Source organism: Sylvia atricapilla, chromosome 27 (genome assembly GCF_009819655.1).
Source record: "Sylvia atricapilla isolate bSylAtr1 chromosome 27, bSylAtr1.pri, whole genome shotgun sequence".
Classification (NCBI taxonomy): domain Eukaryota; kingdom Metazoa; phylum Chordata; class Aves; order Passeriformes; family Sylviidae; genus Sylvia; species Sylvia atricapilla.
In genome coordinates this window covers 2,719,377-2,788,747 of record NC_089166.1, presented here as the reverse complement: position 1 = coordinate 2,788,747, position 69,371 = coordinate 2,719,377, and the positions used below count along the sequence as shown (strand labels likewise).

The 69,371-nt window shown below is 51.5% G+C and overlaps 2 protein-coding genes, 2 long non-coding RNA genes and 3 gene segments (V, D, J or C); all 7 read left to right on the top strand.

Moving 5' to 3' along the window:
• LOC136372096 (uncharacterized) overlaps positions 1–1,773 on the top strand; it is a 3,451-nt gene extending 1,678 nt beyond the window's left edge. The window contains exons 3-4 of the mRNA XM_066336560.1: positions 103–392; positions 1,157–1,773. Coding sequence (XP_066192657.1) covers positions 103–392; positions 1,157–1,773 — 907 coding nt within the window. The remainder of the gene's footprint in view (positions 1–102; positions 393–1,156) is intronic.
• Positions 1,774–4,599: 2,826 nt separating this feature from the next.
• Positions 4,600–6,025, top strand: LOC136372117 (T cell receptor alpha variable 1-1-like). The segment is given in 3 exon segments: positions 4,600–4,648; positions 5,508–5,775; positions 6,019–6,025. Coding segments are annotated over 3 exon segments (324 nt in total).
• A 17,357-nt stretch (positions 6,026–23,382) lies between these two features.
• On the top strand, positions 23,383–24,910 carry LOC136372338 (uncharacterized). Its single transcript, XR_010745475.1, has 2 exons — positions 23,383–23,529; positions 24,380–24,910. It is a non-coding gene; the product is annotated as an uncharacterized lncRNA (long non-coding RNA).
• A 575-nt stretch (positions 24,911–25,485) lies between these two features.
• On the top strand, positions 25,486–26,611 carry LOC136372095 (immunoglobulin lambda variable 3-22-like). The segment is given in 2 exon segments: positions 25,486–25,537; positions 26,046–26,611. Coding segments are annotated over 2 exon segments (618 nt in total).
• Positions 26,612–39,288: 12,677 nt separating this feature from the next.
• Positions 39,289–40,391, top strand: LOC136372333 (Ig heavy chain V region 3-like). The segment is given in 2 exon segments: positions 39,289–39,349; positions 39,766–40,391. Coding segments are annotated over 2 exon segments (396 nt in total).
• Positions 40,392–42,839: 2,448 nt separating this feature from the next.
• On the top strand, positions 42,840–43,736 carry LOC136372339 (uncharacterized). Its single transcript, XR_010745476.1, has 2 exons — positions 42,840–42,871; positions 43,520–43,736. It is a non-coding gene; the product is annotated as an uncharacterized lncRNA (long non-coding RNA).
• A 735-nt stretch (positions 43,737–44,471) lies between these two features.
• LOC136372094 (uncharacterized) lies at positions 44,472–57,811 on the top strand. Its single transcript, XM_066336559.1, has 9 exons — positions 44,472–44,582; positions 45,000–45,429; positions 45,601–45,608; positions 45,932–46,100; positions 54,587–54,639; positions 55,621–55,896; positions 56,562–56,633; positions 56,974–57,090; positions 57,174–57,811. Exons 1-8 carry the CDS (start codon positions 44,525–44,527, stop codon positions 57,087–57,089), a joined length of 1,182 nt encoding a protein of 393 aa, XP_066192656.1. The 5' UTR covers positions 44,472–44,524; the 3' UTR covers position 57,090; positions 57,174–57,811.
• The last annotated feature ends 11,560 nt before the right edge of the window (positions 57,812–69,371 follow it).

The following is a 69,371-nucleotide window of genomic DNA, read 5'->3' as shown; positions in this document are numbered from 1 at the left end:
CAGCGAGCACTGCTCTGGCCCTGAGCAGCACAGAGCAGCAGCTTCCCAGGCTCAGCAGGAGCCGGAGTGCAGCTGAGTGGGGGCGGCACCTGCCCGTTCCAGGTGTGTGCAGGGTGGGTCTGTTTCCGATGCGGTGTCGCTGGTGTGTGCGATGGGACACGGCTGTCTCTCGTCCCTGGCGGTGCCGCAATTGTCGTGTCGCTCGTTGTGCCGGTGCTGGGAGAGGCGGGGGCTGAGGCCGGCCGGGGCGGAGCTGGCGGCGGCGGAGAGGAGGCGGCCCGGGCGCAGCAGAGAGCCGGGGCTGAGGGGGACAGCGATGCACGGCCGGCGGAGCGGCGGGATGCGGCGGGTTCGGGCCGCGGGGCTGGCGGCGCTGGCCGCGCTGCTGCTCGGTGCGCGGGGCTGCCGGCGGAGAATGAGGGTCTGGGCTGCCTCTGGGTTCTTCCCCAGAGATGCCGGCGCCTGCTGCGCTCTTTCTACGTCTCTCCCCCTCTACCTTGTCTCTCTGTCATCTCTCAGCCCACTTTCCGAAGCCTCCGAATCCCCATCTCTCTCGGCTCGAGCCTGCTTGCATCTGTGCCTGCTTTTCAATGCGCCTTACTCATTCCCATGCCCGTTCAAGTTATTCTTTCTCTCCTTACAGCCCTCTACCCTTCATTGCAACATCTCCTTTCCCTGTCTACTACTCTTCATCCATCCACCCACACATCCTCACCCTTCGTACCCAGCATCATCCCTCACTTCTCTTTCTACTCTCTCATCTCTTTCTCTAATTGTTTCATACCTGTAGGATAAGCTCTTCTCTCCTGCATGTCTCCGTTATTCTACACACCCGAACATGCCCTTGTACAGCACAAGTTATTGCTCTTCTGAATTCAGCCCTCCATCCTTCCCAGTTTCACACACAACCTGTCTGTGCCTTTTCCTTCTTGCTGTGCCTCTCTTCATTCAGCCCACATTTTTATTTCTCCTTCATAAATTTCAAATTCCCACCCACAGCAGCGTCACTCTCCATGCCCGGGAGTGTCCATTCCTCCGAATTTCTTTGCAGTCTGCTGTGTCTCACTGTCCCTGCTCCTGACTGTCTCTGTGGAAATGAAGACAATAAAGCTGATCCATCATTGCTGATAATTGGACTTTCGTTCTATTTTCTTAGCAGTGGCTTCAGGCAGAGCCCAGGTACAGCAGGAGCCATTACTGGAGACCACCGAGGGCACCGGCATCAACATCAACTGCTCACATCCCAAAATCCAGACCAACGATTACATCCATTGGTACCGTCAGCTCCCGGGCCGAAGACCCGAACTCCTCGTGAGCGCTCACAAAGGAGTCAAGGCTGTTGAGGCCATTGCAGGACAGCTGTCGGTGTCTGCAGACCGTGGCTGGAGCTGGCTGTGGCTGGGGCGGCCGGGGCGCGGGGACGCGGCCGTGTATTACTGCGCGCTGTGCCCACGGGCAGAGGAGCCGGGGCTGCGGCCGGGCACGAACCGCCGCGGGCGGGGCCGGGCGGGGCCGGGGGCACAGCGCCGGCCGCGGCCAGCAGGGGGCGCTGCCGCTCCGCCCGCCGGGCCCCGCGCGGCTCCGCAGCTCCTGCCTCTGCCCCGAGCCCGCACCGACACCGCACAGCCCCGCACGGCCCCGCGCACACGCCTGCCCGCCCGCCTCCTGCGCTCACACGCTCGCCACGCACCGCCCGACACGGCCCCGCTCCCTCGCCGCCCTCTGCCGGACGCCCAAGTCTCGGCGTTGGGTTCTTCTGCACCCGAGATTTAGGTGGTTTCGAGGCTTTTGCCCTCTCAGACGCCTGCTGTGTCCACTGGTGCCCACTCAGTGCCCCTGTCTCAGTGCCCATCCAGAGCCCACCCAGTGTCTGTGTGTCCCTCTCAGGGCGCCCACTGGGTGCCCACCCAGGGACACCAATTCTCAGATTTGGGTCTCTTTGCTCGCCCAAGATTCGAGGTGGTGGTTCGAGAGAGTCTTTTGCCTTTCAAGGCCCTGAGCCTTACGCGAGAATGAAACGGAGTCTTCAAGGTCTTGTTTTTCTCTTGGTTTCTCGCGCTGTTTATTGATTCTTATTTTACAGTGTTCTCTGTGCCCGGCCGAGACCTGCTCTGCTGCTCGGACACAGGACGACTCCTCCTCGATGGGAGGTCGCTGTCCTCCTTATACAGAGAATTTACGTGTATATTATTTACAGTGATGTGCCAATACCTATCACCTGTAATCACAGGGTCAACTCTACTCTGACCCAATCCCCTTAAAATACCATCATCACATCTAATGATGGATGCCAGTGGAGAAGAAGAACCCAGAGCACGGCCCGAAATCCTCCCCGTTGTCTCCCCTGTAACTATATTCTAAAAACCCCAAACTACAAAATTTTCCACGCTGTGATAAACTACACTACTGTGTTCACACCTTTGTGACTTGTAATTCTTCTTTCAGTGTTGGAAGTTTTTCCATGGGCTGAAGTCAAAGACTGTGTCCTCCTGGTCTCTGTGCCAGGCAACGCCCCTGGACTGTCTCCACACTCCCCTGCCAGGATTGAAACCCTCTTGTTCAGGTCCCAGTCCCCTCTACCGAGCTCTGTGACCTTCCAGGGCGTCCAGAGGAATGTCCTGGACCCCAACACCCAACTGCTGCGGCCGGCGCCTCTGCCATCGCCTTCCGCCCTCCCGACACGCTGCTGCTGCTGCTGCTGCTCTCAGCGGCTCTGCAGAGCAAAGAGCTGCTCCTTGGGAGCGCCTGCCCTGGGAGCTGACAGAGCAGCTGCACTGACAGACCAGCGTGGTCTATTTAATAGTGTGGTCTCACATCAGTTACTCATCGCCTGAGAACGATTTACAGCAAGGCCTTCTGTGATGGGAATGTAATCTCTGTCTCTGTCCCTGCAGAAATGCCTCTAGCACATACTGAAAGTTGCATAAAAAGCACTCTTCTCATAGGGAGGGCTAGAGAAAGTGTAATTTGAATCCCACCTGAGTTTAGAATTCACTTCTCTTCTCCAAATTTGTTTTACCCCTTCGGTCTCCCCAGAACAAATGGATCTGAATTCAGCCCCTTTGTGAATTTCCAGAAATCTGGGAGGGGAAACAATCATTCCGCTGGAATACGGGAGCATTTCAAATCCTCTGAGGGCTTTGTCACATCCACCTTTCATCTGAAACTGATTGGTCCCTTCCTCCTCACATGAGTAACTTCTCAGGCAAAAACTGCTGAGGAGCAGATGCCAGGATTCAGTAACACTGCCAGTGATCGAGAGAGATACTTGAAAGACTGAGCTCCACATGAGGTTTCCCTCCAGACATTTGCTCTAGATACCACATTGCCTTTGGATACAAGTGCCTTTTACTATCTTCAGAAACACCTTGGGCTTAGCAAGTTGAGCAGAGGCCGCATTCAGGGCATAAGAAAGGTGACAGTGTCTGGTTCTCTAAGGCTCACAGCAGATGCATTTTCTTTTCTAAGGGAAGAAACGGGAAAATGGAAAGTGATCAAGAAACACACAATGACACCAATGTGCCAGTAGGTGATAAGGGAATGAAAGGTGGAGCTCAACGCTCACCGGCCTCTAACTACTGGGCCTTTAGAAAACAGCAGCTGTGAATTGGCTCAGGCTGAGCTTTGTCAGTGACAAAGCGCCAAGTGACTATGAGAGAGGAGCTGGAAGCCCCAGGAAAGGAGAGAGAGCCAGTGATGTGTCTCTGGGATCAGCAGGGTTGGTTGCAGGTTTCTCTTCCCAGCACAAATGCTGGAATGAATCCTCATCTCCCTGTACAAGTCCTACCGTCTTTTCTCTGCCATATAGCCTAGGAAGGATCAGCCTTGGAACGACCAGATAGGAGGATAAGCTTTCACCTGGAAAATCTGTGACAACCTGAGGAATATCGACTTTTGCAAAAAACCTGCAATTAAACCATGGAACAGTGCATCTCCTGCATGAGAATGTCCTTAATACACCCTTAATCATTATTTGCATCCTTACTTAACAAAGTCTAGAAAGATTTTATGGCAAACCCATTTTAGAGAAAACCAAATGGCTCGGTAAGGGATCACTCGGGAATTGACTCAGAAAAGGGGGTGGGAGTGAGGGACCTGGGAGAGAGGCGTTCATCCCAGGGAGAGGAAGAAGGGGGGTGGGGGGGTGGGGGGGGGCAGAATCGACAGAGACAGGGGAGTCTCTTGTTCACAGAGGGAATTGCGTTAACCCCACAGAGCAGAGAAACCACAGCGAGGAAGAAGCCGCTGACGTCCCCGATGCCCAGCCCTGGGTGTGCAGCAGAGCTGGCCATTGCAGCTGGGCAGGTGAGGACTCCAGTGCGAGCTGAGCGGGAACAGCCCCTTGCCATGGCTGAGGCCCAGAGGCACGGAATGCTCACAATGCCCGTGGCTGAGGGAGCCACGGGAGCTGCTGCTGGACGAGGCACAGACCCATCAGGAGCATTTCAGGCACTGCAAGGACAGGTCATTTCTCTGCCTGCTCCCGCTGCTGCTTCCTTTGCTGCCCCCGACAGTGGTTTCCGGCAGCTCTGTTCTCTCGGCGCTGGGCCGGGCTTGCTGACTCTGCCTCACTCAGCAAACACGCAGCTCGGTCTCGGCATGCACCTCGCCCATCTCATCCTCCCCGTCTTCCTGGGACAGCTCCTTGGTAAGTGCTGGCTTTTCCCCTAGGCATCATTTTTCTGCTTTCCCCCAGGAAATCCTGAATAGCCTTATCTGGATCACGTGAGGAAACATCGGTGAATATTGAGAAAAGGCTGAGAAAAATCTGCTTCTCTGTGTGTTTTTGCAAGTGTTTGCTGAAAAAGCTCTTCGATTCATAAAAGAAAAGGGAAGGGCGAGAAGAAAACCTCAGAGATCCTTTTTCTGTCTTTTCTTTCACCTTCAGTGGATCTCCCTCTGTCTCTATCTTCTCATCCTGCTGCTGTCACCTCAAGACATCTCAGCTGTTTTTGCCATCTCACATTCCTCCCTTTCTAATTTAAATGCATGGATTTCATCAAAGTAGCCCGGGGGCATTTTTCAATTCCCATTTCACTGACATTAGCAGGGTGTCCCATTCTGCCTCCAGGCTGACACAGCTCTGTCACGGCTTCCAGGCTTCTCTGGGCTGGCAACACAACCAGGGCTCCCTCATTCCAAACTCAGCATTGTGTGTACTCAGGGATGGACGAGCCCTCAGAGGTGACAGGGATGGGGAAGCAGGATGAACGTTTCCGCTGTGCCTCGATGGGCTCCTCGGGCAGCTGGAGGGGTGCTGGTTGCAGCACAAAAAATTCAGGCATGACAGGCTGTTCCATGGTTTTTTTAAGCCTTGAGAGTAGGAGCAGAGACAGAGCCGAGCTCTACTTTGGCTGATGCAAAGCAAAGAGCTCAAAACTCATGGCCAAAATCTCCCAGGATTCTGCTACAAGGCAGGAAGCTTTCTCCATCGCGGTTTTCCATGCACTTTGTTTTGCTTCCCATACTCCTTCCCCGTGGAGCTGCTCACCTTCACTTTCTTCCAGGCACCACGGGGCAGATCCTGGTCACCCAGGAAGATGGACCAGCCACGGTGAAGCAGGGACACACCTTCCACACCACCTGCAAATACCAGACCACTAACTTTTATGCCTTGTCCTGGTACCAGCTGAGGAAAGGCCAAGGCCCACAGCTGCTCTCCTATCAAGCAGGGACTGGCTCCAAGCACAGCGGCCGTATCACCACGCACCTGAACACCATGGGGAAATCCAGTGTCTTGAAGGTGCAGCAAGTGGAGGTCTCTGACAGTGCCTTGTACCTCTGTGCTGTGCAAGACACCCTGGTGCAGGGAGCTTCCTGGGCTGTGCAAGAACCCAGGGGAGGGAGGGGAGGTGTCAGTGCCAGGCCGAGGTTGGGCAAGGTACGCTGGGGTCAGCCCAGTGCTCACCAGGATTTACATCATATGTACAGTGGCCTGATGCTTGTGACTACATCGATACTGACACTTCCCTTGGAAAGGTATTCTGACAAATTTCGACTCCATTCTGCATTGTGCAGTCTGTAAATAAAGAAATAAATCTGCTGTGCTTGTCTGGGACCTTGTCCTTCCACAGTCCAGCCCTGCTGCTTTTGGCCCCACATGTCCTCAGCAGGGCTCAGGGCTGCTTCTGTGTTTCTGCCTTGGGAGCTCTTGGAGCAGCACCGTTTGCACGGACACACGGGCAGCACAGATTTGTGCACGGCTCCACACCGCTGTGCACGAGCCTGTGTCTGTCCGTGTGTGTCCCTCCTCGGGAGGGAATTTCCTGACTGTGCCGGGGACAGCGAGCACTGCTCTGGCCCTGAGCAGCACAGAGCAGCAGCTTCCCAGGCTCAGCAGGAGCCGGAGTGCAGCTGAGTGGGGACGGCACCTGCCCGCTCCAGGTGTGTGCAGGGTGGGTCTGTTTCCGATGCGGTGTCGCCGGTGTGTGCGATGGGACACGGCTGTCTCTCGTCCCTGGCGGTGCCACAATTGTCGTGTCGCTCGTTGTGCCGGTGCTGGGAGAGGCGGGGGCTGAGGCCGGCCGGGGCGGAGCTGGCGGCGGCGGAGAGGAGGCGGCCCGGGCGCAGCAGAGAGCCGGGGCTGAGGGGGACAGCGATGCTCGGCCGGCGGAGCGGCGGGATGCGGCGGGCTCGGGCCGCGGGGCTGGCGGCGCTGGCCGCGCTGCTGCTCGGTGCGCGGGGGTGGCGGCCAAGGGGCCGCGCCTGGGACTGGGTTGATCCCGCACGTCCCTGGGGGCTGCCGAACTGCCTGGCTTCTGCACTGACCTCTTGCCGAGAACTGTTGTCCCGTTCATCCTTCCCTCTTCTGCATCCCATAGTCTCGCAAAAATTCCCGGGTTCTCGTCTTTGCCCTATCTTACAAAATCATTGCTTTATTATGACTGACTAAGTCAGTCCTCACCTTTTCTGACTTTTCTGTCTTTTTCTGCGTTATTCCACATCCTCCCGTTGTCTTGTAAGTCTCCCTATCATCCCCTAATTCACGCATTCATCTCTGCACAAACGAATAATGGACACCTTTTGTACTTGCCTATATTGAAAAACTCTGGGAACTGTTTTCCTCACCGGCTCTTTGCATTCCTTACAGTTTCTGCGTTCTTTATACTGTGCAGTAGGGCAATTAAGGATTTCAGGTTTGTCTTTATTCTGTCCCCGACAGTGGCTTCAGGCAGAGCCCAAGTACTGCAAGAGCCGTTTCTGGAGACCACCGAGGGCATCGGCATCAGCATCAACTGCTCACATCCCAAAAAACAGACCGAGGATTTAATCCATTTCTACCGTCAGCTCCCGGGCCGAGAACCCGAATTCCTCGCACTCACTGCTAAAGCCTCGAAGGCCGTGCGATCCCCTGAAGGTCAGCTGTCGGTGTCAGAGGACGGGCGCTGGAGCTGGCTGTGGCTGGGGCGGCCGGGGCGCGGGGACGCGGCCGTGTATTACTGCGCGCTGTGCCCACGGGCAGAGGAGCCGGGGCTGCGGCCGGGCACGAACCGCCGCGGGCGGGGCCGGGCGGGGCCGGGGGCACAGCGCCGGCCGCGGCCAGCAGGGGGCGCTGCCGCTCCGCCCGCCGGGGCCGCCGAGCCCCGCTCGAACCGGGCTGGCGGGGCGCCGCCGACACCGGCACCGGAACCGGCACTGGCACAAGAACCGACACTGGAAATGACACCGGAACCGGTATCTACAGTGGCACTGACGGCCACACCAACAGCCGTAGTGGTGTGTTTTGGGGTTTTCCTCAATTTTCTATATGCATCAGTTTCTTTTATGCTGTTTCACAAGGGTTTTTTCCAGGTACTCCGATGTTTTAATTCATCATGGTTTGTCCCAGTTATTGTTATTAATCAATCATCATGTATGTTACACCTGGGTCCTGTTTGTCCCTTCAAAGTCTCACCCTGATATCTAGAAAATTCTTGTGAAGATGTAGAGTGGTTGGTGGGGTCCAGGTTCTCCTTCGCCTTTTGTTCCTAGATTTGTTCTATGGCTTGTCACTTAAGTTTGGGGTCACTCCCTTCCCATTCTGGATTGGTTCTGAGTAGGATCCTCCCGACTCTGCCTCATATTGAAGGTGAAAACCCATGAGTTTAGTTTGCTTAAGCGGGCTGAATCCCGGGTGAAAGGAACTCGGGTGGATTTAATAAAACCCAGTTGAAGTTCCCCACCCGAGTTCCATCCCTTTATTTCTGGCATTGTTCACGCTTCTGCTAAGGCAAGGACCCAAAGATCAGAAGTGTATTCTAGAATACAGGACCGTACCTTTTTGTGATGCCGGTGCCAGAGCTGGCCAGGAAGCGCGGCCGAAAGCCCCGAGAGAAGCACCGAACCATCGCATACAGCAACGGCAACAGCAGCAGACACAGACATCGATACCGACACCCAAACCAGCACCGGCACCGTTATCAACAATGGCACTGACAGTGGCATTGATGTCAGCACCGATGCTGACAATGGCAGCTCCAGCTTGGAGTCACCAACCGTGTTCGGCCTCTCTTCTCAGCCCTGACCCAATGAGCTCTTGGCCCAGCTGCCTCATCTCCCTAGCACGAATCCCATCCAATCCCAAAGACTTGTGAGCGTCTAAGTGTCTTAGCAAATCTCTAACCTCTTCTTTCTGCATTACAGGGCTTCCATGCTGCTTGCTTTTCCTTTCTTCCGGATCAGGAGGCCAGTTGTTCTGATGATGATGAATCCTGCTCTTGAGGACTGAGGCAAGGAAGGTGTTAAGCACATCAGCCCTTTCCTTGTCTTTGGGGAAGATATTCCCCACGGTGTCCAATGAAGAACGATGATTTTCCTCGGCCCTTGTTAATTTATTTGTACAAACACTCTTTATGACCTCATACAGATACAGCCAGATTAAGCTCTAACTGAGCTTTCTCCTCTCTACTTGTCTCTCTGCATGACCTAATGTTAGTGTCTCATCCTTCTTGAGCTGCCTGCCCTTTTTCCAAAAGTGGTAAACCCTCTTTTAATTTATTGTGTTCCTGGGAATACTCTCTTCTCAGTCAGGCACGTCTTCTTCTCCACCTCCTTATCTTTCACCACAGAAGGCCAGGCGGCTCCTCTGCCTTCAAGATTTCTTGCTTAAAGTATATCCAGTTTTCCATGGCCTCTTTCTTTAAAGAACTGCTTCTCAAGAGACTTTCCAAACCAGTTTCCTGAACAGGCCAAAATCCACCCTCTGGAAGTCCAGATTGAGGTTTTGTCGATTTCGCTTCCTTTACGTAATATTGAAAACTGCCATTTCATGGTTGCTGTGCCCAAGATGGCCTCCAACCACCACATCTCTGGCCAGCACTCCTCTGTTTGTATACAGCAGATCTTCTGAGGCCACACCCTTGTTAGGCTTCCTTTCACTTCACCAGCTTGGAGAGTGTCTGCAGGGGGAGAATGATTGCAGAGAGACTGCGCTGAATGCAGCAGAGAGATTTAATGAGTCACAAAGACAGAAAGAAACTCACTGCAAGAGGACACCAGCAGTGCTGGCAGCCCAGAGCCATCTGAGTGTCTGATCTCCTTGGTGGTAGAGATGTTCCTGCATGGTGCCTGCCTGCCTGCCTCAGACAGGGACATGACACAGATGGTCCCCACCAGGCTTCCCTTGGTGGCACCTTGCTGCCAAGGGAGGACAAAGCAACCAAAGAAAAGGGAAAGGCAAAGTCTTCCAGATGTCCTGGTATCAACATGGAAAAAACATCCATCCTTTGCCCGTGTCCTGGTTTGGAGTAAATTAGGGAAGAACCTCCAAAAGGAGTCCCCTAAATCAAACCTCCACCACCCCTTCCCCACCCAGCCCTGGGTTCGGGAAGGAAAATATCTCGGAGGAAAGTGGAAAAAACGTTTTATTGACAAAAATACACTCCCCAACACCGAATAGTGGGAAAAAGACGGGTTACTGTGATGAGGAGGGTGCTGACGTGTCTCTGTCTGGCCTGGGACTTCTCCAACTCCTCAGGTCAGGTCAGGTCCAGAGCTGGTTCAAACCTTGGGGGGAGGGGGGGGGGGGAAGAAGGAAGGAGGGGAAAAAAAAAACCAAACAAACAGAAGCAGCGGGGGGGGAAGAAAAACGGCGGCAGGGGCAGCCGGAGAGCAGAGCAAAGCGAAGCGAAGCGAAGAAGGCAAAAGCAGCCGAGCTAGAAAAAGCCAGAGAAGCAACAGCAAAAAAAAAAAAAAAAAAAAAAGAACTGCAGGCTCCCACCCAAGAGGGCGGGATTCAGCTGCGAGACATAACAATCTATCCAAGATATGGGATGGATATATGGGATAGGAGGCAGGTCAACCCAGAACATTCCGCCCCTTATCCCATATATCCATCCAATTAAAACTTTCATCTCACTTACTCAGACCTTTAACACTTACACATTTCCATCCGTCTTACTTGCTCAGACCTTCGACACTTATACATTTCCTTCTGTTTCATATCTAACTGATCTAATGCGCAGACAATGGTAGTAACATTCAGCACATATCAATCTTACCCCATATTCAGATCCCCCTGAGGTACACATCGCATTGTTCCATCTTTCTGCATTATCCACCATGTACAACCCGGTCCTTGAGCAGAGACAACTGCACGGATGGGTTGGCCCGTACTCGAGTCAGGGTTGATCCATACTGTCTTTCCCAACAAACCTCTAACATGGGCCACTGGGACTTTATCTCCATCTACTATATTAAGGTGCTGGGACTGAGCAGGACCCGCTCGGTTGGTGGAACCTCGAGTGTTAACTAACCAGGGTGCTTTTGCTAAATGCTGCTCCCCATTTTTTAAGGACCCTCCACCCAATGCTTTCAGGGTGGTTTTTAAAAGCCCATTATACCTCTCCACTTTACCCGCGGCTGGTGCATGGTAGGGGATATGATATAGCCATTCAATGCCATGTTCCCTAGCCCAGGTTTTAATAAGATTATTTTTGAAATGAGTCCCATTGTCTGACTCAATTCTCTCGGGAGTGCCGAGCCTCCAAGGGACCTGCTTTTCAAGGCCCCGGATGGTGTTGCGGGCTGTAGCATGAGACACAGGAAAGGTTTCCAACCATCCTGTGGTGGCTTCTACCATGGTCAGCACATGACGCTTGCCTTGGCGGGTTTGAGGCAGTGTGATGTAATCAATCTGCCAGGCCTCCCCATACTTGTACTTAGACCACTGCCCTCCATACCAGAGAGGCTTTATTCGCTTGGCTTGCTTAATGGCAGCGCATGTTTCACAGTCACTGATAACTTGAGAGATGCTGTCCATGATTAAATCCACCCCTCGGTCTCGTGCCCACTTATAGGTGGCATCTCTACCTTGGTGACCTGAGGCATCATGGGCCCATCGTGCTAGAAATAACTCTCCCTTGTGCTCCCAGTCAAGATCTATCTTCAACTCCCCTATCTTTGCAGCTTGATCTACCCGCTGATTATTTTGCTGCTCCTCATTAGCCCTACTCTTGGGGACATGGGCATCTACATGGCAAATCTTCACAGGTAGGTTTTCTAACTGGGCAGCAATATCTTTCCACTCTTCAGCAGCCCAAATTGGTTTTCCTCTACGCTGCCAGTTCGCCTCTTTCCATTTCTTCAGTCATCCCCACTGAGCATTGGCTACTATCCAAGAATCAGTGTATAAATAGAGTCTTGGCCACTTCTCTCTCTTTGCAATATCTAGGGCCAGTTGAATGGCTTTAAGTTCAGCAAATTGACTGGATCCACCCTCTCCTTCAACGACCCCTACGACCTGTCGTGTGGGGCTCCATACAGCTGCCTTCCACCTCCGACCCATCCCTATGACACCGCAGGAACCATCGGTGAATAAAGCGTACATATTTCCTCTGCTGGCAACTGGTCGTATGGCGGGATGGATATATGGGATAGGAGGCAGGTCAAGCCAGAACAGCCCGGCACCATATTCTGAGTTCCGTGAGCTGTCTGCGTGGGACTTTCCCAGCAGCTTCTTCAGGTGAGGGACCCTCTGCCATAGTAGCACCTGGAAATGCCAGACAGTTCAAAGCCCCCAGAGCTGATGGGCACTCCCTGAGAGCTGAGGATGCTGCCAACAGCAGCAGAGGTGGAGGATCCCACGGCGGTGTTCTGTGGGAAGGAGCTGAGGATGGGGCCAGGGCAGGGTCACCACCACGGGCGAGGGTTCGATGATGACAGTGGAGTCCTGGCACTGCCTGACACAGGGCTCATTGCAGCTGTTGGCCAGCGGGGTGGGGCCGCAGGGCTGGCAGGGCTGGCAAAGGCTGTAGCAGGACATGGCTCAAAGTCAGAAGTGCACCTGAGAGAGGGAGCAGACAAGAAATTGACCACAAGGGTGAATGAGAGCGGCCAAGGCCACTCCTGCTGTTGGCAGCTGGAGCTTTGGTAAGGAGCCACTTTCTCCTTTTGCCCTGCAAATAAGCAGCCTGGCCCATGGAGGATCTCTCCCAAATCCTTAAGCAAGAGACCCTGTGGCCACATTTCAGCTTTTCTCTAATACATAATGTCCCCTTAATATCTTTGCTGTGACAGTGGACTGAGCACAGAAGAAAATGGTGTCCACTGAGACCTTTATCAAGTGGATCATTTTGAAAGAGAAAGAGAAAGGGAAGGGGCTTCAGACTTACCTGGTTCCCAGACTCAGGAAAAGCCTGAGTGCAGTTGAACAACCATGTAGCAGCCTGTGGGAGATTAGTCCAGGAAAGAGGCACTGAAATGCAGCCTCTGCTTCCTAAATCCTCCTTTACCATCTTCTCTAAATGTCACGCTCTGCTACTGTCAATTGCTGGGCCCCAGCAAGGATGGTCTCACCCACGTTTGCATTCTTAACTTAATTCTCTTTGAAATGTTGGGAGTGTCTCAGCATGGCTGGGAGAGCTCACACACACACATGGACAGGCCTCTCCAGGCCAGTGCACAGCTGCTCTCCCCTGGGCAGCATCAGGTTGGTTTCATGGACAGGGAGAAAGACTGAGGCTTTATGCCCATCTCCAGTATCCATGTGGGTGGATTTCTTTTCAGTGCACTGTGGGTGGCATTAGGGTTGGGACACAGTTTGTCTCTTGTCTAACCTCATGCCAATTGTATCTGTGCAGCCCAGTGACCAGGTGCTGAGTGAAGCAGAGGCTGAGGTTTTCTCCCAAACAGGGACTAAAGGAAAGGATCACAAACGCTAATGTCTCTGTGTTGTGAGAGGAAAGACAGACTTGCACAGGGAAAACCAGGATCCTGGAGACTATTTTGGACTTCAGCCCACAAGAACCTTGAACTCCCACCTTGCAAACTCAGCCTGAGAGCCCAGGAAGCTTCTGGATTCCAGAGCACATCCTTGTGTCCCACAGCAGACCCTCTTCTGTCAAGGGCTGTGCAGAGCGTGCAGAGATCCTGAGCCCATCTCCCTGCCTGACTGCCTGTCACACTGGGCTCATGTTGAGCTTTAAGACAGAGCCGTCAAGGATTTTCACTCTCCTCTGGACTGACCTTCAGGAGGTGATTGCCAGGAAGCTCTGCTGGGAGAGATCAGCCATCCCACACTCCCCTTCATGGAGCTGCATTTGGATTGAGGCAGGAGTGGAACTCAGGGCAAACGGCATTCATTCATCTCCACATCACAGCTCAGTGGAGATGGGAGGACAGACAAGGTGTGCACCTAGAGCTTAATGAGACCCCTTGACCTCTTTTCCCACACAGGCCCCTCAGGCTCAGAGCTGTCTGTCCTGGAAGCACATCTACACAACAGGATCTGGTGTTTTCAGAGCAGCACAGCAGGACAAGGGACGGCAGCACCCTTACAGCAAAGAAGGTCAACTGTATCGTTAGCTGTGCTAGGCAAGGTGATGTTAAGAGGTGCAGGGAGGTGGCCCTGCCCCTCTGGCCCATTTGAGCCCACATCGGGAGTATTTCATCCACGCTGGAGCTCCCCAGTCCATAAAGAGAATCAACAGAAATGTGGACAAAAAAGGGTCACCAAGTGTATTTGGGCATTGTCAAACTAGACATGCAAGGGCAGATGGAGAAAACTGAGCTACTCATCTTGGAGAGAAGAAATCCTTCTAGTCCTCTCCTGGCCTTCCTGCATCTTTATCCTTTCCACAGATGGAGGCACAGATGTTTCTAAATCCATTTCTGTCCTGTTCCAAGTGACCAACCTGGCCTGTCCTGGCTGACGTTCCACCTGTGTCCCCCCTGCTCCCCATGAATGCGGACGGCATCTCCTCGAGTGCAGAGCAGGTGGGAGATGCCGTGCCAGCTCCGTGTTTCCTCTGGGGAAGGTACTTCTGTCATGCACTGCCCACTGCAGGTGTGGTGCCAGAGTCCCTGGCAAAACCCCAACCGAGTTGTGCCCCCAGAGGAAGTGCTGAGCCCAGGGGGGCCCTTGTGTTCCATGTCCATCCTTACAAAGCCGTGCCCTGAAGGAAAATGCAGGAGTCGCCACATGACACAAAGAGGGGGATGTGAGGGAACAGATTATGGGCGCAGACGGCGTGTCAGCCTGCGGTCCCCGTCACCCGTCCCGGCCCCGCCGCCTCCGCCGAGCAGAGAGCCGAGCGCCGGCCCGCTGCCACCGCGCTCGCCTCCCCTCCGTGCCCTGCCAGGACTCGGCCAGAGCCCGAGCAGCGCCGGCGCAGGGCTCAGCCCCGGGGCGGAGCCGGCGGAGGCGGAGAGGCCAGAAGAGAAGTGGAGGCGTCAAGGAGGAGGCGGCCCGGGCGCAGCAGAGAGCCGGGGCTGAGGGGGACAGCGATGCTCGGCCGGCGGAGCGGCGGGATGCGGCGGGCTCGGGCCGCGGGGCTGGCGGCGCTGGCCGCGCTGCTACTCGGTGCGCGGGGGTGGCGGAGGGGCCGGGGCCGGAGTCGGAGCCAAGGCTGTGTCTGGGTCTTTTTGGTTCAGTACTGGGCTGGGGATCCTTCTCAGGCACTCCTGCTGCTCCTCCCTTCTTTTTCACCCACTGCTCCAGCCCTTCTCTCCTCAATGAATCAAATCCCTCCAATCCCGTTCTATTACTCCATTTCTTTTGCTATTCACTGATTAATTGATTCATTCATTCATCTACCCCGTCATCCATTCGTTCCAGCCAATCCTCTTTTCTCCTTTTAATTTCCCCTTCAGCAGCTGGAATGTTCTCAATAATATCCAGCATATATTCTCCAAGATACTGCACTTCAAGGAATCTCAGCATGCCTAATTCCAGAACAAATTCTCATTACGTCTTCCACTGTCCTCTAAAACTTTCTGCGGGCAGAATTCCAGCTGATGGAAAGTGATTGTTCATTTCTCCCTGACAGCGACTGCAGCCAAAGCCCAGGTTCAGCAGGAGCCGTTATTGGAGACCACGGAGGGCACCGGCATCAGCATCAACTGCTCACACCCTAAAATCCAGATCAGTGATTACATCCATTGGTACCGTCAGCTCCCTGGCCGAGGACCCGAACTCCTCACGCTCGCTGTGAAAGAGTCTAAAGAGCTGCCGGAGGGTGCGGGTCGTGTGTCGGTGTCTGCAGACCGTCGGCTGGAGCTGGCTGTGGCTGGGGCGGCCGGGGCGCGGGGACGCGGCCGTGTATTACTGCGCGCTGTGCCCACGGGCAGAGGAGCCGGGGCTGCGGCCGGGCACGAACCGCCGCGGGCGGGGCCGGGCGGGGCCGGGGGCACAGCGCCGGCCGCGGCCAGCAGGGGGCGCTGCCGCTCCGCCCGCCGGGCCCCGCGCGGCTCCGCAGCTCCTGCCTCTGCCCCGAGCCCGCACCGACACCGCACAGCCCCGCACGGCCCCGCGCACACGCCTGCCCGCCCGCCTCCTGCGCTCACACACTCGCCACGCACCGCCCGACACGGCCCCGCTCCCTCGCCGGCCCTCTGCCGGACGCCCAAGTCTCGGGGTTGGGTTCTTCTGCACCCGAGATTTAGGTGGTTTCAGAGTCTTTGCCCTCTCAGACGGCCTGCTGTGTCCACTGGTGCCCACTCAGTGCCCCTCTCTCAGTGCCCATCCAGGGACCCACCCAGTGTGTGTGTCCCTCTCAGGGCGCCCACTCGGTGCCCACCCAGGGACGCCAATTCTCGGATTTGGGTCTCTTTGCACACCCAAGATTCGAGGTGGTGGTCCGAGAGAGTCTTTTGCCTTTGAAGACCCTGAGCCACACGCGAGAATGAAAAGGAGTCTTCCAGGGATTTCCAGTGAGGATTTCGGAGGTGACGAAGTAATTTCTGTAGGTCATAGATTGAGACAATTGAAATACTGGGTCCCACGTTCGATTTCCCTCCAGGCATTTGCTCTAGAGACCCCATTTCCTTTTGGGCACAGGAGCCTTTCAGCGTGTTCATGAACTCACTCACTTGAGCATGCTGACCTGAGGCCACAGTTAGGGCATGTGAAACCCAGAGTGTCTGCTTGTCTAAGGTACAAACATGTCCCTTGTCCTTTCCAGGGGAAAAACAAGGAAAAGGGAAAGTGATCAGTAAAGTACACCAATGTGTCAGTAGATAAGGGAATGAAAGAGGGAGCTCAGAGCTCTGCAGCCTCTAAGTGATGGGCCATTAGGAAACATTGCCTACGGGTGAGAATTGACTCAGGCGGAGCTGTGTCAATAACAATTCATAATGAGATGATGAGTGAGGGGATGGAAGCCCCAGGAAAAAAGAGAGTGTCAGTCATGTGTCTCTGGGAGCAGCAAGGATGGTTGCAGGTTTCCATCTCATCAATACTCATCTCCCTGTACGTGTTTTACCGTCTTTTCTGTACCGTTAAGCCTAAGAAAGATAAATCTCTGGAGGATCCCATAGAAGGATAAGCTTTCACCGTGAAAACCTGTGAAAGCCACAAGACCCTTCACTTCTGCAGAAACCTCCAACTCAGCCGTGGTGCACTGCAACACCTGCATGAGAATGTTCCTCTTACACCCGTCAGCATTACGTGCAAAGTTCTTTACCAAATTCGAGAAAGTTTTTGTGACAAACCCCTTTTAGACGAAACCAAAATGACCAGGATGGGACAACTCGGGAATTGACATAGATAAGGGTGTGGGAGTGAGGGACCTGGGAGAGAGGAGTTCATCCCAGGGAGATGAAGAAGGGCAGGAGAGAAGCGACAGGGGCAGAGAGGTCACCTGTTCACAGATGAAATTGCAGTGACCCCACAGAGCGGAGAAGCCTCAGCGGGGAAGAAGCCCCTGACGTGCCCGATGCCCAGCCCTGGGTGTGCAGCAGAGCTGGCCATTGCAGCTGGGCAGGTGAGGACTCCAGTGCGAGCTGAGCGGGAACAGCCCCTTGCCATGGCTGAGGCCCAGAGGCACGGAATGCTCACAATGCCCGTGGCTGAGGGAGTCACGGAGGCTGCTGCTGGAGGAGGCACAGACCCACCAGGAGCATTTCAGGCACTGCAAGGACAGGTCGTTTCTCTGCCTGCTCCCGCTGCTGCTTCCTTTGCTGCCCCCGACAGTGGTTTCCGGCAGCTCTGTTCTCTCGGCGCTGGGCCGGGCTTGCTGACTCTGCCTCACTCAGCAAACACGCAGCTCGGTCTCGGCATGCACCTCGCCCATCTCATCCTCCCCGTCTTCTTGGGACAGCTCCTCGGTAAGTGCTGGCTTTTCCCCAAGACACCCTTCTTCTTCTTCCTGTCCCCCAGAAAACCCTCAACAGCCTTATCAGGAAGGTGTGAGAAATTATCAATGAATATTGGGAAGAGACTGAGAAAACTGTCTTTCCCTGTGTGGTTTCGCCAGTGTTTGTTCAAGAAGCTGCTCGATTTGTAAAGGAAAAGGGAAGGGAGAGAAATATTAGACCTCTTCTCTTTTCTCTCACCTTCAATGCATCTCCCTCTGCCTCTATCTTCTCATCCTGCTGCTGTCACCCCAGGAGGACTCAGCTGTCTCTGCCATCCCACATTCCTCCCTTTCTAATTTAAATGCCTGGATTTCATCAAAGTAGCCCGGGGCATTTTTCAATTCCCATTTCGCTGGCATTAACGAGGTGTCCCATACTGCCTCCAGGGTGACACAGTTCTGTCACGGCTTCCAGTGTTCTCTGGGCTGGCAACACAACCAGGGCTCCCTCTTTCCAGACCCAGCACTGTGTGTACTCAGGGATGGAGGAGCCCTCAGAGGTGACAGGGATGGGGAAACAGGATGAACCTTTCTGCTGTGCCTCGATGGGCTCCTCAGGCAGCTGGAGTGTGCTGGTTCCAGCACACAAAATTCAGGCATGACAGGCTGTTCCATGGTTTTTTAAGCATTAGTAGTGGGAGCAGAGACAGAGGCAAGCTCTGCTCTGGGTGCTGCAGAGCGAAGGGCTCTGAACTACTGCCCAAAACCTTTGAGGAGTCTTCTGTAAGGCAGGAAGCTTTCTCAATCAGGGTTTTCCATACACTTCGCTTTGCTTCCCATACTCCTTCCCTGTGAAGCTGCTCACCTTCACTTTCTTCCAGGCACCACGGGGCAGATCCTGGTCACCCAGGAAGATGGACCAGTCACGGTGGAGCAGGGACACACATTCCACACCACCTGCAAATACCAGACCACTTATTTTAATAGCTTACTCTGGTACCAGCTGAGGAAAGGCCAAGCCCCACAGCTGCTCTCCTATCAAGGAGGGACTGGCCCCAAGCACAGCGGCCGTATCACCACGCACCTGAACACCACGGGGAAATCCAGTGTCCTGAAGGTGCAGCAAGTGGAGGTCTCTGACAGTGCCTTGTACCTCTGTGCTGTGCAAGACACCCTGGTGCAGGGAGCTTCCTGGGCTGTGCAAGAACCCAGGGGAGGGAGGGGAGGTGTCAGTGCAAGGCCGAGGTTGGGGAAGGGACGCTGGGCTCAGCCCAGTGCTCAGCAGAATTTACATCATATGTACAGTGGTCTGATGCTTGTTATTACATCCATCCTGACACTTCCCTTGGAAAAGTATTCGGAACAATTTTGACTCTTTTCTGCCTTGTGCACTCTGTAAATAAAGAAAAATATCTGCTGTGCTTGTCTGCGACCTTATCCTTCGACACTCGAGCCCTGCTGCTTTTGGCCCCACATGTCCTCAGCAGAGCCCAGGGCTGCTTCTGTGTTCCTGCCTTGGGAGCCCTTTAGCAGCCCCGTTTGCACGGACACACGGGCAGCACAGATTTGTGCACGGCTCCACACCGGTGTGCACGAGCCTGTGTCTGTCCGTGTGTGTCCCTCCTCGGGAGGGAATTTCCTGACTGTGCCGGGGACAGCGAGCACTGCTCTGGCCCTGAGCAGCACAGAGCAGCAGCTTCCCAGGCTCAGCAGGAGCCGGAGTGCAGCTGAGTGGGGACGGCACCTGCCCGCTCCAGGTGTGTGCAGGGTGGGTCTGTTTCCGATGCGGTGTCGCCGGTGTGTGCGATGGGACACGGCTGTCTCTCGTCCCTGGCGGTGCCACAATTGTCGTGTCGCTCGTTGTGCCGGTGCTGGGAGAGGCGGGGGCTGAGGCCGGCCGGGGCGGAGCTGGCGGCGGCGGAGAGGAGGCGGCCCGGGCGCAGCAGAGAGCCGGGGCTGAGGGGGACAGCGATGCTCGGCCGGCGGAGCGGCGGGATGCGGCGGGCTCGGGCCGCGGGGCTGGCGGCGCTGGCCGCGCTGCTGCTCGGTGCGTTGCGCTGTCGGCCGCGGGGGCGTCCGGGTCAGCGGGCTGTGTGAGACCTGCCCCAGTTTAAGATTCCTCTCCTAACCTCCTGTTCCTTTTCTGCTCCAATTTAACCTCTGTCCTTTCCTCTGCCTTCGTACTTTCTTCCCTCAGTGAAGTCCCTGCTTCCCAATTTTCCTTTTATACCACGTCTTTATCCATGCATCCTTGCATCCTTGCATCCTTGCATCCTTGCATCCTTGCATCCCTGCATCTATGTACCCATCCATCCGTGCATGCGTGCATCCGTCCATCTATCCTTCCGTCTCAGTCAGTCTGGTTTTGTCATTTCCTTCTGATTTGCCTTCAAAACGTTCCTCACTGGTTCTTCTCTTCAACCAAAAACTCTCAGGGAAATAATGTCACCATAGTCGATTCTTAAAACATATCTCAGTTCACTCTGATCTGTCTGCCTCTCCCTTCTCTCCCTGCATCGTATTTTCTGTTAAATGAAAATGAAATTTTGCCCTGAACATTCTTCTTTTCTCCGTGGAAGTGGCTGTGGCCAGCGCCCAGGTACACCAGGAGCCGGCACTGGAGACCACGGAGGGCACTAGTATCAGCATCAAGTGCTCACATCCCAAAATCAAGGGCACCGATTTCATCCAATGGTACCGTCGGCTCCCGGGCCGAGAACCCGAACTCCTCGTGAGCACTCTCAAAGAATTCGAGGAGCTGCCGGCCATTGCAGGACAGCTGTCGGTGTCTGCAGACCGTCGCTCGAGCTGGCTGTGGCTGGGGCGGCCGGGGCGCGGGGACGCGGCCGTGTATTACTGCGCGCTGTGCCCACGGGCAGAGGAGCCGGGGCTGCGGCCGGGCACGAACCGCCGCGGGCGGGGCCGGGCGGGGCCGGGGGCACAGCGCCGGCCGCGGCCAGCAGGGGGCGCTGCCGCTCCGCCCGCCGGGCCCCGCGCGGCTCCGCAGCTCCTGCCTCTGCCCCGAGCCCGCACCGACACCGCACAGCCCCGCACGGCCCCGCGCACACGCCTGCCCGCCCGCCTCCTGCGCTCACACGCTCGCCACGCACCGCCCGACACGGCCCCGCTCCCTCGCCGGCCTCTGCCGGACGCCCAAGTCTCGGCGTTGGGTTCTCCTGCACCCGAGATTTAGGTGGTTTCCAGGCTTTTGCCCTCTCCGACGCCTGCTGTGTCCACTGGTGCCCACTCAGTGCCCCTCTCTCAGTGCCCATCCAGGGCCCACCCAGTGTCTGTGTGTCCCTCTCAGGGCGCCCACTGGGTGCCCACTCAGGGACACCAATTCTCAGATTTGGGTCTCTTTGCTCGCCCAAGATTCGAGGTGGTGCTTCGAGAGAGTCTTTTGCCTTTGACGGCCCTGAGCCAGACGCGAGAATGAAACGGAGTATGCAAGGTCTTGTTTTTTTCTTGGTTTCTCGTGCTGTTTATTGATTCTTATCTTACAATGTTCTCTGTGCCCGGCCGAGGTCTGTTCTTCTGCTCAGACACAGGACGACTCCCCCTCGATGGGAGGTCTCTGTCCTCTTTATACAGATAATTATGTATCTATTATTTACAGTGATGTGCCAATACCTATCACCTGTAATCACAGGGTCAGCTCTACTCTGACCCAATCCCCTTAAACTACTTTGTGCCATCATCACAATATAAGATGGATACAAGGGGAGAAGAAGAAGAAGAACCCAGAGCACTGCCCGAAATCCTCCATATTCTCCCCCCGTACCTATATTCTAAAAACCCAAAAGTACAAAATTTTCCACGCTGTGATAAACTACACAACTATAATCACACCTTTGTGACTTGTAATTCTTCTCTCAGTGTTGGAAGTTTTTTCCATGGGCTGAAGTCAAAGACTGTGTCCTCCTGGTCTCTGTGCCAGGCAACGCTCCTGGACTGGCTCCACACTCCCCCTGCCAGGATTCAAACCCTCTTGTTCAGGTCCCAGTCCTCTCTACCGAGGTATGTGACCTTCCAGGGCGTCCAGAGGAATGTCCTGGACCCCAACCCCCAACTGCTGTGGCCGGCGCCTCTGCCATCGCCTTCTGCCCTCCGGACACGCTGCTGCTGCTGCTGCTGCTCTCAGCGGCTCTGCAGAGCAAAGAGCTGCTCCTTGGGAGCACCTGCGCTGGGAGCTGACAGAGCAGCTGCACTGTCGGGGACACAGGGGCTGATTCGTGGAGTGCTGTCACCTCAGGATGTCATGGCATGAGAGGGATTTGCAGTCAGGCTTGCTGAGGTGACAAAGGAATCTCCAACTCTGTCTCTGCACAACTGTCTCTGTTCCATTCTGGAAGGTGCATAAGAAGCACCATTCTCAGATGGATGTGTAAGGCAGGTGTCCTTTGAATACCACCCGAGGCTGGAATTCGGCTCTCTACGTTTTCTACTCATCCTCAGGTGTCCACAATTACCATGGGATGTGCATTCAGCATCCTCCTGAAGCAGTAGAACATCCCGGAGGGAAAAGAAAATATCTCTCGAAGTAGAGGGCCTTTCAGCTGAGCTCTCTGTTCTACCCCCATTGCACCTGAAACTAGTTGGTCCCTTTCCCTTCATGGTAGGAACCTTCAGGCACCCTGAAAAGCAGATGCCAGGATTCAGCAATACTGCAGGTGATAGAGGGAGACACTTGAAACACTGAGCTCCACATTCGATTTCCCTCCAGCCATTGACTATAGAGACCCTATTTCCATTTCCCCATTTCAGGAGCATTTCAATGTGTTCAGGAACTCACTCACTTGAGCAGGCAGAGTAGAGGCAACAGTCAGGGCATGTGAAACCCAGAGTGTCTGGCTCTTTAAGGCACAAACATGTCTCTTGTCCTTTCCAAGGTAAAAACACAAGGAAAAGGGAAAGTGAACAATAAAGAAGACCAATGTGTCAGAAGCGGATAAGAGAATGAAAGAGGAAGGTTAGAGCTCTCCAGCCTCTAAGAGATGGGCCAAAAGGAAAGAGCGCCTGTGGCTGAGAACTGGCTCAGGCTGGACTTTGTCAGTGACAACGCATAAAGAGATAATGAGAGAGGAGATGGAAGCCCCAGGAAAGGAGAGACTGCCAGTCATGTGTCTCTGGGATCAGCAAGGATGGTTGCAGGTTTCCATCTCATCAATCCTCATCTCCCTGTACATGTCTTACCATCTTTTCTCTGCCCTGAAGCCTAAGAAAGATCAGTCTTTGGAGGTTCCCACAGAAGGATAAGCATTCAACTTGAAAACCTGTGACAGCCACAAGACCCTTCACTTCTGCAGAAACCTCCAACTAAACCATGGAGCAGTGCAACACCTGCATGAGAATGTTCCTCTTACAACTGTTATCATTACCTGCAAAGTTCTTTACCAAATTCTAGAAAGTTTTTGTGACAAACCAGTTTTAGACGACACCAAAATGACCAGGACGGGACAACTCTGGAATTGACATGGAGAAGGCTGTAGGAGTGAGGGACCTGGGAGAGAGGCGTTCATCCCAGGGAGAGGAAGTGGGACAGGGGAAAAGCAACAGGGGCAGAGGAGTCTCCAGTTCACAGATGAAATTGCAATGACCCCACAGAGCTGTATAGCCTCATCAAGGGAGAAGCCCTTGACGTGCCTGATGCCCAGCGCTGGGTGTGCAGCAGAGCTGGCCATTGCAGCTGGGCAGGTGAGGACTCCAGTGTGAGCTGAGCGGGAACAGCCCCTTGCCATGGCTGAGGCCCAGAGGCACGGAATGCTCACAATGCCCGTGGCTGAGGGAGCCACGGGGGCTGCTGCTGGACGAGGCACAGACCCACCAGGAGCATTTCAGGCACTGCAAGGACAGGTCATTTCTCTGCCTGCTCCCGCTGCTGCTTCCTTTGCTGCCCCCGACAGTGGTTTCCGGCAGCTCTGTTCTCTCGGCGCTGGGCCGGGCTTGCTGACTCTGCCTCACTCAGCAAACACGCAGCTCGGTCTCGGCATGCACCTCGCCCATCTCATCCTCCCCGTCTTCTTGGGCCAGCTCCTTGGTAAGTGCTGGCTTTCCCCAATACACCCTTCTTCTTCTTTTCCCCCAGGAAATCCTCAACAGCCTTATCAGGAACGTGTGAGTAAATATCAGTGATTAGCGGGAAAAGGTTGAGAAAAATCTGCTTCTCCTTGTGGTTTTGCAAGTGTTTCCTCAAGAAGCTATTCAAATTGTAAAGGAAAAGGGAAGGCAGAGAAGAGAAACCTCAGAGCCCTTCTCTGTCTTTTCTCTCGCCTTTAAGCCATCTCCCTCTGCCTCTATCTTCTCATCCTGCTGCTGTCACCTCAGGAGATTTCAGCTGTCTCTGCAGTGCCATAACTCCTGTTTTAATGCAAATTTTGTCAGCCTGTTAAACCTGACCAAGCCATCTCAGAATTCTCATTTTATTGACATTAGCAGGGTGTCCCATTCCGCCTCCAGGCTGACACAGCTCTGCCACGGCTTCCAGTGTTCTCTGGGCTGGCAACACAACCAGGGCTCCCTCTTTCCAAACTCAGCATTGTGTGTACTGAGGGATGGAGGAGCCCTCAGGGGTGACAGGGATTTGGAAGCAGGATGAACCTTTCGCCTATGCCTCGATGGGCTCCTCGGGCATCCCAACGGGTGCTGGTTGCAGCACACAAAATTCAGGAATGACAGGCTGTTCCATGGTAATTTTAAGCTCTGGGAGTAGGAGCAGTAACAGAGCCCAGCTCTCCATTGGCTGATTCAAAGAGCTTCAACCTCATGCCCAAAACCTTCCAGGACTCTGCTACAAGGCAGGAAGCTTTCTCCATCAGAATTTTGCATGCACTTCATTTTGCTTCCCATACTCTTTCCCTGTGGAGCTGCTCACCTTCACTTTCTTCCAGGCACCACGGGACAGAACCAGGAAGATGGACCAGTCATGGTGAAGCAGGGACACACCTTCCACACCACCTGCAAATACCAGACCAGTGATTTTCGGGGATTACTCTGGTACCAGCTGAGGAAAGGCCAAGCCCCAGAGCTGCTCTCCCATCACGCAGTGACTGGCTCCAATCACAGCGGCCGTATCACCACTCACCTGAACACCACGGGGAAATCCAGTGTCCTGAAGGTGCAGCAAGTGGAGGTCTCTGACAGTGCCTTGTACCTCTGTGCTGTGCAAGACACCCTGGTGCAGGGAGCTTCCTGGGCTGTGCAAGAACCCAGGGGAGGGAGGGGAGGTGTCAGTGCGAGGCCGAGGTTGGGGAAGGGACGCTTGGCTCAGCCCTGTGCTCACCAGGATTTGCATCATATGTAAAATGTTCTGATGCTTGTGACTAGGTCCATCCTGACATTTCTGTTGGGAAAGTATTCTGAACGATTTTGACTCTTTTCTGCATTGTGCACTCTGTAAATAAAGAAAAATATCTGCTGTGCTTTTCTGGGACCTTGTCCTACTACACTCGAGCCCTGCTGCTTTTGGCCCCACATGTCCTCAGCAGAGCCCAGGGCTGCTTCTGTGTTCCTGCCTTGGGAGCTCTTGGAGCAGCCCCGTTTGCACGGACACACGGGCAGCACAGATTTGTGCACGGCTCCACACCGCTGTGCACGAGCCTGTGTCTGTCCGTGTGTGTCCCTCCTCGGGAGGGAATTTCCTGACTCTGCCGGGGACAGCGAGCACTGCTCTGGCCCTGAGCAGCACAGAGCAGCAGCTTCCCAGGCTCAGCAGGAGCCGGAGTGCAGCTGAGTGGGGACGGCACCTGCCCGCTCCAGGTGTGTGCAGGGTGGGTCTGTTTCCGATGCGGTGTCGCTGGTGTGTGCGATGGGACACGGCTGTCTCTCGTCCCTGGCGGTGCCACAATTGTCGTGTCGCTCGTTGTGCCGGTGCTGGGAGAGGCGGGGGCTGAGGCCGGCCGGGGCGGAGCTGGCGGCGGCGGAGAGGAGGCGGCCCGGGCGCAGCAGAGAGCCGGGGCTGAGGGGGACAGCGATGCTCGGCCGGCGGAGCGGCGGGATGCGGCGGGCTCGGGCCGCGGGGCTGGCGGCGCTGGCCGCGCTGCTGCTCGGTGCGTTGCGCTGTCGGCCGCGGGGGCGTCCGGGTCAGCGGGCTGTGTGAGACCTGCCCCAGCCCAAGATTCCTCTCCTAACCTCCTGCTCCTTTTCTGCTCCAATTTAACCTCTGTCCTTTCCTCTGTCTTCATACTTTCTTTCCTCAGTGAAGTCCCTGCTTCCCAATTTTCCTTTTATATCACGTCTTTATCCTTGCATCCTTGCATCCTTGCATCCATGCATCTATGTACCCATCCATCCGTGCATGCGTGCATCTGTCCATCTATCCTTCCCTCTCAGTCAGTCTGGTTTTGTCATTTCCTTCTGATTTGCCTTCAAAACATTCCGTACTGGTTCTTCTCTTCAACCAAAAACTCTCAGGGAAATAATGTCACCATAGCCGATTCTTAAAACATATGTCAGTTCACTCTGATCGGTCTGCCTCTCCCTTCTCTCCCTGCATCGTATTTTCTGTTAAATGAAAGTGAAATTTTGCCCTGAACATTCTTCTTTTCTCCGTGGAAGTGGCTGTGGCCAGCGCCCAGGTACACCAGGAGCCGGCACTGGAGACCACGGAGGGCACTAGTATCAGCATCAAGTGCTCACATCCCAAAATCAAGGGCACCGATTTCATCCAATGGTACCGTCGGCTCCCGGGCCGAGAACCCGAACTCCTCGTGAGCACTCTCAAAGAATTCGAGAAGCTGCCGGCCATTGCAGGACTCCTGTCGGTGGCGCCAGACGGGCGCTGGAGCTCGCTGTGGCTGAGGCGGCCGGGGCGCGGGGACGCGGCCGTGTATTACTGCGCGCTGTGCCCACGGGCAGAGGAGCCGGGGCTGCGGCCGGGCACGAACCGCCGCGGGCGGGGCCGGGCGGGGCCGGGGGCACAGCGCCGGCCGCGGCCAGCAGGGGGCGCTGCCGCTCCGCCCGCCGGGGCCGCCGAGCCCCGCTCGAACCGGGCTGGCGGGGCGCCTCCGACACCGGCACCGGAACCGACACCGGCACTGGCACCAGGCACTGACGCCCTCCCCAATACCGGCACCAGCACCGACAGAAGTTCAAGCTCTCCAACCACAAAGAAGGCAATGTAGGCGTCTTGGCATCTTCAAGCACTTCTGACAACGGCTCAGGGTTGACACCACAAAATCCTTTTACAGAACTCAGAATCCTTGGAGTTTACCCCAGGAGACAGGGTAAAACCTAGACCCGCTGACACCCAGCCTCAAAGGCTCCAAGGTTCCTTTTTGATGAGTGGTTGAGCATTACGTATCCAAGTGTTGTGGTTTAAAAACAAACCAAGTAAGAGGCTCTAAGTCAGAAATAAAATTTAATGAGAAGAAAAGGAAAATAAAATAGAATAAAATAAAATAAATACAAAAAGAAAAACCAGTGACAGAGTCAGAATACAACCTGATCAGGGTGATGGAAACAGTCCAGACGAGGTGGTCTTCTTGAAACAGAAATCTTGTAGAAAGGTCTGGTAGCTCCGGTCCTCTGGGAATCCAGTGGGAGAGGGCTGCTTCTACTGTCCCAAATCCCAGCTTATATCCAGGTGAGAATGCTTGGCTCTTCCCCATGGGCGGAGCATCTCACAATGGGATGATGAGTCATGGAAGAGAGCCTTAATGGCCCATTAAAGAGAGAGATAACGCCCGGAGGGAGTTATCTCTGAGTCATGCAAAAGGCATTGATGGGCCATTAACTGAACATGGTGATAGAATACACCCTAAACTACAACCCAGGACAATCCACCCCTTATTCTATTACCATCTACAACATGCCTAAATCAATACATTCTTACAGATGAATGCATATATACATACAGAATGAAACCTTACACACTGCTCTCACTTAAAATTAAGTCTCCCTGTGGTACACAACGGGTTTCTCCATCTTTCTGCATTACCCACCAAGTGTAGCCAGGTCCTTGAGCAAAGACAATCCCATGGACGGGTCTGCCTTTGCCTGAAGTGGGATTAATCCAAACACTCTTTCCTAAAATGCCCTTCATGTGTACCACAGGTACTTTGTCTCCATCCACTGTGTGTAAGGGTTCAGACTGGGCAGGACCACCTCGATTGACAGACCCTCGGGTGTTAACTATCCATGTGGCTTTGGCTAAGTTTAGTTCCCAATTCTTGAAGGTTCCCCCACCAAGTGCCTTCAGGGCAGTCTTTAATAGTCCATTGCACCGTTCAACTTTCCCGGCAGCTGGTGCATGATAAGGAATGTGGTATATCCATTCAATACCATGTTCTCTAGCCCAGGTGTTTATAAGGTTGTTCTTGAAATGGGTCCCATTGTCCGACTCAATTCTCTCAGGGGTGCCATGTCTCCACAGGATTTGTTTTTCAAGGCTCAGGATGGTGTTCCGGGCAGTGGCATGAGGCACAGGGTGGGTTTCCAGCCATCCAGTGGTGACTTCCACCATGGTCAGCACGTACCGCTTTCCTTGGCGTGTTTGGGGAAGGGTGATATAGTCAATTTGCCAGGCTTCCCCGTACCTGTACTTCAGCCATCGTCCACCATACCACAGAGGCTTCATTCGCTTGGCCTGTTTGATTGCAGCGCAGGTTTCACAGCTGTGGATGACCTGTGAGATGCTGTCCATAGTAAGGTCCACCCCTCGGTCACGGGCCCATCGATATGTTGCATCTCTTCCCTGATGACCAGAGGCATCATGGGCCCAACGAGCTAGGAATAATTCTCCCTTGTGCTGCCAATCTAGATCCACTTGTGATACTTTCACCTTGGCAGCTTTGTCTACCTGCTCGTTGTTGCGATGCTCCTCATTAGCCCGGCTTTTGGGTATATGCGCATCTACATGTCGAACCTTCACGGTCAGCCTCTCTACTCGGGCGGCGATGTCTTGCCAAATGTCAGCGGCCCAGATGGGTTTTCCTCTGCGCTGCCAATTGGCCTTTTTCCAGCGATTCAGCCATCCCCACAGAGCATTAGCTACCATCCATGAGTCAGTGTAGAGATAAAGCCTCGGCCACTTTTCTCATTCAGCAATTTCCAAAGCCAGCTGGACAGCTTTAAGCTCTGCAACTTGACTCGATCCACCTTGTCCCTCGGTACCTTGTGCAACTTGTCGTGTGGGGCTCCATGCTGCAGCTTTCCATTTCCGGTTAGCTCCTACAATTCGGCAGGAGCCATCAGTGAACAGAGCATATCGTCTTTCAGTCTCCGGTAGCTCATTATATGGTGGGGCTTCCTCAGCGCGTGTTACTTGCTTCTCTTCTTCTTCTTCTTCAGACGATAATCCAAAAGTTTCACCTTCCGGCCAGTTCGTTATAACTTCCAGAATCCCAGGGCGATTTGGGTTTCCAATGCGGGCGCGCTGTGTAATGAGGGCAATCCATTTGCTCCATGTGGTATCGGTGGCATGATGTGTGGAAGGAACCTTTCCCTTAAACATCCACCCCAGCACTGGCAGTCGGGGTGCCAAAAGCAGCTGTGTTTCAGTGCCAATCACTTCTGAGGCGGCTTGAACTCCTTCATAGGCGGCCAAGATCTCCTTCTCTGTGGGAGTGTAGTTGGCCTCGGAGCCTCTGTAACTTCTGCTCCAGAATCCCAATGGTCGGCCTCGAGTCTCCCCAGGCACCTTCTGCCAAAGGCTCCAAGACAAACCATTGTTTCCAGCTGCGGAGTAAAGCACATTCCTCACATCTGGTCCCGTCCTGACGGGGCCCAGGGCTACTGCATGAGCAATCTCTTGCTTGATCTGAACAAAAGCTTGTTGCTGTTCAGGCCCCCAGTGGAAATCATTCTTCTTGCGGGTCACCAAGTAGAGAGGGCTCACGATCTGACTGTACTCAGGAATGTGCATCCTCCAAAAGCCTATGGCACCTAGGAAAGCTTGTGTTTCCTTTTTGTTGGTAGGTGCGGACATGGCTGTGATCTTGTTGATTATCTCTGTGGGGATTTGGCGACGACCATCCTGCCATTTGACCCCCAAGAACTGGATTTCTTGAGCTGGTCCCTTAACCTTGCTTCTTTTAATGGCAAAACCAGCTTTCAGCAGAATTTGGATAATTTCTTCTCCTTTCTTGAAGACCTCCTCTGGTGTATTCCCCCATATGATGATGTCGTCAATGTACTGCAGATGCTCTGGAGCCTCACCCTTTTCCAGTGCAGCCTGGATCAGTCCATGGCAGATGGTGGGGCTGTGTTTCCACCCCTGGGGCAGTCGGTTCCAGGTGTACTGCACGCCCCTCCAGGTGAAGGCAAACTGAGGTCTGCACTCCGCTGCCAAAGGAATGGAGAAGAAGGCGTTGGCGATATCAATGGTTGCATACCACTTTGCTGCTTTGGACTCCAGCTCGTACTGAAGCTCTAACATGTCTGGCACAGCAGCGCTCAGTGGTGGCGTGACTTCATTCAGACCACGGTAATCCACCGTCAGTCTCCATTCTCCACTGGACTTACGCACCGGCCAAATCGGGCTGTTGAAAGGTGAACGGGCCTTACTGACCACCCCTTGGCTTTCCAGTTTGCGGATCATCTCATGTATGGGGATCACAGAGTCTCTGTCTGTGCGGTATTGCCGACGGTGTACTGTTGCTCTGGCAATTGGTACTTCTTGTTCTTCTACTTTCAGCAGTCCCACAGCAGAGGGGTCATCTGAGAGACCAGGCAAGGTATTCAATTGTCTGATGCCTTCTTTCATCACTGCGGCTATCCCAAAAGCCCAACGATATCCTTTTGGATCTTTGAAATATCCATTCCTGAGATAGTCTATGCCGAGGATGCATGGGGCCTCTGGGCCAGTTGCGATAGGGTGTTTCTGCCACTCCTTCCCAGTTAAACTCACTTCGGCCTCTAATACAGTCAGTTCCTGGGACCCTCCTGTTACTCCTGTAATAGAAATGGATTCTGTTCCTACATACCTTGATGGCATCATGGTACATTGGGCCCCAGTGTCAACCAATGCCGTATATCTTTGTGGGTCAGATGTGCCAGGCCATCGGATCCACACAGTCCAGTAGATCCGATTGTCCCTTTCCTCTTCCTGGCTAGAGGCAGGGCCCCCCTATTCCTGGTCATCGCATACGTTGTTCTCTTCCTGTAAATGAGTTGCTGAGGTTCCTTCAAGAGGATCAGTCATATCATCATTCCTGTAACGTCTGGAGTTCTGTGCACGAGAGACCGGAGCAACACTGATTCTAGATGAGCTTTTTGTTGTAGGCATTTCTCTTTTCAGTTCACGTACCCGGGCTGCTAAGGAGGAGGTAGGTTTTCCATCCCACTTCTTCATATCTTCTCCATGCTCCCGAAGAAAAGACCAAAGGTTACCTCGGGGTGTGTATCCTCTCTCCCTGGCTGGGGGACGCCTGCTCCTAATCGCAGAGACTCTCGTTGGCTCTGGTGAAATATCGTAAATTTCTTCCTTAAGTTCTTTTTTCAGTTTCTGATGGCCTTCTTCAATTAAGTTCCTGACTTGCTCAGCCAGTCTTGTTTCCACAGATGAGACATGGGCACGAACTGGGGCGGTGACAGTGTCCTCGTAAATCCTTAGTTTATTAGCCAGGACACCCACCTTGTCCTCACCTTCTTTCCATTGCAGTGTTGCCAGGTAACGTGAGTACATTTCTGGTCCAAGCCGTGCAAATCTCAACCACATCCGTGATGTGCACTGGACATCATCTGGGCTCTTAGGAAATCTCTCATCTTCTGCAAAAATGATCTCCAGCACAGCCAATTCCCTTAGGCATCGGATACCTTGTTCTATTGTGTTCCATTTTCCTTGGTGCACTAGGAGGTCTTCTTTACAAAGGTATCTGTCTTTCACACTTGTTAGCAGTTGCTGCCAGAGGCTGAGAGTTTCTTGGGTTTTTCCAATTCCCTGGTCAATGACCACATCGCGGGACAGTGATCCCAGTTGCCTGGCCTCAGTTCCATCCAGAATGGTGTCATTGGCTGCAGCATCCCAGATGCGGAGCAGCCAGGTGAGGATGGACTCGTTGGTCTGACGGGTGAATTCCCTTCGCAGGTCACGCAGCTCACCCAGAGATAGAGAGCGGGTGATGATCTCTGTCTCTGTCTCTTCAGCTGAGTGCGAAGGTCCTGCTCCATCCTCGTCAGTCGCTATGCGGACTGATTTGCTCCTTGATTTCTTCTTCTGAGTGGTGGCAACTGCTACTGGTTTAGGCTGTTCCAGTTCAGTGACGGTTTGTGTGGAGATGCTGACAGCACTTTTGGTTCCTTTTTCCTCTGTGAGAGTCTGTGTAGTCGTCGATGTTATTGCTTTGCTTCTTTTACCTCTTCTACTTCTTTAAGAACATGCTCCAACACACCATGCAGTGTTTTGATTCTAAGCATGGTGCAGGCTGTACAGAGAAAACCAAGCAAGACTAACAAGAACATTATGCTGTCCTTGGCATCCAGAGGGTACTCAATATTTTCAAAAACTGCTGTGTCCTTCCTGAAAAGCTGGAAAAAATCATTCTTTACTCCTCCCCACAGGGGCTGGGTGAGATTGTTGAGGCTCCAGACGTAGCATCCTAGACTAGAACAAGAATACAAAACTGGGTATATATTCTGAATAATGTTCATTGCCTCAGATTTTATCAAGCAATGGACATAATAGACCAGTAAAGCAATTTTAGTACCATATCCTGGTCTACGCAGGAGTATTAAGGCTGGCAGATAGTGCCCCAAGTTTGGAAAAATATAGAGAGATAGGTATAAGACACATGTAAGCATGTTGGGCATCATAACAGACAGGTGTCTTCAATAAAATTGTAATTTCTGACTTTTCTTATTGCCTCTGCCCCACGTTGGGCGCCAAAAATATGTTGTGGTTTAAAAACAAACCAAGTAAGAGGCTCTAAGTCAGAAATAAAATTTAATGAGAAGAAAAGGAAAAAATAAAATAGAATAAAATAAAATAAATACAAAAAGAAAAACCAGTGACAGAGTCAGAATACAACCTGATCAGGGTGATGGAAACAGTCCAGACGAGGTGGTCTTCTTGAAACAGAAATCTTGTAGAAAGGTCTGGTAGCTCCGGTCCTCTGGGAATCCAGTGGGAGAGGGCTGCTTCTACTGTCCCAAATCCCAGCTTATATCCAGGTGAGAATGCTTGGCTCTTCCCCATGGGCGGAGCATCTCACAATGGGATGATGAGTCATGGAAGAGAGCCTTAATGGCCCATTAAAGAGAGAGATAACTCCTGGAGGGAGTTATCTCTGAGTCATGCAAAAGGCATTGATGGGCCATTAACTGAAGATGGTGATAGAATACACCCTAAACTACAACCCAGGACACCAAGTCGCCCTAAAGGGTTAGAAGTCTGAGGTGTGAGTGTGCCCCTGGCAACAGGCTGTGGGTTCCAGCAGGTCCCCAAGGAACTGTGCAGCTCCAGTAGCTGTCAGAGTTGTTCAAAGCCCGTGGTCAGAGGCTTCCTAGGAGGAGAATGAAGGATTACTCCTGTTTCCTGTTCCTGTCTGAGCTTGGTAGCTCTGGCTTACCATTACTCCAGCACAAAAGTACAGAAGACAAGAGAGAGGTGGGAGAGAGTTAGACAGGGAAACCAAACACTGCCCGTGGTTTCAGAGACTCCCAGCTGCCCTCCTTCAGAAGGGCTCAGCACCTCTGAATTCCATGGCCAGGAGCTCTGTCCTCAGTCCAGCATCAGCTTCTGGCTTCTTAGGGGTCCTTGTGAGGGCTGCACCAGTGGCTTTAGCAGGGATGACATCTGCTGCCACTGTAGCAGTTGGTAATGCAGAAGAGGCCAAAGCCCCCAGAGCTGATGGGCACTCCCTGAGAGCTGAGGATGCTGCCAACAGCAGCAGAGGTGGAGGATCCCACGGCGGTGTTCTGTGGGTAGGAGCTGAGGATGGGGCCGGGCAGGGTCACCACCATGGGCGACGGCTGGATGGCCACGGTGGAGTCCTGGCACTGCCTGAGACAGGGCTCATTGCAGCTGTTGGCCAGCGGGGTGGGGCCACAGGGCTGGCAGGGATGGCACTTCTCTATGCAGGACATGGCTTGGGGCATGAGGGGCACGTGGAGAGGGGGCAGGAAGGAAAAAAAGCACAGGGATACATGAGGAGCAGCCCATCACTAGATCAGGAGTAGTCAAATAACATGCAGGGCCAGGAGGTGGAGGCTCTGCAGAGATATATGAGGGGTCGTTGGCCTCATCCTGCCAGGGCCTAAAAAGAGCCATCAGCTCCTATGTAGCCACGGCCCACGCTCCGAGTCCAGATGACAACTGATCACAGTCCCAGCCTCCCTGCACTTCAAACCTTCTCCCCACTTCTCTCTTCCATGACAAACAGCCCCAAGAGCCATCGTAGAAGACAGCTGGAATCAGTTGAGAGGTCCATTGAGTTGATATTTCCTTTTAGAGAAAGCAGAGAAGGAGAAAGGGTTTCCGACTCCCAAAGAGAACAAGAGAGTTCAAGAGGCAAGAGAAGGGAATGAGTGAAGAGCTGGGCTGGCTTTTATCACGGACCTTTGCTGTCCCAGGCTGACAGAGGGACACCTTGTGGAGGTGATCATTTTCTGACAAATTCATCTCGAATGCAAAACATTCCAGCTGACACCATGGACTAGGATTTGACTTTTTGTATGAAGACTTGGTTTTAATGTAATAGGAGGAGAGGCCCATGCATTTCTGTATCAAAACACATCAGTGTGAGCAGAGGACTCAGATCATCTGCTGGACAAGTCCAGAAAAGGCAAATTATGTAAATCTGAGCCACCCTTTGGGGTCTTTATGGCCCTGTTGGCAAGAAGTGGCCAGTTTCTGGGTTTGACCATATCCCACCTAACATTGTATCAGGAAAATTCCACTGGCTTGTTTTGTCTGCTCCTATTCTGTTATCAGGGAGGTGTCATGGGTGAAGAAGGGGTGCAGGGACCCTCCCTGATCTCAGAAACAAAGGTCTGGTAGCAAATGTCATTATAAAGGGGCTGTATTAGTAACACAGAATATAAACAGGGGTATAGATAGGGATTAAACTTAGCATTCTTTCAGATGCTAGGAATCCTGTGTTCATACAGCTTTATACACACCCTGGTGGATTTTCCAAAGACACTCTCACAGACTCCAACCAGAAGGAGCTTCTGCTTCCCTCCCACACCCTGGTGCCTTATATTTTGTGTAACCAAAACCCACAAACAAACAGACAAACATACATTTTTCTTCTCACACACTGTAAGGTGATTTCTGCCATGGCATCCACACACAGACTGGCACAGGGCACTGTAGAGGCTTCCCAAATTTTCAGTGCAAGGCCAAACAGAGCAGACATGTATTGCCCACGATCACTGACTCCTTGAATACGTTTTCTTCAAAGCTCCCAATTCACATCCCCTCTGTGCATTCTTCAAACAACATCATTAGCCCATCTGAGGCCTTGCCCTTCTCCAAAATGCTCCAGCATCCCTGATGGGACCACCCCCATGGTGTCCCCAGCTGGGTGCACGGTTTGCCATGCTTCTGCATGTGATCTCTTGCCTGGACTTCTCTGCAAGTGGTTTTGGGTGCAGATTTCTGCATGAGTGACGTTGAGTCACATGAGCACGTGAGTGTTTGTGTGTCCCACCTCACAAGGGAACATGCTGCTCACAGTGGGAATTCCCTCTGCTGCTCTGCCCACAAGCTCCACAAAGCAGCCAGGACCAGAAGGAGATTCAGTGCAGCTGAACAGCAACAGATCAAACCTGGCAGAGATCTGCCCACAGCAAGGGCACTGAAATGCAACCTTCTGTATCTTCAGCCATCTCTATCCTGCACCTGCAAACCTCCATTTTCCTGATGACTTCAGGCCCCCTCAAGGATGTCTTCATGACAGTTCAGATTCTTAGTTCAGTGTGAGTGAGAGTATTTGGAGTGCATCCCCGTAGCTGGAAGTCTTGTCTCCATCCCTCACCAGCACAAGACATGGCTGTTGTTCCAAGTGCTAGAGAGTACAAGAGGATAGGGTTTGCTTTATGAGTTCCTCCTTTGAGGCAAGGGAGCATTACTGGCTCATTGTCAGTGTGGTATCCAGCAGAACCCCCCAGGCTGTTTCCTGCAAATCTGCTTAAGAACTTGGCAGTTCCCAGCACATACTGGTGCATGGGGTTGTTCCTCCCCAGGTACAGGACACTGCCCTTATGTCCAAAGGGGGAAACATGAGTACCTTACTGCCCTCCCACAGGCATGGTACCAAACCAGCTCCTTCCCACAGTAGCTTTTAAAGTGCTCACATTGGCTGGGCAGTCTGTCACAAACATCTGCACCTTGCACTGAAATCAGCAGTCCTGTGGGTCATCAGGGACCAGTGAGCCCAGGTACCTTCTGGGCATTGCTGGGTCCTTGAAGAACTGTGGCTGCTTTGGCCAGGGGATGTTCACCACCTGGGCAGATTTCAGCTGAAGCTCTTTGATTTACAGGGCCACCCTCAACTTGCAGCCTCAGCTGATGAAAAGTACATTGCAGAATAATCAGATGCCCAGCATTGAAGATCTCTCTCTCTATTGTAGTCTAAGTATGCACCAAAATGAGAAAGAGCAAAAGCTCAGGATTTGCCAGGAGGCTGAAGAGGGCGAGAAGTGCTGCTCAGGAGGTGCTCTTTGGCATTTCTCTGCTCACCAGATCCACACACCAGGGCTTTGCCTCCTGTCTCTGTCCCCATCTCAGTCCCTTTCCTTTTCACTGTGCAAACAGTGGCTGGAAAGCTCTAAGTCCTGCACTTATGCCTTGCACAGGCATAGAACTGCACTGTGGATGGGGTGGCAGATTTCTCCTAATTACCATGCCCTCAGTTTGCTCTCCCCCAGCCAGCACTAAGCCAACCCATTGGAACCAGGACTCCATCACCTTATTTCAGAAATTTATGGGTTTACCCATTAAAATACCTTTTCCCCACCAATCAACTTCCTCCCTCACCTGCTGAGTTGTCATGTGTGGAGAAACACTGAACAGCTGCTTCCAAACTATCAGAGGCTAAACTAAAAGAAACCCAAAACTCTTTGAAAAGAACATGACACCTGTGTTTCCCAGAGCCCTGAATGCTCTGACGATGCCCTGAGGAGCTGAGGAGCTGTTGTGCTTTCAGAAGCCCGACCATCATCAAGGAGCACACAAAAGCAGACACACTCTGCAGCGATGCAGAGATGTTAGCTTGCAGAGTAAATGTTATGAACAGAAAAGGGAGCCTAATGAAAAGTACAAGAAACCACTGAGACAGTCCACTCTTGGCTGTGGAGACAAGCAAAGGCAAAAGGTGTAGGAGCCTCATTCCAGCCCTCCACACACAGCAGAGGCGTGACTGTTGTCACACATGCACTGCACTCTCTCTGCAGGGTGGTGCATTTTCATTGTGCTACCAAGAGTGTTCTGCTGTATGCTGAGAGTCTTGCGAAGGAAAAGGATTCTTGAGCTGGAAAAAATTATGTTCACCACGGCTGTGCCAGCGTGTGTCCTGCTAATCCAGTCAGGTGGGTGTATTTATGTCCTTCTTGTCTCTCATGGTTTTTAGTAAGTTATTTGGAGGTGCTCATCAACAAGAGGATGAGGTCAGGGAGAAATGTAGAAGAGGGATGGATGTAGCAATCTGGACTTTTCATTTCTTTGGAAAAACAGCAAAAATTGGGGCAATCTTAAACACAGAGCAAGTGAGAGATGGAAGCAAACTCCTCTGCAGACACACTTATGCCTGTGTTGCAGGTCTTGTTGGAGGTGATCCTCTGAAGCACTTCTCTGATGTGCTAGTCAGAGTTGGACAGCAAGTGGTTCTTCCCTGCCAGTCCACCACAAAGGAGAGTGTCACTGATTTGAACTTCTTCTGGTACCGCAAGTTCCCAGGAGAAACTTTGAAATTTCTCATGCAAGCACATGAAACTGCAAAGAATGACAAGTTCTACAGGGACCGATTCTCTGTGAGGGTCTACAAAAATAAAACAGCCCCCTTAGAAATAGCAGAAGTCTCTCTTCAGGACACTGCGATTTATTACTGCGTTCTGAAGCACCACCTTAAGCTAAGCCAAGTTTCCGTTCGTACAAAATCTGTCACCAACAGCACAGGAGGGGTGAGGCGCTACATCCTCCAGTCTCAGCTGTGCTTTCATACCTGAAATGATCCTCTCCTTCTTACACTGGCCTTTCCGACTTCTCCCATCCCAACTCCTCCCTATTTTCCTCAGTCCCCATCTATGCAGAGGTATTCAGAGCAGTGGCTTAGACAGGCATGACCATAAGACTCTTTGCAGATAAGCTGAAACATGACTTTTCTTACTTCCTCATACAGAAACACACATGCCTCAAGAAACAATCAACACATCTGGACATAACATCCAATTGCAGGGTCAATCCTTACCTGCGCTTCCAGGGAGCTGACACTGCAGAGTCCAGAGCTGCTGGGACATCCTGTCCAAAGCTTTGACCAGGCTGTGGGCAGAGCCAGGGGATCCATGTCTCTGCTTTGTTCCTGGCCAGCCCTAGCCCTTGGCATAAGACCCTCATCTTGCTCCTCTTCACAGAGCAGCCAAAGAAGACAAAAGCAGCTTTTACCTTAATGCCTTCAGATGCCGGGGCAGAGTCATCTTCTCTATGTTGCAAATGAGATGAGATCCTCCCACACCCCAGCCAGCATGATGTCTGCTACTTTGGAAAATACTTACAAAGAGAAAAGCTAAGGAAAGCCTAGTAAAACTAGGAAAACTGAAAAACCTAAGCAACCACAGCACTGTAGTCCATAAGGCAAGAGGTTCTGTACATTTAATACAGTGCCATGATATGATCAGATAATGAAAACTTATTGAAGACAAAGATGAAAATGATGATCACGATGAGAATTTCCCCTGGGTTGGGCTCTCGGTTTGGTAGAGTTGGAAACTTAAAGGCAAGATGGTTCGGGCATTCCAAGTAGAGCCGAAGTAGAACTCAGCTCAGCCTATTCTATGAGGAGAAGTCCTGGAGCTGCATTGATCCTGTTGCTCACAAAAGTTTTCCCACCAGGAAACCTTAACTGCGGTACACTGGGCATCACTGTACTGCTGGGACCTGAAGGACACCTTCTTGTGTCCTGGCTAGAACAACCAGAAAAGACACTGAGGGTGCCCTGGAAATTTGACTGGTTTATCTTTATCAACTCTCAGCTTTTAGGTTCACAAGTCAGATGAATGCCAAAGGAGTAACAGGACTCTGTCTGTAGCATAGTGTGGGGTGAAGGAGAGTAATGCAGGGACAACAAAGATATAAGCAGGAAAATGTGGGGAAAGTTGGGGGTTGTGAATTCACAGCAGTTCTCATCATGCGGACTCATATTTCTGGGGTTATTTCCCTCTCTGGGAAGGATGACAAGAAGGCTTTGTTCCTGAGAGCTCAAGCAGGTCTGTGCAGCCCCACCATCTCCCTACCACCATGTCCCACTGCCCCTCTGCTGTTTCCCGTAGGTGGAAGTCACAGCGGACACAGCCCCGATGTCACCAGTCGTCCACAGGACAGTTGTACAACCCAGCAGAAAAAACCGGCAAGAACAGCGCAGAATGATCCCGGGCTTGTGAGGATGCAGTGGGGAGATCTGAGCTGTGAAGGGAAGCAATGTCGGACAACGGAGGAGGAGTAGAGGGAGTCGTTTCCACACTACACCCACAAGCAAACCCGCCCTTGTGCTGCCCGGCGGGGCGGCGGCGCCGGGGCCCGGGGCGGGTGTGTCGGGGCGGGCAGAGGCGCCGGCGCTGCCCCGGCGAGGCGGGGCCGGGCGGGAGCGGCCCGAGCGCGGCTCCGCTCGGCTCCTGTGCGGCTGCCGCGGAGCCGGGGCCGGGCACGATGGCGGCCGGGCTGCGGCCGTGGCTGCTGGCCTTGGCCTTGGCCTTGTGGCCCGCAGGTGAGAGCCGGGCGGGGAGGGCAGCGAGCCCGGCCCGGGGAAGGAGGGACAGCGAGAGGCAGGGTGAAGGGAAGGCGCAGGGAAAGCGGCTTCGGTGTTTGCAGCAGCAGAACTGGGACAGAGGAAGGGACAGGGGCAGGCTCTGCCCGCGGCTTCGGCCGCAATGTCTGAAGCTCAGCCCCGGGCGGGCTCGCAGGGCATAGCCCCGGGCACGGCTCCTTTCCCCGGAGAAGCGAGGTGCGGATGTGGCTGTGTCTGGACCAGGGGCACCGGGCCGGCAGAGGAATAGCCTCCGGCTCTGGGTGCACTGCGCACGGTGCCTGTGCTCTCCCTGCGCCGGGCCGGGACACCGGGACACCGGGACAAGGCCTCGGTCCGTGCTCGTTCCCTGCCCGATTGCTGCTCTCCCTCCGCAGGGCTCCGGGCACAGCTGAGGCTGCAGGAGACCGGCGGAGGGCTGCGAGCGGCCGGGGACTCCGTCACCCTCTCCTGCCTCTTGTCCAACAACACCTTCGAGGGATACACATTTCGGTGGTACCGTCAGGCTCCCGGAGGAAGCCTTGAGTGGGTGTCTCTCATCAACTTCTCGGGCAATGTAAAGAAATACGGAGCAGCAGTGGAGGGTCGGGCTACAGCCTCACGGGACAGTGACCAGTCTCAGTCATCTCTGTTTCTGAGGGCTCTGCACCCCAGCGACTTTGCCCGCTACTTCTGCACTATTCACACGGGGACAGGAAACCTGGCTGAGCTTTAACACAAACCTGCTGCGGCCTGGCACGGGGTGTGTTAGATGTAAGGAAGTTTAGAGTCACCAGGGGCCAGGAGTTGATGTGTCTCAGCTCTGTTCACAAGAAGTCAAATCAAAGGCAGGTGTTTGTGGCCTGAACTGCACACTGCCAGGATTCTAGTTAATTGACAGTTTAAAACAGAGTAGAATTGTGAGTGACAACAACATCAAAAAGCATTAAAATACCTTGGCCCTGCTGAAGCCTCACTTCACCCCCGGTTTGCCTCCAATACTGCATTTCTGATTTCTCTACCCTTCTGTCCAAAGGGACAATGGGAAAGGGGTGTAGGGTCAGTTCCTAAACTTCTCATATGGCTCCTTCAGAATTAACCTGCTCTGGTCTGGCTTCTCCACAGGCTTCATCTCCCTCAGGTCACAACCAAACAGTTTGTGAGTTTGTCCAAGCATGGAGACTCCACAAGGTGCCTGGAAAACCTGCACCAATGCTTGGTTACCCTCACACTGCGAGGCTGCACTGCCATATGCCATATGCCATATGCCATATGGCTCCATATGCCATAGTTCCAAAAAGCCACTTTCCTCTATCTTTCTCTGGGTCTTATTTCTGAAAAGGATGCACTACTGTGTGGAATAATCCTTTGCCAATTTGGCATCGCCTGTCCTGGCTGTTTCTCCTCTCAGCTTCTTGTCCATCCCAAGCCTGCTCACTGTTGGGGCAATATGCAAATCAGAGAAGGCCTTGATGTTCTTTGAGCATTACTGAGAAACAGTTAAAGCATCCCCCTGCCTGTGTCACCAGCACTACTGTGAAAAAAAAAATCCCACTGAAAATGACTACAGCTTTTTGAACTGCCTCAGGTTCCATTTCTGCAGCCTGCCGAAGTCCCTCTGGGTGGCAGCAGAACCCCGTTGTGTAGCAGCCCCTACTACTACTGTTTCATTAAGGAATTTGCTGGGGTTCATCTTTATTTCCATCTTCCAGATCAGGGCTAAAGATGCTAAAAAGGGCTGGACCCAACATTGACCCTTGGGGTGCCTTGCTAGAAACTGGCTTTCAACCAGATCTCATGCCATTGACCACAACTTTTAGGGATCCTCTGTCTATCCACTGTTCTGTCCACATCACTATCATTCAGCTGAGACTTCATCAGCTTCTCTCAGGAGGACCTTGTTTTGAAAGACAATGTTGAAAGCCTTCCTGAAGTCAAAGTAAACAATACGCGCTGCTCTCCCCTCATCTACAAAGTCAATCATTTCAACACAGAAGTTCATTATCAAGTCTGTCAAGTGTGAGTTCCCCTTGGTGAGTCCTGCAAATGTTCTTGTCCTTCATGTGTCTGGGAATGATTTCCAGGGTTAGATGCTCAATCAGCATCTCGGGGCTTGAGGGAAGTTCTCTAGGTCCTCTTGCCCTTCTTGAAGACAGCAGTGACATTTGCTTTCCTTCAGCAGTCCTCAGATACTTGCCCAAAATACCAAGATTATTCAAAGCTTATTGAGAGCCTCCTTTCTCCAGCCTATTCCCCTTACTTTAATTCCTGAAGACCCTCCCTGATGCATGGCGTTTTGCCCTAGGAGGTGCTGTATCTCTCTAAAGCCAGAAGGTATTACATGAATCTCTCAGGATGGAGAACTGTTTTATTAATATCCCAGGAAAGGTGATTGAAAGTTAGGAAATCTTACATGTGGGGTGATACTGCAAAACCCCACAATGTCACAGCCTCAGATGGGACTCTACTCAGGACAAACAAGACTGCACCCTGACCATGTTCTATACTTCTGCAGGATTTAGAATTTCGGCAGGGTTTTCTTAGAAGTACTGAGAAGTCGACCCCGTTGTAAGGGCTCACAGAGCAAGAAACCGGGACAGCGAGGGAGGCGATGGTAGCGCCGGGACAGCAGCCTTCATCTGCCGGGGTGCCTCTGCTCATCTGCCTACGCAGCTGCCAGCGTCGCTCCGGGAGCCTCCGTTTCCCTGAGTCTCCGCCCTGTCCTGTGCTGCCCGGCCGTGGCCGGCGCTGCTCCTGCCCGGCGGGGCGGCGGCGCCGGGGCCCGGCGCGGGTGTGTCGGGGCGGGCAGAGGCGCCGGCGCTGCCCCGGCGAGGCGGGGCCGGGCGGGAGCGGCCCGAGCGCGGCTCCGCTCGGCTCCTGTGCGGCTGCCGCGGAGCCGGGGCCGGGCACGATGGCGGCCGGGCTGCGGCCGTGGCTGCTGGCCTTGGCCTTGGCCTTGTGGCCCGCAGGTGAGAGCCGGGCGGGGAGGGCAGCGAGCCCGGCCCGGGGAAGGAGGGACAGCGAGAGGCAGGGTCAAGGGAAGGCGCAGGGAAAGCGGCTTCGGTGTTTGCAGCAGCAGAACTGGGACAGAGGAAGGGACAGGGGCAGGCTCTGCCCGCGGCTTCGGCAGCAATGTCTGAAGCTCAGCCCCGGGCGGGCTCGCAGGGCATAGCCCCGGGCACGGCTCCTTTCCCCGGAGAAGCGAGGTGCGGATGTGGCTGTGTCTGGACCAGGGGCACCGGGCCGGCAGAGGAATAGCCTCCGGCTCTGGGTGCACTGCGCACGGTGCCTGTGCTCTCCCTGCGCCGGGCCGGGGGCACCGGGACACCGGGACAAGGCCTCGGTCCGTGCTCGTTCCCTGCCCGATTGCTGCTCTCCCTCCGCAGGGCTCCGGGCACAGCTGAGGCTGCGGGAGACCGGCGGAGGGCTGCGAGCTGCCGGGGACTCCGTCACCCTCTCCTGTCATGGGTCCGGCTTCGTCTTTGGGAATCATTTTATTTACTGGTACCGTCAGGCACCTGGAGGCCGGTTGGAGTGGATATCCTATATCAGCTCCCCCTCGGGCAACATAGAGGAGTATGGGGCAGCAGTGAAGGGTCGGGCCAAGATTTCTCGGAACAATTCCCTGTCCGAGGCTTATCTCTCACTGCGGCTCCTGCATGCTCAGGACTCTGCTCGGTACTTCTGTGCCGTCACACGGGGACAGGAAATGCAGATGAGCTTTAACACAAACATTCCGGTGCCTGGCAGAGGTTGAGTTAGATGTCGGGAAGGTGAGAGTTGCAGGGCCTGGGAGCCAGTAGGTCTCAAGGCTGTTTTCAGGAAGTCAGGTGCCATCACTAGGCACCACAAGTACTCCTGGCCTTTACTGCACACTGCAGGGATTCTGATTTATTGCTAATTTCATAAAGAGTAGAATTGTGAGCAGTCACTGCAGGGATTCTGATTTATTGCTAATTTCATAAACAGTAGAATTGTGAGCAGTCACAAAACCTTTATCCCTGTTTGCACCCAGCCTAATCCTCATAGCTTCAGAATTCCTGAATTCTCAGCCTCTTCAAAAAGCAAAGGGACAATAGGAACTGTGTGAAATCATTTCTTTACAATCACTGGTCTTCATCTCTACTGCTTCTTGTTCCCTTCCTCCCTCAGTCTGCAGTCAAATAGCTGCACCACGGTTCCTTCACAAGAGCTGCTGTCCTTCAGAATCAACCCATTCCAGCTTCGGTTCTCCAGGGGCTCCACTTCCCATTGTCATGACCAGTTTATGAATATCTCCAAGAATGAAGACTCCAGAAGGTGCCTGAACAGCCTGCGCCAGTTGCTGGGCACCCTCACATTTTGAAAAAGTGTTTCTCTCTGATGTCCAGTGACAGCCTCTTGTGATTTTTTGTTTGTGCTCATTGATCACTGTCCTGTCAATGGGCATCACTGAGTAGAGCCTGGCCACATCTTTGTGTTTCTGTACACTTATGACTACCCCAACCAGCTTCTGCTTCTCCATGATGAACAATGCCAGCTCTGAAAGCCTTTTTAACTTGGAGAGATGTTCCACTTCAACAGATGAAAAGCAAAGAAAGCTGAGTCTGCAAGATGAGAAATAAAGGTTTTATGCCCTACTTCTCCATCAACAGGCAGATTTTTAGCCATTTCTAGGAAAGATTTTTTTTTCTCAGAGAACAATTCCTTGGGAAGACAAAGGCCGTCACTCCAAATGTCCCCTTTCCTCCTTTTCCTGAGCTTTATTTCGGAGAACCAGGTATTACAGTGTGGAATACTCCCTTGCTCAGCTGGCAATAGTGGTGCTACGGTGTCCTATCCCAGCTTATTGTCCAAGCCCAGCCACTCCCTGGCGAGTCAGTGGGACAAAGAAAAAAGGCCTCTGAGCACTGATGAGCAAAAGGTTAAAGAGCCTCGCGTCTATAACGCTCTTTCCTCACAAAAAAAGCCCCACACGCCGCTGTCTCTCGTCCCTTCCTGCACCGGCCCTTGTGCAGCTCCTGCCCGGCGGGGCGGCGGCGCCGGGGCCCGGGGCGGGTGTGTCGGGGCGGGCAGAGGCGCCGGCGCTGCCCCGGCGAGGCGGGGCCGGGCGGGAGCGGCCCGAGCGCGGCTCCGCTCGGCTCCTGTGCGGCTGCCGCGGAGCCGGGGCCGGGCACGATGGCGGCCGGGCTGCGGCCGTGGCTGCTGGCCTTGGCCTTGGCCTTGTGGCCCGCAGGTGAGAGCCGGGCGGGGAGGGCAGCGAGCCCGGCCCGGGGAAGGAGGGACAGCGAGAGGCAGGGTCAAGGGAAGGCGCAGGGAAAGCGGCTTCGGTGTTTGCAGCAGCAGAACTGGGACAGAGGAAGGGACAGGGGCAGGCTCTGCCCGCGGCTTCGGCCGCAATGTCTGAAGCTCAGCCCCGGGCGGGCTCGCAGGGCATAGCCCCGGGCACGGCTCCTTTCCCCGGAGAAGCGAGGTGCGGATGTGGCTGTGTCTGGACCAGGGGCACCGGGTCGGCAGAGGAATAGCCTCCGGCTCTGGGTGCACTGCGCACGGTGCCTGTGCTCTCCCTGCGCCGGGCCGGGGGCACCGGGACACCGGGACAAGGCCTCGGTCCGTGCTCGTTCCCTGCCCGATTGCTGCTCTCCCTCCGCAGGGCTCTGGGCACAGCTGAGGCTGCAGGAGACTGGCGGAGGGCTGCGGGCGGCCGGGGACTCCGTCACCCTCTCCTGTCATGGGTCCGGCTTGACCTTCGAGAATCATTATGTTCGGTGGTACCGTCAGGCACCTGGAGGCAGATTTGAGTGGGTGTCCTGGATTAGCCATTACTCATCACAGATTCAGTTTGGGTCCGCTGTGGAAGGTCGAGCTACAGCCTCCAGGGACAATTCACTCTCTGTGGCATCTCTCAGCCTGCACCTCCTCCGTGCTGGGGATTGTGCCCGCTACTTCTGTGCTGTTCGCACAGAGCCACAAAATCAAGCTGAGGTTGAGCACAAACCATCTGTCAGCATCCCAGCTCTCTGCCTCAGAGCTGGAAGGGGCCTATGTTGCCCAGATGTTCAGAGTTGCTCCCAAAGAGTCATGTAGACACAGCACAGAGTTTTAAAAAGTTTGATTCTAACAAGGATATCCTATCTTTTGTTGTCCTTAAATAAGCTCTAATCTTTATGGTTATCCTCTTTCCATATGTCATGCAAACTCACTTCTCAATGCTTCAGCTTTGATGCAATTTTCCTGTTTGCCTTGCTTTCCAGTTTTACAGGTACCCAGTCCAAATGGTATGGTGTGTGAATAGTCCTGCTGTGAATTTGGACACAGCTCGTGTCCACTCAGTCCAGCCCATGGGTTTTGCCAAGGAAACAAAAGCAGAGGAAAGGGGGAATTCTAGAGGGTCATCTGGGGACTCAATGGGGAAGGCTGTGTGTGTCTCCGCGAGATCTGAGATTCCTAAAAGGATCATGGGGTTTTTTAGCAGATGGATTTGCTGGATCCTGGACATCACAAACAGAACCACAGGGACACAGTGGAGTAGATTGATTGCTTCAGCTGTTGCTGTTTGTTTATCCTTGTCTCTTGGGGCTGCAGGTGGCCTTTCTCAGGTGAAGACAGAGGCCTCAGGCCCTACAGTAGCGAAGATCTCGGAGTCTGTCTGGCTCACCTGTCACATCTCTGGTGTAGCCATCACTGATAGCAGCTACGCGTGGGACTGGATCCGGCAGACTCCTGGCAAAGAGCTGCAGCACATGGTGATGCAGTATCCTTTCACACGACTCCAGCACATTGCTTCATCCTTCCAGAACCAAGTCAACAGTTCTGCAGACCCCTCCAGGAATCAGTTGTGGCTGCAACTGCTCTCACCAGCAGCTGCAGACACAGCCACCTATTTCTGCAGCATGAGAGAACTTGAAAAGGGCACAGTGCTTGAAACACATTCAGGGCCAGGGCAGAATTGGAAGGAGGGGCTTTCATCTAGCCAGGTCTTTTGTGGTTGCTGCAAGGCAGGGCTCTTCCTTCTCAAGACTAGTCTGGGCTGTCTTTTTAGAAACAGATGCAGTAGTAAGAACAGCAGTCTCCCACAAACAAACCCCAAACCATTAATGTGTTAACTCCTTCCTTCCTTCTCAATATTTCCCACAGGCAGAAGAAACAGGGAAAGAGGGTGGATTTGTTGGGTTTTAAAAATTATAATGTTTTTGTTTTAAGTAGAGTTAATTTTCTTCATAGTAGCTGGAAAGGGACTATGTTTTGAATCTGTGCTGGGAAGTGTTGGTAATTCAGGAATGTCTTAGCTATTGCTCAACCGTGCTTACATGGAGCCAAGGCCTCTTTTGCTCCTCATTCCACCCACCAGTGAGTAGCTGAGGGTGCACAAAATCTGTCAGGGAATACAGCTGGTTCAGCTGACCCCAACTGACCAAAGGGGTCAGCCAGGCCATCACGCTCAGCATATCAAGATGGGGAAGAAAAAGGAAGGGTGTGGACAGTGAGCATTTTTATTGCCATGTAGCCACTATGTGTGATGGAGCTCTGCTTTTTTGGATTAGGGTGGACGCTTGCCTAACAATTGGAAGTGAATGAATTCCTTGCATTGCTTTGCTTGCACATGAAGTGTTTGCTTTATTTTTTACACTCTCGAGTTACTTATTAAACCTATGAGTTTTCTCACTTTTACCCTTCCAATTCTCTGCCCCATCCAAGAAGGGGAAAAAAGAGCAAGCAGCTGTGTGGTGCTTAGTTACCATCGGTGGTTATATCGTGACAAAGAAACACAATGGGCACTGAAAGAGCTGCAGTTTTAACATGGAAAGGTGGGACTCAACTGCATCTGGGTATTTCATGATGTTTAGGGAGTCTCAGAATAACACTGCAGTAACACATAACAATAGTCAATTAATTGTATCTGAGGAAAGAGTGGCACTGCACCAGGAACTTCACTGCTAAGATGGACTTTCCCAGGACTTGATGAAAAACTCCTTCCCTGCACTCCCAGCTCTGGCTACATGTGAATAAACACAAATGTTCTTCTTCTGAGCACTGAGCATTCATTAGTCTATTTTGGGGTGTAGGCTTTCATGGAAGACACAAGGAGACGTATGCAAGTGCATCCATGGGCCTGTGTTCCTGAGCACAGTGCCTGAGGCATCCCATACAGGAGCTACAGGTGCCAGAGGGACAGGCAGTTGTCCCCAGGCTTTGCTCCAGTTGCCCCCTTTGGCGCAATGAACAACTGCTGTAGTGGATTAATGTCAGAGCCATTCAACACAGCATTGCCAAAAGTGACAAACACAAAGGTAATACCACTTCATATCTTCTGTCACCTCCCTCTTTTCTTGCAGGTTTCAGCAGCCCAGGGATTCCCCCAAGGAGATATTCCAGCTCACTTCAAATCACTGCTTTTAGCTGTCCTGTACACAGTGGATGGACAGTGATTTACTGTTTCACCTTCAATATCTAATTTTCTCCAAGGAATCTGTGACCAGGTGTTATTTTTTGTGAAGAGCATCCTCTGGAGCAGTATTAGATGTTCAGAAGTAGAACAATGTAGAGGAAGAGGAAAATAAAAGCCAGCGCTTCAAAGGCATGAAAGTGGAGACATCACCTGCCACTGAAAAAGCCAACAAATGTTTTTGTTGAACCTCCTAGCATAGTGTGAACTACGTACCCCAGTGACTGAAAACAACTGAACCACCACACACAAACTGTCTCCCTCCCTTCTCTTTTCCTTTCCAAGGCAGAAACATGGTGGCCCTACCTTGTCTTTTTCCCCAGACAGCTGTGTGCACACACACAAATTTGATTCCCACAATTACTCAAACAGCAGAAAACTGTTTGTTTCCCAAGACCAATTTCTTAACCATTCAACCTGAGAACTTGGCTCTTGCAAACAGGTCATTTTAGATATCTGATCACCAGCTCCAGTTGAACAATTGGGCAAGATCCTTCTTTATTTAGATGTTTCTATTTTTTGCAAAATGTAGAAGATGTAAACTTCCCTTAAGTACGATGTTTGATCTTTGTATACTTTAAAGCTTAATCAACAAGAAGGGAGACTTTGTGAAACAGAGCAGCCAACAAGTCCTAAGTTATGTCCAAGTGTTAGACAAATAATTTGTTTCTAGAATTGCTTTGTTAAGGTTTGGGACTTGACATCTGTCCTGGTTCCTGCATGAACAGGGTTAATTTTTGCAGTAGCAAAGAGAGGGCATGGCTAAGATACAGATGTTATTCTGTATTACCTGTATCCCTCTATAAGGGAAAGGGATCCTCTTCCTCTCTTCATGGGTGTTCCTTCCAGTCTCAAAAATGTAGCAGGGGAAACCATCCTGTATTTGTTTGCTGTTGTGAGTTTTCTGTGTAAATAGTCTATTTTTCATGAACCTTTTGGTATTAAAATCGTTGCTGTTATTGTTTGTTTTCTTATCTCATTGCTGTTTCCACTTAATTGTTCTCTTCTCAGCCCATCTTCTTCACCTTTTGTGCCTCCAGTTCTTAACTCCATCCAACTGCGAGGGGAGGGGAAGGGAGAACAGAGCAGTGGGGAAGTGAAAGGTAACAGCAGTGGTTTTTTGGAGAGTCTTGGGGGGGACACTTAATTGGGGAGTGCCATTCCTAAGCCACGGCAACATGCTTCAGTGATCTCAGTCCTAATGGCAGTTTAACAGAGCTTGGGGAGAAGGATGTACCACTGATAGTGGACACAAACAATCCAGAATTTCTGGGCCACAAGAACATCTGGCAGACCTCCCAAGATAAGGAAGAAACTAACAAACCCAACTCAGCAGTTGTGTTAAAATCAGCTCCAAGTGGGTAAAAGATAATTCTGTCAGGCAGATCCCAGCCACCAACACATGGACCACTAACCCAAGAAATGCCCTGACCCAAAGGAAGAGAAAGACGGAGCATGTGGACTAATCAACATGAGAAACAAGAGAATGATTAACCAATAGAATAAAGACTGTTAATAAATGAGAGAGCTATATTCTTGTAGCTAATGAATGCAGTGGTGTGTTTTGGGGTTTTACCTGTTTTCTGTATTTGTTCCTTGTTTTATACTGTTTTTATATATCACAATGGTTTTTCCCATGTATCCCCATGTTAAACTCTCCTTGGTTTCCCCCGAGTGATTGTCAGGTGTCAATCACAATTAGGGGTCTTGTCCATCCTCCACAGCCTCGTCCAGATGCCTGGAAGGTTCTAGTGGGGACGTTGAGTGATTCGGCAGAGTCCCAGTTCTCTTCCCCGCTTTATTCCTTGATTTTTTCTACTGTCTGTCGTTTATCTTCTTGGGTCACTCCCTTCCCCTTCAGGATTGGTCCCAGGTTGCCTCCTTCCCATTTCCCCACCCCCATACTTAAGGTGCAACCCAGCGAGGTAAGCTGGCTTAGGTGGGCTGACTCCTGGGTGGAAAGGAGTCAAGTGGATTTAGTAAACCTCAGTTGAAGTCTGCCACCAAAGTCCATCCTTTTTTTCTCACACTGTTCATGCTTCTGCCGAGGCAAAGACCCACATGATCAAAGAAGTGTTCCAGAACATGAAATCGTGCCTTTGCTGTGATGTTGTGCCAGAGCTAGCCAGGGAGCGTGGGCGAAAGCGCCGAGAGATGCACCGAACCGCTGCAAATGAACACTAATTCCTTTGTTTGCTAAAATGCATAAATACCAAAAGGTTTTCATAGTTGATGTGCTTGAGTTGCAGAATGCCACTGAGCCCAGGCTTGAGCAACTCTGAAATAAATACTCAATGTCTCCTTTGAGTGTATGATTATTATCTTGTTACACACCAGCTAAGCAATCCAGTTTTTGTGGACAACAAATTCAAGCTCATCATTGTGTTCTTCTCTTTGTCTCAGAGCACAGAGGAGGATTTTGGTAAGAGCAAAGATCCTTTTAACTTCAGACCCAACAATTACCAGTAGCAGATGCATGAAGAACAAGACCTGGATGCCAGAAATTACACTTTCCACTAGGAATCTCTCTGCTACAGACATCAGAACAAGGACGTGGAATCACTCATGGTTGTATTGTATTTATCCTTTATGAGTTTATTCAGGAGCCCATTTTTCATCATTTTAGACTTCTGACACAATACTTGACTTACTGCTTCATCAAGAGGTACCATTCTTGAGGTTCAAGGAGATAATCTCTGACGATGAGCAGCTCTCCTAGACCCCTCCTCTGTCCAGGACCATAACCCATGGGATTCCTCCCAGAAGATCCCTGAAGAGCCCAGATTTTGCTCTCCTGAAGTTCAGGGCTCCAGTCCTGTTTTTGCATTGCTCTCTTCTGCCTGGATGCTGAATTCAAACAGTGCATGGTCACTGCAGCCAAGGCTGCCCCGACCACCTCACATCCATCACCAATTCTTCCTCACTGGTATGTAGGAGGTGCAGCTCTCCAGCCACCTGTGTCAGCAAGTTTGCATCAGCACACTCCAGAAAACTCCTGAGTGTGTGTGCTCATCTGTGCTGTCCTGCCATCAGACACTTTGCACACTTCAAGAACCCCATGAGGACCAGAGACCCAGAGACAAGGAATATCCCGTTTGTCCCAAGACGACCTTGGCTTTTTCTTTCCCATCAGGTGATGTGTAGTAGCCACCCACCAAAGGGTCCCCACTGCTGCTGTGGCCTCTAATCCTGACCCATCTGCTGTCAGCTGGCTCACTTCACATCCCACAGCACAAGTTCCAGCTGTTGTCTCAGACAAAGGACAATGTCCATTCCTTGCCTTCCCAGCCTGTCTTCCCTGAAGCCTGGCTTCAGTCACTACAATGCTCCCGAAAACTCTCCCACCACATCTCCATGGTCCCACAGCTCTGCCTCCAGCCCACAGAGTTAGAACTCAAAGGCTGAGAGAGCTGGCGGTGCCCAGCCTGGAGAGGAGAAGGTTCTGGGGAGACCTCAGAGTCCCTTCCAGTGCCTAAGGGGCTCCAAGAGAGCTGGAGGAGGACTTTGGAAAAGGGCCCAGAGTGACAGGACATGATGGAACGGCTTTCCACTGCCAGAAGGCAGGGTTAGATGGGATATTGGGAAGGAATTCTTGGCTGTGCGACTGGTGATGCCCTGGCACATATTGCCCAGAGCATCCCCATCCCTGGAAGTGTCCAAGGCCAAGCTGGACTGTCTTTGCAATAATCTGGGATAGTGGAAGGTATCCCTGACCATGTCAGAGGGATTGGAAGTAGATGATCTTTATGGGCCTTTCCAACCCAACCCAACCCGGGATCCTCTCTTGGAGAGGAGCCCAGGCCATGTGCCCTGACCTGCATTACACCACACACTTCCCTTCCTGGGATTGTCTCTTCCCCCACAGATACTCCCTGTGTATGTGCACAGTCTCACAGTGCATCCCTTTCAGCCCTTTGTTTTTCCATTATTTTGAAGCCTGTCCTGTTCATATAATTCCTCACCTGTTTTGTACCTACATTTCCTGATGGGCACAGACTCATTGAGTCCTTTCTTTGTTACAAAAGTCAGGGGTGGGCTCTTGAAGCTGCAGAGCCTCAGAAGATAAGTCTGCCTCTGGCCTCAAGGGCTTATGATACAGAAGTTGAATATCATGAAGGATTTGATCAATGTGCAATACCTCCTTCATTCTTTGATCTTCAGTCTCAAGGTTTCAGTGCATCTACACAACAAAGAACAATAATTTTGCCTAGTTTCTCCTCTTAACTAAAAGCATGAAGACATTCTAAGGCACTAAGTCACCCCCAGACACCAATTCTAAGAGCCCAGAGGGCACATTCCTCCTGCTTTTGAGCACTGAAACAATGGGGAATAAGTGGACAGCTTCCTGCAAGTCAGAAGAATTTTCAGAAATGCTTTGACATAACAGGAAAAGCACTAATTATTTCCCTGCTTTCTATCTAGCTTAACTCCCTCAGGCTTATCAGAAATGTCATATAATCCCCCAAGTTCTCATTTACAATTCAACTTTTCTGATACTATTTATGATCCTTCCTTGAAAGCAAAACGGTGTTTCTTCATGTGGTACGTTGGGTCTCAAACCACTGAAGAAGTCATGTGACTGCCTGTATAATCCAAAATTCTGTGCAGTGGAAGAGGGACAGTTTTTACAAGGAAATAGATCACTGTGTACCGGGGTCGGAGTACCACAGTGATATAAACAGCATAGAGACCTGTACAAAAACAAAAAAAGGAAAAAAGGTGAGATATTTTAGGAAAGAAAAGAGATGGGTGACTGAAATAATTAAAAAGATAATTAGAACATTCTTTCAAAATTGTCTTTTACCCTGGAAAGATAAAGGAGCACATGAGGATTCTAAAAGATGGAAGAAAGGGAGAATTTGAAAATTCTGTTATTCAATCAAGCTACCTTCAATCAAGCTACCTGAAATCATGTAACTATTCCATTAATCATTTTTCCTTTCCAGTTTTGGAAGTAAATGTACATCTGGATCCCCTCATTAACTTGCACCCATGGATAATTAGGCCTAATATCCGGCTTTTCATCAACTGTTTTTACAATGCTTTTGAACAGCATGAGAAAAGAGTGAATTATTGGAATAAGTCTCAGCAATGTGACGACACATAAACTTATATTTGGACCAGGGACAACTCTCACTGTTATACCAAGTAGGTGACATTTCTTTACTTCTAAAATTTCATTTAAAATTAAGGTGGGGGTGAACAAAGGAATTTAAAGGCTTGGGGTCACTGTAAAGATTTTCAGCTGCAATAATCCCTTGAGTGCACTCGCTTTCCAGCCAGACTTTCAAGCCAAATCCTCAGCTTGGATCTGCTCAGGAAGGTTTCCCAGGAACAACTGGGCTGACTCTGCAGAGCACCATTATTCCATGATCCACAAACACCAGCAGGGCACTACTTAGCATGTGATAACTGATTCCCAGTTTGGGCAGCACTCTGGCTCCAATTTCCTGTCAAGTGTCCAATTCTCCAGTGGACTTCCACTGCCTGACTTGGGGCAGGAATGCAGAGCTCAGTGAAGAGTTCACAGTGGTGAGGAGTTTTGAGACAGATCTGTAACTGCCTGGTTTGAGAAGTTCTGGTTTGACACCGGCACCACACTCACAGTGTCCCCAGGTAAGCAATTCCACTGCCCTGGGGACAGAGGAGGAAGGAGGTTAAATAGCCTTGGACTGAAATTCTCACAAGAGCCTCATCTCCAAGAGCTCCTAGAATGGAAGACAAATTGTCTCCCATGTTGTGTGGGTTCTGAAAAGACCAGTGTGCGGAGCAGGGATTATAAGAAGCCTGAGTTATTCTGATCTTTCTTTGGAATTCCATGATGTACAATAAAGGTGCATGTCACCCCAAGAAAATTTGCCATTCTGAAGAAAGACCTCTTCTTTCCACGTTCTTCCATGATTTTCTTTTTCTAGCTAAAGACAGCTATTTTAAGAGGTGCACAGACTCTGGGATTCTGTCTGACAAGAAAAGATGTTGCGCCTTAACTATCCAAGTCCCTTTTGAGACTGCTGAAACACTTAATTAGTTGAAGCCAAAATTTCCAGGATGTGAGCAACCTGTCCCTTTTGATTCTGAATTTCTTTGGGAGTTACTAATATGCATTTTAAGATGTTTAGAGCACAAATACTTCATTAGCCAATCTTTTGAGAACACTCCTAAATCAAAATTACATAAAATAACAACCATTAGTGTCACTGTGGGATACTCCAGGCATATTCTGTTGAGGGCTCAGTGAAGGGGAGAGAAGGTTTTCTTTTTGGTTCAGGTTGGATTATTCCAGATTAAATATTAATTGAGAATGCTAAAGCCTATTACTCTTTGGAATATAGGTCTCCTTCTGTGACTTTATAAGACTATATTGAAGGAGAAGTACAACGTTCAGTCCAAATTGATTCTTGGAATATAAAACACAAATCCCTTCCAGAAGCAAGCAGTGGTAGGAATTCATGGCTGTATTGTCAGGTAATGCAAACTAGTGGTGCTCGAGGGAGGCTTCTGGGGTCAGATAAAATGATTCCTCTGCTCTCTGGACTACAATTACATTGTGTACATTATTTCATTCTGATGATCTTGCCCAGGGAGCCATTGCAGAGAAGCAGCTTGTTTGTATTCTGGTTGTTTGGAAAGCCTGGAGAGGAGACCACATGAAAAGCCTTTCAAGGTCTTATCAGAGAACACAGAATGCACAGGACTGACAGGCTCTGGCCAACCATGGTACAACACCTGGAGAGGAAATGTGTGTAGGAGGAATAGCGAAATGAGCCCTTTTTGATTTACGCATTTTAACTGTGTGTTACTGCTGCTCTCGTCTTTGGGAATGGAACTCAACTGACTGTGGAGCCAAGTAGGTATCCTTTATATCTTACCATTTAGTCAGTTGTTACTCTTTCATTTTTCCCCCTTTTTAATATTTTATTCCCCCCAAAATTCATGCAGATAGTCATTCATGTTTTTCAGTCATTAATTAGACTTTCTGTGCAAAATCTTTTGCATGCAACTAGACAATAAGAATATTCTAATCCCACTTCTAAATATTGCCAAAGAACTTGAATTCCACAAGGGAAGTTCTGTCTGCTATCATTCTGAATTCCTTTGGGACATACAACTATCTTTTTCAGGCTTCTTAATAAGATTTTCATGGCCATTTTTGAGTTTTAAAGTCATGCTTGGATACTCTAAAGGGAAATGAAGTGTCTGCAGAAGTTGGCATACAAGTTCCTAAGACTATTGAGTCAGACAAAAATACAACACTGACAGCAGAGCAGAGCAATGTAGAGAAGCATAAAATAAAATCCTATGCAACATTTCTGCACTAGTTTAGTCGTACTAAATTGTTCACAGTTTGGATTCAACTGAACTGGTGAAACCAAGTTAATTAATGTTTGAGTTCTGTTAGGCGTATGGAGGGAGAGTAAAAGAAAAAACAGTATTCACTTATGTCTCATAAATATGCAAGGCAATCCAGATAGAATTGTTACATTTTGGAATTAAATTCCTGAGAAAGCAGAATAAGTGGACTCTTGGAGTGGCATTCATAACTGTTCCCTACTTGTTGGTAGGTATAAAATCAAGGATGCACAAGCTTAGGCAAAAAGGAAGGTGCAATCCTCTGTGATTAAATCTATAAAATATACCCCTCATACCTCTTTCTGTCTTTAATTTGATCTTTTGTAAGAAGTAGCAAGAAATAAAGACCACAAAAAGACAGTGATTTATAGTGCTACAAATTAGTCACAGCTAGAGTATATGTGAATTTTTGGTCACTCAGCACTTGGGCAAGGCTGCAGTAAAATCCATCCTGTCCAAACCATGCTTTTCTTTACAGACATGCATAACACCTCTGTCTCTCAAGTCATTGTGATGAAATCAAAGAAATTTGGAGAAGGTGGCAGCTCCGGGAAAGCAGCTTGTTTGGCAAGGAACTTCCTTACAAAGAACATCAGCTTGGAGATGCCCTCTGAGGAGGTCGTATACAAACAGAGCACATCCGTTCTGACCTCCGAGGGGTTGTACAATGCAATCAAAGTGGTCAAGGTGACAAAAGACACAGAGGTGACCTGCACGGCCAAATCTGACAACAGCATGATAACAACAGAGCCAGGTACAGTTTGGTGGCACAACTGTCACTAATTTCTGGAGACTGTGGCCTGTGGGGCTTTGTGTTCTCCTTCTTGACACCACAGCCCTGGGCAGCCAGCAGAAATGACAAAGTCATTTGGTATTTCAGCAGGGAGAGCTGAAAGATGTTTCAAAGCATCTGAAAGAAATGCTTTCAACTTAATTAGTTGGAGAGTCCATATTTGGCAAAGAAGTGGGAAGACACAATCAATTTGTTCCAAAAGAGAATTTCCTTCTCTTTTCTTCAGGGTAAGACTAAATATCTTACCCTGTAGCAGCAAACCTGCTGCAGCAGAAGCTGCAACAGCCTTTGTAAAACCTACAAAAAGTTAAAGATGGGGTGTGTTGGGAGGGGTTTTTTATTAAATAAATTTTTATATTTTGTGGGTGAGTTTTTGTAGTCCTAAAGCTCATTCAAATTAAAAACAAAACAATGCAGGAATGCTTCTGCTTCCTGCAACTGCATGGGGAAATTGTCTCCCCAAATTAGTGTTGGAATTAACTTCTGATCATCTGAGCCCCAGCCTGATTGTCAGAGTCCAAACTTTCCTCAAGCTGCTACAGGAAATATTACATGAACATTTATTTTAATCCTGCAAAACACATATGTTATATAGTTTAAAATGCCTTTTCTTTGTCATGCTACAGAAGTGGAGGCTGAAGAACCAGTAACAGGGGCCGGTGCCAAGGTTTGCAACAGCACAGACTCCTCAGCACAAGGTGAGTGACCCAAACAGGCTGTGAAGTGACATTGCTATCTGGGGGATAGAGACATGGAAATGTATTTTCTCCAGGGCAGAGGAATGAGAACACAACACCTTCAGCAGACACAAGCTGCTGTTCCAAGGCAGCTCCTGCAGTTACACACAAGCCCCACGAAGCAAAAAGCAATGCAGACACACACTGGGCTCCCCTGTTGTTGTTATGTTCTCTATCATCTGTTCCTTTAATGCTCTTCCTTTCCCTTAAACTGTCACCTGTGGGTTTTCCACTTTCTGCCAAGATCACAACATCAACAACCAGACCATGATGTCTCCCCTCTTTTCTGGTCACTGAGCAGATGCTGAAGGGCAGAGGGTGAACATGCTGTCCATGGCTGTGTTGGGTTTGAGAGTCCTGCTGGCAAAGAGCATCGCCATCAACACCCTCATGAGTATCAAGTTGTTTCTTTTCTGAGGTAAGGGAGCACCCAGCTACCAAACAGTGGTTCATAGGCCCCAAGTCATTAAATGTAGTTTAAACATCTCTTTACTCTTCCAGACATGAGGAATGAAGGCACGAGGAACCTGAAGCAGAGCAGGAAAAAAGGTGAACCAACAGCACAAGGGGCTTGAACAAGCAGGGGCAGAGCTGCTGACAGAGACCACCCAGGACACAGGGCAGCACCTTCCCCTGAAGACATTGAATACTGATCATTCCTGCCTGGCCAGCTGATTTACACTGAAGAGTTCTAAGTGCTTTTGCTGTTTCCTCTCCTCTGAGAACTGAGGAGAGTGCATTTATCCTCATCCTCCTGCTAAGCAGATCTCCCCACTACTCTGGCATTTGCACACAAGTGCCCAACCTGCTTCAAGAGCTTTGAAAACTCCAGTGCTCACTCTAGATACATGGCCTTTGAAGAGCTCCTTTCCCAGGCATGTTGTGTTACTGCCTGGAGAACTGCAGTATTACTGCTGAGGGAATTCAAAGCCAGGAGTTGCCTTTTGGAGCTTTGGGTAAGATTTAACAACAATAATGTGTATTGCAGATGAGAAGAGCTGTGTAGGATCTGAGGTGATTCAATTCAACCAGATAATGTTCATTTCTTTATTAAGCCTGCATTTCTTCTGCCAAATATATCTCATGTGCATTTTAGGTTCCTGTACGTGGAATGAAAATAAAGTTGTTCATAGCCAAAATGCTGTGGGTTTTCTGTGCTCTTTCTTCTGAAGCTGGAGATTGCTGAAATCCAACTCACCTAAAGCCCACTGGGATTAGAAACACAGCTTGATAACATAGATTCCTGCTGGCTGAATTTGTCCTTTCCAGACTCTGTGCAGGGAAGTGTCTCTCTGGCACATTCAAAAGCCTCAGTGAGGAGAGTCCTTGCTGAAGGCATGAGGCAGGAGAATGCTCCTATCAGCAGAGAAGAAACCCTGCTGTTGATTTGCACTCGGTGATATGATAGGGGGAAGGGGCCACCAAAAAATAATACCAAGTGGTTTGATGGAGTGATAGTTCCCATGGCAACTTGGTTCTTCCCTAACAGAGCCCAGCACACACCTTCCCCAGCTCATAGCCCTCTCACAAGCTACAGGCAGGATGCTGTGGTCACCATTTCTGACTCAGTTACCCCAGGCAGGATTAACCCTCCCCTGCTTTTGAAAACACAAGTTAACCACATCCTGAGGGGAAGAAGGCTTCTCTCCCCCTGGCTGGGTTCCTGCTGGCTTCAAGAGAGCCTCTGCAGAGGATACAGCAAGGTGTGCTGCATTAGAGTTTGTCAGGTCAGACCCTCAGGCCCTGCAGATATCCGTGGAAGACCCTCAGCCCTTGCAGAAGCTGTGTGAAATTTCCATGGCAAATGCAAATCCTTTAAAATGCTCATTCAATGCATTCTACCACCATAACATAAATTAGGGGGAGCAGTTCATCAGTATTTTTATCTTGAGTTTCCAGTGTCACCCAGAACCTTTTTCTCAAACACTCCACATCTTTTCCCAATCTCTCAGGCAGGTTTATATTCTGAGAATACTCCCTTAGACAAAACCGATGGAACCAGAGGGACAGGAGCTAAAGGCCAATCATGAAGTGCTGTTATAATCCCTTAGTCATAAAGTCTTGATGAAGACTGGGGCTTGCATTGGATCCATCTCCACCTCCTCTGAGAAGCACTTTAGAAAGCAGGGGTGTCCTTACTGTACCACATGGCTCAATGGGAGGGACTTCCTTTTACAGCTCTGCCCCTTCCTTGTCCCCAGTCTCTGCATCAATCTTTCCAAATTAATTCTATTTCAATGTTCCTTGCCCTGATTCATCCATGGAAAAAAGCTGCAGAATGAGCATTGTTGTTGGACTGTGCCATGCTTGGGCAAATTGGTATTAACTTGCTTTTGCTGACACCTCTGACAGTGAGTGTTTCACTGACCTAAAGCCCTCATTTCATGTCAGGGCCCAAGACTAAACAGCCCCCACTAAACAGTGGCTTTTGACTTTACATGTGCAATGCAGAACATGCTGCTGAAGAAAGCTGGAGAATTTAATTTGTTCCAGACCAATAGTAAGATTGTGTTTAGTGTGGTTAATTCCACAGAAAAGGACAGAATCTGCAGCTCTCCCAGCTCATATCAGCTGAGGAAAATATTGTAGAGAAACTGTGCTCCACATTAAAATACCTTCCCTTTAAAAAGCACAATTGCATGTGCAAATTTCTTGAAATCTGAAAAGCCAATATTATCCTGTAAGGGATCCCATGATACCAAAAAAATGGTGGATGAGTACAACTCCTTTGACATAATACTTTTTGAACAAAGTAGAACTCTGATACAATACATTTTACATTTAATACTACCTCTATTCTCCCACAGATTCATTTGTGTCCATATTTGATTGTGCTCAGACAGCCTCTGAAAATCTCCAGGGCTTGAGCCACTCCAGTGCCTGCAGATATTCAAAACCCACCTGGACATGGTCCTTGGCAAACAGCTCCAGACAATCCTGGTAGAGCAGGGGAGACCAAATCACCTCCAGAGGTCTCCTCCAACCTCAGTCATTCTGTATTGCTGTGACACCTTTCTCATACTGTGGGAAATGATACGAAATTCAAAATTTCTTTCTATACCTTTAGTCAGGGGATTTGTTCACCTCTGCCCAGGGGAAAGGAACTGAAGTTTCTTTCCTAAGGACTTTTTCAGCATTCAAGGACTGATGATCTTAACATTCCAGCAGACTGCGGGTAGCAAAGAAGGCACATAAAAGATAACTACTATTAATGAACATCAGCTCCAAACATCACCCCTGGCATGGTCAGAGACACCTGGTTTGGGAAAGATCATTAAGAGCACAAAGAATGAGAATCTCATTTACATTGAAGGTGAAGGGATCAATAGGAAACCCAATACTACAAACTTGTGTAATTTGGCATCAATGGGCATGGAACCAATGAATTTCCCTGGGTTTTGACTGTATGAAAAAATCTAGTGACAACCATGTGTGATGGAAGGATTTTTTCCACAAGCCACTCAATGTGTGGATGAAATTATTTCTGTTGCACATCTTGGCCACAATAAAGTAATGCCTTCATTCTCTAACACTAAAAAATGCTGTTGGGAGAGTTTTTGCTTTTACCCTAGTTTCATTGACAAGACCACCCACCATGCGAACTTCAATAAAATTTCTAAAGTTATTTGAGTAAAATTTTCACCTCTAGCACATTATATGTATTTTTCCTCCCCTTTGGTGAGTCTCACACATAGAGTGTGGTATCTGACATCTGTCCTGCTGAGCAAGTCAAAATGCTGAGAGCTCTCTCCAGTGGCAGTCAACATTAAAACCATCCTGAAAGAATAACCCTCTTTCTAAGTGGTTACACCAGAAAGCATCATGAAGAACTCCACGAGAATGGGCAATATTAAATAGATTTTGTACTGCTGAATCCTTCTGTTTTCTTACATAGTTAGAAAAATACAATGTAATAGTCATGTTCCTGCTTCTGCTGGGCATAATCTGATCTATCTGTTGTGTGTCCCAAAATACTAAAAAGTTCCTGACAAAATTAGATTTAAAGTAAACAGAAACTCATTAGGAGGATGGTTAATTATGTGACTGAAAGGCAAGTTCTCTTTCTCCCGCTCCCACATGTTTCACTCAGCAGATATGCTCTAAACTGATCTTCCCCTGAAAAACTGCTCAGAGCTCCTAGGAGTGTCTGTCTTTCCAGCCCAGCTTTGAAAATAGATGTCAAATCTGGGATTTCTATGGGGAGGGCCTTAGTTGATTCCTGGCTATGACAAAGCCTCCCATGATCAGGGCAATTCCTCTTTTGTGACCTGGATAGAAATATAACCTGCAAGATGACACAGTAGAGACACTCAAGCCTTCATTATGTGGCTATCTCTAACAGACATTTTGCATATACAATTTCATTTTAATGACAAATAGCTTTTGGTCGTAGTGTTCCACATGCTTGGGCAAACTGCTAGATCACCCCTGGCTGAAAATGTTCACTGACAGGAGTCCCCTCCAGAGGCTGAGAGTTTCTGTCCTCTTCCCAATCCCCTTATCAGTGCCCACAGCCCCACACAATATCACAATGAGGAGCACCTACAGGAACATACACAGGGTGAGGTACCACAGGAACAGCCCAAGCAGCATTGCCAGCAGTTACCCCATACCTGATACAACTCATGCTTGCATCAGATTTGTTTCCCACCCACTCTGGGCAGATCTGTTTGTATCTCAACTCTTCATGCCCCACAGTAGGAGCCAAATAAGGCTGTTGTGGTTTAGGAATGGGATTTCCCAATTTAGTGTTGCCACTGACCCACTCCAAACCAAGCCTGAGGGTCTTTCAGAAGATCACAGAAAGTGTGAATATGGAGAGGATTTAAAGAAAATATGGGAACCACACAGAGTGAGAAACACCCAGGAGGGCAGCAAGAGCTTCAAGCTGTGCTCCTGCTGCCCCACCTCTCCCCCTCAGTGCTGTCACAGACAGAGGGAGGGACCAGGAGGGACTGGGCCTGAGTGCAGTGACAGAGGCGCAGGCAGGGCAGGTGTGGGCAGAGCTGTTGTGCAGGCAGAGAGAAGGTGCAGAGAGGCCAGAGAGAGCGGGCCTGGCCATGTGGAGTGCCCTGTGCGTGGGCTTATTGCCCATTGTAGGTAAGTGAAGGCCAGGGCTGCTGGCCCCAGGAGCTGAGCGTGGCCCTGTGCTCTGCACGGCTCTGGGCAGCTGTGCTGAGCGCTTGCAGCCGCACCTGTTCCCACCTCCAGCTGCCCAGCCCTGCCTGTGGAGCACGGGGAGAGCAGCCCTGCTCCTCTGCTGCCTCTGAGCTCGGCACCTCCATCCAAGCTGCCTCCTCTGCAGCCTGGCCACACGCAGGACACCTCCCTGCTGCACTCCCATCTTGGGGCCCAGCGCTTTGCCCTGCCCCTGGACACTCTGCTCCTGGGCCACTGCGGCCCCTGTGGCACTGACCAGCTGGAGGATGGCAGCACAGGGACCAAGCCCCAGTGCTGGGGACAGCCTTTGTCTTTCCTGGCCTCATCTAGAGCAGTTTCAGGGACAGGAGAGTGGCTTCCTCACCATCCTGTCTTGGCAAGAACAAAGGGATTTGTCCCCCCGTGGTGAAAATCGTTTGTGCTTCTTTGGGGTAAATGAGAGAAAGCTTCCTGTCTGACAGGGAAAAGGAGGGAGGGAAATGTGGAGTCCCTTCCTTGTGAGCCTTGAGAGCTGCTGCCATCTCTGTCCATCTGTGTCAGCCCGCTTCCAAGAGGAGGATTTTTTCCTCTGACTGGTCCAGTGACATTCCAAAGCCCCACCAGCATTGCCCTGACCTTTGCAGAATCTTGGAGTGACTGTGGCTTGTTCTTGCTCTCTGCAGCAGTCACTGGGCAGGTGACCTTGGAGCAGCACCCCAGGGAACTGACTGTGCAAGTGGGAAATTCAGTGACCTTTGAGTGCAGCATGAGGAGAGGTGATATGAACAGCTACGTCATGTACTGGTACCGTCAGAGTCCATGGGGTGCTCCGGAATGGATTTGGAGGGGCCGTTACACCTATAGCGAAGGTTTCCGAGATCGCTTTGTGGGATCACTTGACGAATCCGAGAACAGATTCACACTGCAAATCCTGGCAGCAAAGCAAGGGGATGCAGCAACTTATTACTGTGGAGCAACAGGCACCCTGGAACAGGTCTGCAGCAGAGTGAACCAAAAACCAACAGAAAGGGAACACAGATCTCTCAGCATCTCTTTCCAGCAGCTGCTCCCCGGGGCTCTTCTCAGGAAATGGCAGGTGCAGGAAACATCCCTCTGCCTTGGTGGCACTAAAAGGCCCTGGAGGGAGGGGTGGTAGAAGGGCTGGTCCCATTTATGGAGCAGGAGGATCTGTTCTGGGAACTGCCGAGGTTGTTTGGGGAAGTGCAAGTTCCGTGGACATGTTCTGGGCTCCTGTGCTGCGCAGCCTCATGTTTCCTTGGTGCCTTGCCTTGTCTTGCAGCCCTTTTCCCGGGACTCCCAGTCCAGACTAGGAAAGTGGGAATTGTGCTTAGCCACATTTACAGCCTCCTAAAGGAAGACAAAGGGTCATGCTGAGTGAGGAGAGAGTGAATGTTGTGCATTCTTCATTCAGTGGTACTTTCAGCAATGATTTCCCTGGAAACCTTCTGCAAAAAATCTTTTCTTATGGATTTGACAAGTGCTCAGTGACATGGATTGTCTAAGTGTACACACTCCTGGTTCCAGCCCTGTCCCATGTCCTGTGTCACCTGGTCCCCATCCTATTCAGCAGTGGGGCCACGTTTTCCTCAGCCTTGTTCATCCATGCAGCCTCCTGGCATGTTGACCTGACTCCTTGCTCACTGGGGAGGAATCCTCTTCAGCACTGCTGACACGGGGGACTGCTGTGTCCCCTGCTGGGCTCCCAGGCCTGGGAAGGACATGGACAGAGGGAAATAAATGCAATGAAGGGCCATGAAGACAAGGAAGGGACAAACTTATATATAAGGAGAGGCTGGGACATCGCTGGTTGGTTTAACATGGAGAAGAAAAGGCTGAAGGGGATAAGGGACTGTGTTGAAATACCTGAGACTCTGAAAGTTCCATTCTTGAGGACATTCAGAACTGAACAGGATAACTGTGAGCACCTACTGCCCGTGGCCCCATCAGGCAGCTCAGCCCCACGCAGCTGCTCTCTCAGTCACCCTCACTGAGATGGGGGAGAGAAACAAAAGGGTGGACTGAGAAAATGTGTGTTTTGACAGCAAGAGACTTGAATAATCAAAGCAAAATCAGCACACAGAAACCAAATATCGAGACTAAATTCCTGATTCCTGTTGGCACAAAGAAGCAGCAAAGCTGGCTCCTCTTCTGCTGCCCTTTCCTTATGCCCGTTCTGGCTCTCCAGAAAGAACAGCATCAGGTCTGATGGCCAGGCAGAACCATCATAAGGGAGCTTAGGAATCTGGATCTGTGTCTGCAGCCTTACAGAACAACAACACACCCTAGTGTGACACAAGAACACACACCAGAAAGACAGCAAACAACAAAAACACAGAAAATAAACCCATGCTGAATAACTCTCCTCATTCCTCTGTGTGTATCTCATTTACCCACCCCAAATCTCTTATCTACCATTTGCAGGTTTCTCTGTTCCTTTCCAGCTTTGAAACTTGCAGCCTGAGCTGGACACAGGGTTGTCCTCAACACCCCTGCAGCACAAGGTATTTCTGCAAGTCCTCAGAGAAAAATGCTGAGAAAGGCAAGAGCTAACTGCAATATTCCCCTGCTTACAAGAAGGAGCAGTGCCTGAGACTTTGAGCTCTGACCTCAGGGCTGCTTGGTCCTGATCACCCACCTCCAGACAGCTCTTCCCAGCTCAGAATGCACCATAACCAGAGAAAATCAGAAGATGATTTATCTTTCAATAAAACCTGACCCTGAACTATGTCCAGAACTGGAGTCAGCCAGAATCCAAGAGAAATTCCAGCCCTTGCATGGGGCCTGGGTTTCAAAGGATGAAGTTTCTTGCAGCACTGACCAGTTGTCTGCATCACCAGCATGGGAGCAGGGTGTAGGGATCCAGCACAGGACAAGCACTCAGGGATTATGTGAGCAAGAGTTGCTGATCTGAGCTGCTTTTCTCTGCAGCAGGATCTGCCATGGACTAGGTGAGACCACACCTTAGGAAAAGTATAAAAGAATCAATTCCCTTTGTGATTCTCTTCTCAGCCTCTTTCTGTCCCTGCTCAGGTGACAAACTGACTGAGGTGGCAAAGTCAGTTTTCTCCCTGGCCCGAATCAGCTGCACAGACATGAGTGCGCCTGAGAGCCTTTCACAGGGTCACAGAAGGGGTGAGTTTTGAAGATGCCTCACTTCTACTAAGAGGAGTTCAGAACAACATGGGGACAGACTTTTTTACACAGCCAGCAGTGATTGGACAGAGGGTGAGAGTTTCACACCAAATGAAGGTAGATGCAAAAAAAGAAATTGTTTCAATTTAGGGTGATGGCAAAGATGGTCCTGAGAAATTGTATCTGCTCCAAAGCTGAAAAGAGACTGGGCAGGGCTTGAGCAGCCTGATCAACTTGGAGATATCCATGATCATAGCAGGAGGGCTGGAATAGATGACACTTTAATTTCACTTCTAACTCAAACTATTCTGTGGTTTAAACATCTCTGTATTTCTATCCGCTGATGAGGGAACATTGCCTTCTCCCCAAGCCCAGGCTTTCTCTTCTCCACAGAAAACAGTCCCAGCTCTCTGGGCCTTTCCTCATGCAAGAGATCCTCCAGTGCCATTAACATCTTCATAGCCCTTCAGTGGCCTCTCTCCAGCAGATCCAACTCCCTCTCCTCGGGACACTCCAGATGTGTCCCCGGTGCTTAAGTGTGGCCTCAGCAGCGCCGAGGAGAGCGGAGCCATCACCTCCCTCAGCTGCGGGCAGCCTTTGGCCTGAGGCGGCCGCGGAGCCCAGGCACTTTCCGTGCCACGAGGGCGAATTTGTGGGCGCGTCGGGCACGAAGGCCTCGGCTCCGTGCGGCAGAAGGCGCTGTCCAAGCGAGCAGCGCTGCTCGGTGTGCGCGGCCCGGCCGTGGCCGGCGCTGCTCCTGCCCGGCGGGGCGGCGGCGCCGGGGCCCGGGGCGGGTGTGTCGGGGCGGGCAGAGGCGCCGGCGCTGCCCCGGCGAGGCGGGGCCGGGCGGGAGCGGCCCGAGCGCGGCTCCGCTCGGCTCCTGTGCGGCTGCCGCGGAGCCGGGGCCGGGCACGATGGCGGCCGGGCTGCGGCCGTGGCTGCTGGCCTTGGCCTTGGCCTTGTGGCCCGCAGGTGAGAGCCGGGCGGGGAGGGCAGCGAGCCCGGCCCGGGGAAGGAGGGACAGCGACAGGGACCCGCAGGAGCGGGGCCACGAACAGGGACCGGGACAAGGGCAAAGGACAGGAGCAGAGGCAGGGTCGGGAGCACAGAGGGGCAAAGGCCGGGGCGCACACAGGGACAGGGGCCGTGGGCCGGGGCTGGCGGCTGTGGCTGTGCCGGGCCGGGGGCACCGGGACACCGGGACAAGGCCTCGGTCCGTGCTCGTTCCCTGCCCGATTGCTGCTCTCCCTCCGCAGGGCTCCGGGCACAGCTGAGGCTGCAGGAGGCCGGCGGAGGGCTGCGAGCGGCCGGGGACTCCGTCACCCTCTCCTGTCATGGGTCCGGATTCACCTTTAGGGATTTCAGAATTTATTGGTACCGTCAGGCTCCCGGAGGCAGCCTGGAATGGGTGTCCTTTATTAGTTTTAATCCGACAGTTTTTTCTTTTGACCAGTCAGTGAAGGGTCGGGCCGAGATCTCCCGGGACAATTCCCGGTCCGAGGCTTATCTCTCCCTGCTGACCCTGCACCCCCGCGACTCTGCCCGCTATTTCTGCGCTGTTCACACGGGGACAGGAAAGCCAGCTGAGCTTTAACACAAACCAGCTCGGGTCTGGCTCAGCACCCACAAAATCTGGAGATGGTAAATTCCAAAGTGGTTCAGGGCTGTTCCTAATGAATCGGGGATCATCCCCACATACCACAAGTGATCCTGGCCTTCCATCAAGAGCTCCTTTCCCAAAAACTGAGGCTTTCCTTCTCCTGAGTCCCAATTGGAATGTTCTGTTCTGTGGAGGAGGTTCAAGGTTTTTCTATCATCCAGTCAGCCTCCAGTCCCTGTCTGCCTTCCTTGGTCCCCTTCTTAAGTGGAACATGCAAATCACTTGGGCTTTGGCAACATCTTTGTCAGCTTTCTTTCACCCTTTTGGGGGCCATATCCTTGCACCACTGAGAGAAAAGCAGTGAGCCTGATTTTTCTCAGGTACATTTCTAGGTGATGAGATCCAAGCAACAAGCTCTGCAGTGTGGTGGCCAGCAGGGAACACTGGCAGCCTCCGTTGCACTTACAGCTCCAAAGCCTCTTGTATTTTTGTGGCCCAGTATCAGCAGCATCCTGGTGAAGCCCTGCAGTACCTGCTGCAGTGCCAGGCCCCTGGAGGCTCCTACAGCCACACAGCCCCTTTTGCCCACAGGAGGTTTTCCTGCCAGGCTGATGAGAGCTCTGGGACACTGACCATCAGCCGGCTGGAGCTGGGGGACAGTGACTCTGTTACTGCACCTGGAGGGACCACAACGAGAGACACTTGGGGTGTCCATGAAGTACATCAGTTTCCTCCCCTCCTGCATGTTCACGTGGGTCCCAGCCCATACAAGGGAAGAGTCAGTGTGTGAGCTGTTCCTGGGGTCAGAGAATTGGGGTCCCATTGGTACTTGGGGCTTGCAGAGGAGAGGAGGAGAGTAGGGAGAGGGGAGAAAAAGGACTGTTTCAACCATCTAGTCCAGCTGCCTGACCATTCCAGGCTTCAAACAAACATAAAGCTGGTTGTACACAGCATAGGTGTCATTTAAATTCCTTTTCCATAGTTTCAGGATGGGGGCATTGACGGCCTCTGCAGGACACCTGCTCCAATGTTTGACCACTCTCAGTAAAGAAATGCTTTCTGCAATCCACCTTTCACCTCCTCTCGTGTAGCTCTGAACTATTCCCACATCCCATCACTACATAGCAGGGAGAACATCCTGCTCCATTTCACCTCCTCACCAAGCTGAGAGAAGGATGAAGCAGCCCCAGAGTCCCTTTTTTATCAAACCTGACCAGTGTTCCATGGGCTTGGGTCTCTAGGGAGCCCGGCACATCACAGAACCACAGAATATTGTGACTTGGAAAGAATACACAAGGAGGAGTGAGTCCAACTCTTAAATGCATGACGCATGTACAACAGGGACCAAACCAGTGACCATGGCAGTATTAAGGCCATACTCTAAAGAAGTGAGCTAACCTCAGGTAACCACTGACATGCTGGAGCAGCCCCGTGTGTCCCAGGACAACCCACTTCCCCTTGGGGCTGCATCCCACTGCCTCTTTCCCCAGCCTCAAGCCTCCAGTCTCGGTGGGCTCCTCTACCCTCTCCAACTCGTCTTTCCCACCCCTGTCCTGGAGATTTCTTCCACAAAGGACTGTATCCAAATACCCAGAAAAAGAGAGCAGGGAATGGATTCAGTCTGTGGTGGGACTGTGTAGAGTGGGGCAATGCTTCCCAGAAGGGTGGTGGCAGTGAGGATAGTTAAAGTGTCAGGACTCAGAGCTGTGCCAGTCTGTGGTCACAGGGAGAGCCCTGAGCCCTGAGCTGAGGAGGAGGACAGAGGGCAGGGAGTGTCCTGGCTCTGCTGAGCCGCCTGGTCCCTGCAGACTCCTGGGTTGCTGTTGGGATAGATGGCAAACGAAGGGCTTATGGATATGATTGTCTGGTAAGAAATAGTGGAAATATAAAATCTGTGAGTGAAATAGAAATGAAGGCCAGCTTTGAGATGTAGGTATGGCAGACAGTAAGGCGGTGATTAACTGGAGATAGGTTGAAGGACAGAAAACAAAATGGGGGACAGACCCAAGAATGCAGTCTGTCTCCACCCTGCCAAAGCATCAAGGAAAAAGCAGTTTAGAGGAGTAGTCTTTAGAGTTTAGAATACAGGATGATATGGTAATTTAGTAGTTCTCATAGGTTGCATGCAAAGGTTTGTAGGTTTTGTATCTTGCTTGCGCGGGTCGGTCACTGTGAATTAGAATATTCAACACAAAAGGAGATATCATGTGTTGTAACAAAATCCTCGCCCTCTTACCTCTTCCCTCTTTGTCTCTTCCCTTCCCTTCTCCCTGCTCTCTTGCCACTTCGTCCCTTCTCTTGCCTGCTCTCTCCCTCTGCTTCTTCTACCTCCCTCTCTCCTATTACCGTGACCCGGGCACTTTTCTTACCTCTCTTACCCCTCTTATCTTTTTCACCTCCCTTACCTCATACCCCCTCTCTCTCTCCCTCTCTTTTTGGGGCTTCGCTTCAGCTGAGGCTGGTGGCTGAAAGCAGCCCTCTTTACCCACGGCCCTTGCAATAAAACCACATGTTTCTGAAATATCTCAGGTCTGCAGAGTTCCTTGTCCCTGCCACGCACGGATATCCCTACAGGTCTCCTTTGCTGATGGGCAGGGGTGTAAGAGGGCTGTGACAGGAAGAAGCAGCCAGAGAAGTATCATCACTGGGGAGCAAGTAGGGTGCTGGGCCAGAGTGCAGGGAGCAGGGTGAGGAGCACTTTGGCTTAGGGGTGCCCTGGCCAAGCCAAGCTGAGATCCTGGAGTGTCCTGTGTGGGAGCAGCAGCTCAGCAGAGCTACATCCAGAGGAAGGACAAGCTGACAGCCTC

Coding starts and splice junctions, on each gene's coding strand:
- LOC136372094 (XM_066336559.1), top strand. CDS start 44,525: ATGGCGGCCGGGCTGCGGCCGTGGCTGCTGGCCTTGGCCTTGGCCTTG. Junction 44,583..44,999: donor CTTGGCCTTGTGGCCCGCAG/GTGAGAGCCGGG, acceptor CTCCCTCCGCAG/GGCTCTGGGCACAGCTGAGG. Junction 56,634..56,973: donor CACAGACTCCTCAGCACAAG/GTGAGTGACCCA, acceptor GTCACTGAGCAG/ATGCTGAAGGGCAGAGGGTG.